This window comes from Lissotriton vulgaris, chromosome 5 (genome assembly GCF_964263255.1).
Source record: "Lissotriton vulgaris chromosome 5, aLisVul1.2, whole genome shotgun sequence".
NCBI lineage: Eukaryota > Metazoa > Chordata > Amphibia > Caudata > Salamandridae > Lissotriton > Lissotriton vulgaris.
The window spans coordinates 1364062035-1364134123 of record NC_141693.1 but is presented as its reverse complement, the minus strand read 5'-3'; the positions used below and the strand labels follow the sequence as shown (position 1 = coordinate 1364134123).

General features: G+C 46.4%; 1 protein-coding gene across 1 annotated transcript; it reads right to left on the bottom strand.

Moving 5' to 3' along the window:
- Positions 1–25394: 25394 nt before the first annotated feature.
- LOC147712602 (uncharacterized) lies at positions 25395–36663 on the bottom strand. The gene is made up of 2 exons (XM_086920358.1): positions 36308–36663; positions 25395–26339 (listed from the first exon to the last, which is right to left on the bottom strand). The coding sequence occupies exons 1-2, from the start codon at positions 36654–36656 to the stop codon at positions 25594–25596; spliced, it is 1095 nt and encodes a 364-aa protein (XP_086776484.1). The 5' UTR covers positions 36657–36663; the 3' UTR covers positions 25395–25593.
- Between the last annotated feature and the right edge of the window lie 35426 nt (positions 36664–72089).

Below are 72089 nucleotides of genomic sequence, written 5' to 3'. Positions count from 1 at the left end.
GTAAACAAGAATCAGCTGGGCTGAGATTCCGACAACAGTGACCTTGCAATGACAGCAGACTGCTCCTCTAATTTGAACACTCTAATGCGTGTGTATTCATAATAACAATATCCATGCGTCTGTGTTGAGGCTTCTGCCAGGCTGACACTGTTTATTCTCTTGTGATAGCCATGTCGCCTCATGGATGAATAACAAACAACAACATTTGCACAAGTGTGTTCAGGCCTTTAACTAAATGTTCAAGGTGTTGTGATAGTGTACTTACGAAGTGGAATTGTAAGCAATGTGATTTCCGAGAAACTAATCCTGCACTGTCAAGAAAGCAAATGTGTGTCAAAAGTCATCATGTAGAAAAGAAGAAATGAGGGAGAAAGCAAAGGTTAAAAAATAACACTGCTAAAAATATTTTTTACACTTAACACAACTGCCTGCATCATGCTTTTGGGTCAATTGCAGAAAATTGCACGTAAAATGCTTGCCAAAAACTTAAGCAAGCGTCTTTTCAAATAACTAATTTCTCATTTATTGACTGTGAAATTGGTTACATTTCTGCTGGGGTTGAATACACATTGCACATTTGTGTGAAACCGCTCATTCAAATGTGCTCCTTTGTTAATTCCTTTTTTGTTATTTCATATTTCTCACTCAATGTCATGTAACAAACATACAGATAGAACACTGGAACCAGCATACAGATAGAGGGTTAAAGCCAGGGGATGGCAGATTCACTGTAGGCCTCGAACGCCCAGAAAGGATTCAACAAAGTCGAGGCCTGTGCTTTGTCTTCACCTCTGTGCAAATTCATTTGAAAATTCAAACAAGAAGATCATCTTTGCACATTGCCTGCAGGCTCGACCTAAAAAAAGCAAAAGTGAAAGCAAGAGCAGTTTTTACTTTTCAAGCACTGCACTCGTGCTTGTGGCACGCCGCTGCGTGCTCCCGCAAGGTGGATGCCGCCGCAAGCACGAGTGCAGTGCCTGGAGCAAGTGAAGAGCGACGGCTAAAGGTCCTCCTATGCGGTGCATGTGCGCTGCGTAGGCGAGACTTGAAAAGGATTTGAGATGGTAAAAGCAGGCTGATTTTAAATTTATCACCAAAGGGAACAGTCAATTGTTTAGGTGTTCCATGAGGTAGACAAACCATTTATGTTCCCAGAAACCGCAGGCGATGATCCCAGAGAAACATCTTGGAGGCAGGTTAATGTAGCAAATGTGTTCCCACCCTACCCCCACAGCAGCCACTGAAGGAGTAACGACAGCCAGTGGGAAATCTGCAGAACCAGAGCCAAGGTCCAATTCACCAGGAGCAGAAGCGTCCCATGAAGGTACATAAAATGCGTTCAGAAACAATGCCAAATGGAGGGGACATCAATACAAATGTAGCTGTAGGGAGTCCACCAGTACTTCCATGTCAGAGGCTGAACCAATTGTGTTCCAAGGCACAAGTCCAAGGCACACTCAAAAGTGCACAGCAGACATAGGAATACAGGCTGCATGCAGTGAAGTCACAAAGGACGAAAGGACAAGAACCAATGCTCATTCAGTTCCTAAAGCAAAGGTGAGCCGAAACATTGTACCATGCATTCACAGCACATGAGCACATGTGGTAGTGACAATTCCATTGGATCTCGAAGTGGGACATTCATTGCGGAGCCAAAGCATCACCTTCCTTCCTGTATGGGCAGGGGGAAGCAATACTTGTTTCCAACAAGTTACAGTGGAAGAAACCGTGACACGATAGGCTATGCCCAGTCTCGTGGTGCAGCAAGCTTGATCGTTCAACATCAAATAACTCCCAATAGAGAGCAATCTGAAAGCTGAATGAATCACAGCCACTGGGAAACGTTTCAAGTAGCAAGGTAAGTTTTCTATGGATGCGTTATAAGTCCCGTGGAGCAACCTCCTTGAATACTAACAAATCGCTGAGAGCATTCTCGCAACCAGAACTGCTGGGAAAAAAATCTGCTTCCCTATTCTGACAACATAATTGAAAAGGAAATAACAAATAATCATGTAAATACCCTTACCCCAACGCGTCTTATCTGCCCACTTGATGGTATTGTAGACAGTATTGGAAATGGAAAGTTGAAATGTGCAGGGTAATGAACCCGTGGACTATCCATTCTGCTAAAGGTGTTTCAGTAACAGTGAAAGGACATTTCTCTAACATGCGTCTACTCTGAAATTATTACATCATGGTCTCAAGTCTAGGGGTGGAGATGTTACCTTTGTGATAAAAGCACACAAAGCATAAGGACAGAGGTGTTATATTCTTCGGTTACATTCCTGGTTGCAGATAATATTACACAAATATTTCACACCTACACTGAGGATGAAATACCAGATAACTATACTCCATATGAAGAAATAGAAGTTCCTCTCACTTACCAAGAACACATAAATTTGTTTAAAGATGCTCTCCCACACACAACAGCAAACGTTAGACTTAGTCCCTCAGTGATTTAGGAGTGACATGGCCAGCCGGATACAAACCACATCCTACTGTTGATAATTTACCAGCAGCAGAGGTGCAAAGAATACAATGACCTAGGGTCTGATTACAAGTTTGGCTGTGTTACAGTGGGGCGCACCCCACTGCAACACTGCCAAAACTGACTTCCTGCCAGATTCTGACTGGAATCCAGGTCGAGCGGTCCAGCTTTGGCAGTTACACAGCAGTGTCTGAAAGGCAGCACAATGAGTGTGCCAAAGCACGCTCAGGCATGGCATTGACGGTGCAGTCTATGCCGTGCAGGAACAGGGGGGGCATACAGGCAGGGGGTACACCATGTGCCCCTGCATGCTCCCTGAGGCCCAGAAGCAACAGAGAGCCCTATAGGGCACTCTAAGCTTCCTCACCACCACTCTTTTCATGGCGGGCTCACGGCCATGATAAGGGTCGCATTGAGTAAACTCATAGTATGTTGGCAGTGCCGCAGCAGCCCAGCCAGAATATTGTAGACTCTGACTGCTGCACTACTCTGCAGGATCCCGGATACCAGGCGGTTCGGTAAGTCCTGTGGTGGTCCTATTGTTACTAAGGGCCCGATTATGACTACGGTGGTCGGTAGGATCATCGTAGGCACGGTGATGGTCTGTGAACCGCCAAACTGACGGTCCAACAGTTATATTACAGGTGTAATGGTGCGCAGACAACCACAGTGACTATTGTGGTCCTATGAACCACTGCAGTCGTAAATGGGCCCTTAGTAAAAATATATAGAAACCTTACACTGTTTATTATGCGAAGATTGGCACTTAAGCCTGCGCGGACTGCTCAAGCTGCGCAACCACACTTGGCTACCTCGGACATCATCCCACAAATGCTAAGTGCAATCATGGGAGGAGATTCTGTTCCGGATTGCACAAAAAATGCCAGTGACAGTATTCTTCTCCTGGAGTCCCCGGCAGGAACAGGCACAGTATGAACTATCAAATTTTGACAGTTTTTACTTTGTGAAAGGGTATTAGACACCAGATCTCTCCATACCATTGTGAGCTGCAGGGGCTCTGCCCGCTGCCTTTCTGTGGTGACTAATAATGAATCACAAAGCATTAATTATGGTTCGTTTTATCAATTCCGCTATACACTGACTTTAAGAATGCTAATTATTTTGTGCACGAGGCCATAGAAGCTGACTTTCGAGCATCTGTGGATCTCACAGTACAACTGCTTTTCAACATCCACCTTCTAAAATGTACTTTGTTTTGGCGCTTTGACTTCACCTGACGCTTGGTTTGACTGATATATCTTCTTAATAATGTAGATGCTCCAGTCTAAACACAAACATTGGTTTCTAAATGCTAGTGCCCTGCGCAGATCAATTTTATTTAGGCAGGAACTATAGATCTGTCATTTTAATCAAATCAATGTGCCTCTAACGCCTGTGATTACTAACTTTCCTACTTTATGGTGATAGGTACATGGAATCGATAATATTCTTATTTGGAGTTTAAAGGTCATTGATGGTTTATAAATCAACAACGATTTGTAACAAATGCATAAAGTTGCATCATAAAAAACAGCTTTAGTGCTCATGGCCGTCACTTATGGGCCATCCCCTCAGAAAACCATCACCTAGTTCAAGGCAACCATAAAATTCAGTGCAATTTTAAAAACACAATAAATATATTTAAAATTCGGGACTTTAAAAAAAGTGTAAATAGGCTGCAGGACCATGTAAGTTTGTGGTTAGCAACCAGAGGAAGAGAGCTACGGACATATGAATCACAGTTTTTTTGTGATTACCACATAGCGACCTTTAACAAATAGCTATTTGGTAATCGCAAATGCCTATGCATTAAAATATCACTATATTTTAGTGATACGGTAAAATTCGGAATTGCTATTGCGACTCGCATAATAGCGATTCTGCAATTAGAGAATCGCTAATAGTGAATCTATGATTTGGATGCAGCCCGATGACCTAGCAACTAGGAAGGGGGGCATCCCATGCTGTTACCTGTGTACTGAGAGCGAGGAGGACGCAGACTGCAGGAGCACAGCACGAGGAAGCCTGTTGGGACAGTTGAACTTGTGCAAGTAAATCATCATGGCATCAGGAAACACTGAGAAGGAGTCAGCACTGCGTAAAAGGTAGCTAGAAGGAGTTGGAAGTCCTCACTGAGAAAGAGGTTAAGAGACATGAACAATTGTTTGGCAAACAGTAACTTCAGGCCCCAGAGTCTGAAAAAAGAAAAATATTGCTGGGAATACAATTGAAAATCAGCGCAGTGGAGGTTACACCTCGCTCCATTGTGGATCTACGCAAACGGTGGCATGACCTGCGGAGCCGGGCGAAGGAAAAGTTTGCTGCAAGGCTTGCTGATGCATAGAAGATTGGAGGAGGACCATTAACACAAACAGCTTCTACACCCTTAGAGGACCTAGTGGAGTCAACCCTTCAGCCTGAAGCTATCATTGGAGTGTCGCAGAAAGACACCACTGCACAGCCCAGTACTTCCCAAGATAAGATGCATGCAGATGACCATTCAAAGGTAATTTTTTTTTTTTAAACCCATAAGTGAGATCAGGCACAGTGTAGCAAATACTACTCCAGGCCGTATTTTACTTGCTACACACAAATGCATTATGGGATAAGCAGTCAGCAACTCCAATAGGAAAGGCAAGGAGGGATCAAAACAGCAAAGGTGCAGTAAACTTCATTAAGCAAGTTAAATATATCGACACCATGTGTTGCTAAATACATTTATTACACAGAAAGATGCACTGTGTGAAATACATGTCCAAATATAAAAACTGAAATAGCATTGTTTAACATCACAGATTCACCTGCACAGGAGTCAGATGAAAGTGTAGCCCATGACCCTCTGGAGACTCAGGCACTGTCAGGAGATGACAACACAGTGGCTCCATCATACAAAACACCTGCACCCACAAGACGCGGGACCACAGTGGCACCACTACCTGCGTTTGAAATGGAAGTGGAGAGCCAACCTGACCCTCCAACAACACAGGCTTGGCATGCACCCACACCAAGACCCCAAGTCCAAATGCAGCGGAACTATGTCCATATCAGGAGGCACAGGTTAAGGGCACAAATGGGAACTTATGAAGGTGACAGACCAACTGTCTTTGGTGGGCTGGAGAACACAATGTTGAGGTGAAGCGCCTGCAATGCAAACTCATGCGTTCAATGCAAGCACAACTTGTATCTTTTTCAAAAAACATATTAGAGATGTGGGACAGCATTAAACAGCTCACAACAGCAGTGGTGGAAGGACTGAGGGAAACAACTGAAATCTTCATGACACAAGCCATCAAATATTTATGCAAGGTAATTCAGGAAGACCATGTGTCCCACCCCAAAAGGCCCCATCAATTACTTGCCGCTTAGATGCCTACACTAGGGCCATCAACTGCCTGAGCACCACAACTGCTCTCCTGGCTCGACCTGCTGTGGGCATGCAGGTCGAAATGACCCATTGCTGTGGTGATGTGGCCAGAGGACTGATTCAAGTCATCAATGCTGTGGAGCAATTGAAAAGTGCTTCAGTTGGTGCCAGTAATATACTGGGTGAAGAGGATAGTGAGGAGGCCTCCAGACTCAGTAGCATCATGGCACCAGTGACCAAATGCAGAAGCCACAGTACAAGAAATACTTCTGCATCAGAAATCTCAACTAGAGATGTGACAGAGCACACAGAAAGGCCCCCGGGAGTGCGTGGAAACAGAAAATAGTATTGCATTGAGTAAAGGAATGCGATTTGGTGAGGTAACCAGTAGCATTCATTTTTCAGAGCTAACATGCAAGTTCCATGGCAATGTTATCCTGTTGCATTCTGACTATCACACTGCACATTTCTTTCTTGGTATGTGTGCATTAACACTACCTGATTTTTTGACTGAATAAATCACAAAAGCATGAAACTATGTACTGTCTTGTATCCTCATTACCCACCTTAAAAATTATTCTCTGTTATTTCTGCACATCTCTGTAATCCTTCTACTGCACTCGAAAGGCTTGCTGCTTGTTGAGGTTTTTACTGGCTTATCCTCTTCATCAGGTTCACTATGCGTTAGCTCCAGGGGTATGCCTCTTGAAGTTGCAATGTTGTGCAACATGGCATAGGTGGCCACAATTTTGCAACAGGTATCTGGCCTGTACTGCAATGCCCTGCCAATTTTATGTAGGTTGAGGATCCAACTTTTCAGTAAGCCAAAGGTCCTCTTGATTGTATTGCACGTTGATATGTGTACTGCATTGTATCACCGTTCACTTGGTGTAGTCGGATTCAGTTATGGTGTCAGTATGAATGGGCGCACAGCATATCTGCTGTCACCTACAGGGTAGAAGGCAATAGATTGCTCACTGCTATGTTTCGCAATTATCAGAGAGTCAGCAAAACAGTGTTACATGTGTTTACCAAGGAGACGTGTATGTATATCACTGTGTCTGAAGATGTACGAATCATGCGTACTTCCTGGTAATCTTGCCACTATGTCTGTGATGATGTTTTTTACATTGTATATGACTTGGATATTCAGTGAATGATATGACTTCCTATTACTGTAAATTAACTCATTCACTAAGGGGGGACATATAGCTACATGCACCCCATCAATGCAACCAATTACATGGGGAAATTGGGCTATCTCATAAAAGTCAAATTTAGTTTGCTGCAATTCCTGTGGGGTTGTAGGAAATCTTATGTGGTGGTGTATCCCCTGTGTGTGTATGTGTATAGGCATTTATATAGCGCACTACTTACCCGGAGGGTCCCAAGGCGCTTCGACCGCTGCGAAACCCTTCCTGGCTTCCCTGAGAGATGGTCCCTTAATGGGTATCTCCAGGGTGAGACCAGGCATCCTCGGTGGTCTGGTGGGGCCGTTAGTGAAGATGAGGCAAGCTAATGCCCAGAGTTGCCGAGTGTGATCGCTGATCAGAGTGGGCACCGAGGCGAGAGAATTATCGAGTCCGCTGACCCTGGTCCAGAAACCTGCCGCGCCGGGAATCGAACCCTGGTCCCGGGCCGTCCTCTGCTCTCGGGTCTGCCGCCTCTAACCAGTGAGCCACACTACTCCCTGCAACATGACATCCAGGAATGCATTGAAAAAGTGTGATAATGCACTTTGGGAAACCCTTCCTGCTGCAACTATTAAACTAAGGAAGCTACCACATGCTAGGAAGTGCAATGAACATAGGACCTGCACATGAGGGGGGATGGCATGTGTCCTGTGAGTCTAACGCTGCAGTATTGGATCTTATTCAGCTATCAGATCATAGATCATGTCTGAATCCAACCTATATTTCTCATAAATCTCTTCGTCTATCTGCCCCAACAATGTAACATGCACTCGTTACATGCGTTTCTGTATCCTCCTTCTTTTCTGTGCTGCTGCTTGTATCCTCATCCTCCTTGCCATGACCTACAGCCCGGCCATTGTGAAACATTCTGAGGCCTTCTGGGGCTGTTTAAATAGTTTTCACCTGGTTATCACCTGATTTGAATTGGTGCTATTTTGCAAGTGAATAATTGTGAACCCTGATTTATTTGCAATTTGCGAATGTTTCATGCATAGGTTTGCGATTACCAAATAGCGAATTATCTAAGACAAAATCGTTAATTGGAAATCACAAATTTAGCGATTATCCAAGATATTCTCTGAATTTTGCATGTACCCCCTAATCAGTAACATACATGGGTAGAGTTTCCTACTTCAGAGTTGTGTGTGCAGTTCTGGCACATATGAATCGGAAGGCATCTATGTGAGGTTGATGGATTACAAGCCAAAGAGCTGGGTTCATAATAAAAGGCAGCGTTTTTAATAATGGTCATGATAATCATAATACATAAAATGGTAAAACAGTAGTTATCAACATGAGAGGGTACTTCTAAGCGAGGGAATAAAAGTGACATTATGGAGAACACGAGCAAGGTCCTTATTGTTTAAGATGTCACTGAAAACGCTGATGGAAAACTCTTCCTGCTTTGTTGTAAGCTATCCAGCTAGAATTGAAGAATTGCTAGCCAATGAGACTGCTCCTCTGGGTTTGAAGTAAGTTGCTTATCAACCTATCATGTTTTATTATTATCTATATATATAAAAACGAATGTATGTCTGTCTGTTTGTCCTTTATGCATTACTACACCATTCATCCGATCGGCATGAAACTTTGGGAAGTTGTTGAGTACACTCCCGCAACGGTGTCTGCCAAAATAAATAAATAAATAAATAAAACAATTGGTAAAAGTTGTTGAGAACACTCCCGAGAAGGTTTCTGGCCCAAAAAAAAAAAAAAATGGCCAGGGCCTTCATATTCTTTCCAAAACTGAACATTTACAGTTTCCGGTGCAACTCTCTTTTGCAATGACCATCAACAAAGCACAAGGACAATCGCTGCAAGTGTGTGGACTACATTTGGAGAATCCGTGCTTCTCACATGGACAACTGTATGTGGCCAGCTCTCGCGTCGGAAAATCTTCTGATTTATTTGTGTACGCACCAGACAGAAAAACAAAAAATACTGTGTATCCACAAGCACTCGAACAAAATAAACAGAATTAAAACAACACTTTAAAATGTTTTCCATATTAAAATGAATAAGTTTCAATAAAAATTACATAATGTAAATTGAATGTTATAACAAGTTTCCTCAAATTTCCTTTCTTCTGAGATCGAAGCAACGCGCGACGGGTAAGCTAGTAAGTTAATAAAAACCGTCACAATATTTTGGGGATAATACAAAATATTAAACACTGTTTTGAATAAAATACTTCATGATTACTTTTCTGATTTTTCAATTTCTTATATGTTCACTTTATTATTTCAACAATATGAAATAATAAAATAATTTACCACCTCAGATGTTGTTTCGTTTTCTTCAAATAAATGGCCAATAGCTTTCAAATGAATTGTTATAAAGTGTCATTTTGCGTGAGGATGACAAATTAAGTTTTATTTCGATATGTGTGCAAAATACCAGAGCTCCAGATTGTATAAGAGTCATTTGACTGTCTTTTCCTCGCAGCCATCGCAGTTTAATTGTTATGCAATCTTGAAGTGTATAAGACGAAGCCGGCATTTGGGTGACAGTTTCTTTGTCTGATTGCAACAATAGAGCCAGCCAGCCTGCGCAATGTCCATGCCCAGGTCCGCGACCCACACCACGCACACCCGTGGAGATGGAAGTGGACGACAATGTGATGGCATATAATTTAGTGACTATTTTGTGTGGGGTCGGGGATGTGTATATAAAATCAAGAGCAGGCATCGTAGGCAGGGGCTGGGGGAATGTAGGTTGCGGCTCCCGGCAGATAGCGCCCAACTGATAAAACAGAAGTGTGTCCAGCGGGCCAGAGGAATCGGGAAGAGAATAAAACTTGTTCCTTGGATATAAGTCTGCCACTGTCGGCAGGCCCAGGCGCGATGCATGTTTGGACATGCCAAATGGCTGGAGAGGGGGAAAAGCAGGATTATGCACAATCAGCATGGCGTTAGCAGAGATCATCTGGAGATGGGAGAGTTTGCGTGGACCAGACCAGGCCCAGCGTAATGTCTCGACCGCGTCCACCTCCACATGCGGGTGCCCTGCCGGAGCAAATAATGCAGTGGCCAACTGCCAGGTGGATGCAATATCCGTCTCCACAGCCATGTGTGGCTGAAATGTATGGATCCAAAAGTGCAGAAAGCTGGCCTGAGTGCATAAGGCGTAAAGCTTGAAGTCAGGAGCCCCCATACCCCCTACTGACATTGGGAGAGTGAGGATATCATACCCAACTCTTGGTTGTTTACCCGCCCAGACGAGTGAAATGATTAAGGAATGCAGTTTGTGGAAAAAATGAAAAGTGAGGCGGATAGGGATGTTCAAGAACAGATAAAGGAATTTCGGCAGAACCACCATCTTAGCAATAGCAATCGGGCCGGCAAGACATAACGGAAGCCGACTCCAATTCGAAATCTTGGATACAAACCAATCCACAGCACACCCGAAGTTGGATCTCCAGAGTTCGTCTAAGTCCCTACTCAGCCAAATGCCCAGGTAGCGGGTGGGCCCGGAGGCCCATACAAAGGGAAAGTCTGGCGTGATATGCTTGGTGGCATCAGTGAAAGGGAACAGCACAGACTTGCTCCAATTCACCTGTACGCCAGACAGTCTGCCAAAACGTATGATCTCACTTACAAGAGGTCTGAGATTGTCTTGGGGATGGCAAACATACAACGTTATGTTGTCTGCATACATGGAGACAAGGAGGGATCGGGCTGAGAAACCTATACCCCTCTGTGTGTGGTGCTGCCGAAGTCTGGCTATGAGAGGTTCCATCGCAACGGCGAAAAGCATGGGTGATAGAGGACACCCTTGCCGAGTAACGAGTTCAATACAGATGGGATCGGAGATCTGCCCATTAATTCGGAGACAAACCGAAGGGCTGGTGTAGAGAAGCAATATCTTACCTATACCTATATTGCTGAAACCCATGCTCGGTAGAAGAAAGAATAAGAAGGGCCATTCAAGTGTGTCAAACGCCTTTGTAACGTCCAACAGAGCAGCCACTGCAGGGAGGCTGGGGTTAATCTTGTCTAGAACCCAAAAAATTGTTTGGAGATTGTACGAGGTGGCTCTGCCAGGAATAAAACCAGATTGGTCCGGAAGGGTGATGAGGGGCATGAGTAGTAGAAGGCGAGATGAGATCAATTTAGCAACATTTTTATTGTCAGTGTTAATAATAGAGAGGGGGCGATAGGAGTCACACTCGCCAGCTGGCTTATCTGGCTTAAGTAGCAATGTTATCATTGCCTCACGGAGGGAATCAGGGAAGAGGCCATTATCAAAAGATTCGTTATACATAGCCGCCAAATGTGTTTCTAAGAATGAAGCATATGTTTTGCAAAAAGAGTCTGGAAGACCATCCAGGCTGGGGGCCCTGTCACCGAGCAGGCCGCTAATGGCAGCGAGTACCTCCTCCCTAGTGAATGGCGCATCCAAGAATTTTCAATGGTAATCCTCCAGCCAGACCAACGAGATGGTCTCAAAATATTGTTCGACGGCCTCGCGAGAGGGGGCAGCCAGCAGAATAGAGATGCAAGTAAAAATCCATGAAACAGGTCTTGATTTCATCCGGGGAGGTGGTTTTAGCAGAGCCCCCGTCGCTGAGAGCCGTAATGTATGACGCAGCACGGGGTGGGTGGAGGAGGTTAGCTAAAGTCTTTCCAGGCCAGTCCCCCTTCCTGAAGCAACGAGTTCAGCCTTCTCTGCCCAGAAATGCAAGCTCTCTGTCAGCTTCTTCAGAGAATTCTGTGTGTTTCTGTCTTAAAAGCGTGAGGGTATCAGGCCTGGGGCTCGCTGCGTGGGCAGCATCCAGAGTTTTAATTTCAGTCTCCAACTTTGCAAGAGTGGCGGGGATGGAACAAAGGATGCCGGCCTGTTTGGAAATGCACTCGCCCCATATGACCGTTTTGAAGCCTTCCCAGAGAACAGAAGCAGATTCTATGGAACCCACAGTTAGTTCAAAATAATTGGTGATGGCTGTTTGGATCTTGGCACAGAAAACAGTGTCACAGAGCGCGTTCGGAGGGAGTCTCCATATGAATGCACGTTGTGGGGAGTGGGGGAAGTGGAGAGTGATTTAAACCGGTGCATGATCCGAAAACATACGCGCTATATGAGTCGCATCGATAAGCCAGGTGAGGACATCTGGGGAAGTGAGCCAAAGATGAATGCGCGACCAGCAGCCCCTGGCTCTGGTGACACAGGAGCCCTCGCGGGCATCAAGCCGTATATGATGCCAGGCATCATAGAGCGAGTTGTCAGTAAGTATGGATCTAAGAGATGCGGTAGCGCGCGCATTAGAAGAGTGAGGGCTGAGACATTAAGGAGTCGTGCAGAATTACATACCTACCATCGGGATCAGTCAGTGCCTGAACAGTTTACCAGGGGTGACCCCTGAAAATCAAAATGGAGAACCCCGTGCGTATGAGGAGTAAAACGAGGAGTGTGATTCTTCCCAGTAGCGCGCCTGAAGTCTAGAGAGAGACCCCGACATGAGGTACATCTCTTGTAAGAGACATATGTGCACCCTGTGTCGCTGTAGGTGGGAGTGGATGAGCCTAGCTTTACGGTGGTCATTTAGACCACGAAAATTCCAGGTCCAGCAGATAGTATCAGTCATGTTGTGATATACCCAAGTGTGGTGCTACGCAGCACGAGTGGAAGACACTGCAGGAAAACAAAGATAGTATGCAGCAGCGTGATGACTTCTGTAAGCCGGGAAACAAGGGAAGCGCCACCAGGCAGTGGTGTGGTGAGGAGGAAGCATATTAACTGGACAGACCAAATCACAGAGGAGACCCTAAACATGCAAAAGCCAGGTGAACAGATCAAACCAGAGGGAGGAGGGACTAGCAGATCAATTTTTACAAAGGAGAATGTCATCTGCAGATGTATTGTAGAGGAGAGCAAGGAACACAGTGCAGTGACACAACTTGAACACAAGGCGGCAATGAAGATTAACCGAACAATGGCATACCAGAACCCGAACACATTGAGGAATGCATGAAACCCACGAAACCCCCCGCCCCAACCCGACCTTAATCCCCACAAAGAATGCATTAAAAAATAATGGTTCTGACAGAGCGAGGATTGGCCAATTGTAATCAGAAACAATCCCCAAGCCCCAACCCAGGGCCGACCCCCCAACCTCTGCATTCAGAGAAGAACATCAGAAGAATCTCCAACCCTGCACCCACTCCAACACCCCAATCAGGCTGAGATTCCAACCCACCCCACCCCAGGAACCCACAACTGGGAAGGGAGAAACCAACAGTACAATAGGGAATTATCCTGTGAGGGCATGGCAGGGCTAGGCGTTCTCCCCTGCAGTGAAGCAGGGTGGCCAAGCTAAAGTGGTTACAGACATCGTCCAGGAAGAAATAGCAAACTCATTACAGCACTTCAATCATTGACACTAATGCGATCAGCGGCGCCTCGCTGAGATTTGGATGGCGAGGAACGTGCCGATTTTTTGAGTTTCTTAGCGTATGCCATGGCTTCTCTCGGATCTGGAAAGAAAAGCGTTTTTGCGCCCTGACGAGCTCTCAATTTCGCCGGGTAGGCCAGAGAATAAGAAACATCGTGTTTTTGTAGAATCTGCTTGGCAGGAAGAAATTCACACCGGGTCGCTTAGACAGTAAGGGTGTAGTCCGGATAGAAAAAAAGTGAGCTGCCTTGGTGGTTAATATTACCCTTGTCTCGTGCCACACTTAGAATGGCATGGAGGCAGTCCAGGACGTGGGCTAAGGAAGCGTTGTGCGCGCTCAACAATGAACACTCGGGAAAGGACGTCACCGAAGAGTTCCCTGACCAGCTGTTCCACGAAGTCTTCCATGCAGGAGATATTGGTGGATTTTGGAAGACCTGTGATGCGTAGGTTGCTCCGACGGGAGCGCGCTTCCAAGTCCTCGTTCTTCTCCCAGATGACAGCTAGGATTTTGTCCATCTGGTGCAGTTTCTGACAATCCTGAGTAGCGGCATCCTCGACGTCAGATACCCTGGACTCAACATGAAAAAGACGGTTGTCGTGAGAGTCGGCACGGGCCTTTACTGAGTCCAGGCGGGCAGAGAGTTGGTTCACCTGGGTCACGATTCCAGTAACCGTTGACTTTACATCAAGCATGATTGCTTTGAGGTCATCATCACGAGCGGGGGGCGCGTCCATGTTGGTAACTGAGTCACCCCTCTCTGAACCAGTGCCATTCTGGTGAGAGGACCTACATAGTTCGAAGGCGATTTGGGCTGCTTTTGGGTTCGTCTTCCCCATGCTAGGTGGCCTTGGATGGCAGGCATCGCCGAGAGGCGAGGCAAATGTAAGACTGCTGAGAAAGGTGTAGAGGACGTGCCTCCTACCTGCAGCAGATGTTTGGCTACGAGAGAATCTGACAAGGCCCCCCCAATGTGAGCAGCTGCAGCAGGCCTACGTAAGGAGAGATCACTGGGATGAAATGAGGTACAGGGGTCAGCGAAGGCTGCAAAGCAGCAGAAAAGTCAGTGCTCCACTAGCGCAGCATCCAGCTGGATCGGCGGGCGGATGAGGGAGGCTGGCGGTGCCCCAATCAACTCCAGGCAGGCAATCCTTAAGCGTATTGTCCACCCCGCAATGCCATGTGTTGCAGGGTAAGGCAGGAGGCAGAAATGTAGATTTTTCTTTACAGGGTGACACACAAAACCATAGATACCGCCCACAGCAGACCAATGTGGAGCGGGGGGAGCTGGCACCACAGACATGAGCAGTAGGCAGCAGCTCACCGTGTGCGGGGCAACAGGCCCGATCAACCGCCCGGCGAGGTCAAAGAAGCTTGACAGTGTTCCCCCAGGTTGCAGGTAAACCGGCCAGGGAGAGTGAGCGGGTCCAAGTGTAAGAAATGAGGAGCTGGTGAGTCTATGGGCCAGTGTCACGCCGGGATCCCGTGAAGCCCCAAGTACCAACAGCAGGCGCAAAGAGGCGCCCTGCACGGAAAACAGCGTGTGCAGGCCGCATAGGGCGGGGGCAGGACACAATTCCAGAGCCAGCGTCGGCCCGCTAGGCCGCAGCGGTGAACTTCAAGAACAGGGACCCGCCTGGCAGTGTAAGAGGCGGCACCGTTGTGGGCCTAGGATACAGCTCCTGCTATAAAGCTTGCAGGGGTGGCCCAGAGCAAAGGTGATAAGGTCGGGGCTCAGCAGGCCGCAAAGTGAATAAAATGCAGGGCTGTGCAATGGCGGATGTTGCCCACTCAGCGGAGCTGGAGGGAAGGCAGAGGGAGGGAGCACGCCAAGCTGGGGCCGCACTAGCAGGGAGACGCAGGGCTCCGCTGCTCCCGTCACTGGGCCCAAGCGCCTGGCGGGCGGCGTGGAATGTAACCAGGGGAATGAGAGCAATGGCGCCCAAGTCGCGTCGCCTCAGTCTGGGCGGTGCAGCTCACGTGCTCCATACCAGCCAGAAACAACCGCAGAGGCGACGCCACTCACCGGATCCCGCAGAACGCCATCCACAAATCACCTCCAGGCAGTGGGTAGCATCAGGAGCCCGGCGCTGCCCCGAAGGGTGAAGGGCCGACCCCCACAGGGCCCAGTGCACAGGCCCGGCGCCTACTGCAGACAATGTCTGTCGGCCCCAGCATACAGCCGGGGAGCAGCGGTAGGGTCAGTCTGCGCCTCTAAACACGTAGAGTTGGGAAATTACATCGAAGTGCAGGTAAGGTGAAGATGTCGACAGGATATTTACGGATTATGAAGCTTGGCCGGCAGAGCCCACTAGAGCCACGCCCCCGTTTATTGAGTAAACTTGGTTCGGTTTATATGATTGACTTAAGGTTTCTGCTTGCAGTGTGGCTGGGCTGGTTTCAAGGTTTGTCTGGCTGATTGTTTTAACCTCCAGGTCTTTTACAAGATCCGCAATGTCTATTATTAATGTAGAGTGTAGCCAAGAGGTTTCCAAATCTTCCTCTTCCAATCTAATTCTATTATAGGGCGATGTACCATATTCTGGTAGTTGGTTCAGATCAACTTTCTGATCGTTAATTTGGGTAGAGTGTTGATGATCCAGTGTTTTGGTCCTTGCCTGTGGCTGGATTTCCTGGTGGTGTGACTTTTCAACTGCTTCTAAGCATGGGCGAATTTTGCGAATTCTTGATCCGTGAATTTGCGGATTTGCGAATTTGCGATCCGCAAAATTCGCGAATTTGTGCGAATTTGCGGATTTTTTTTTTTTGCGTGTTCGCTGGGTTTTTTGCGTGTTCGCAGGGTTTTTTGCATGTTCGCGGGGCTTTTTGCGTCTTCGCGAGCCGCTTGCATAGCGAAGTTACCCATGCAGTCGTTTATGGGAGAGGGAGAGAGAGATAGATAGATAGATAGATAGATAGATAGATAGATAGATAGATAGATAGATAGATAGATAGAAAGAGAGAGAAAGAGAGGGAAAGAGAGAGGGAGAGAGAGAACGAGAGAAAGAAAGAGAGGCCGGATCTCTGAAGGGCCAGATCCCTGAGTTGCCCCTACAGAACATACAGCTTTTTATTTTTAGCAAAATGCATATGAAAATTGTGCTGTAAAGGTCTCTTTTAGTTTAACCCCTCCTGACAACTCAAAATGGGTGTATTTGCCATCCTCTCCCTTCTTCCTGTTTTTTATATCTGTAAGTGCTTCCTGATGAGGTTTAATTCCTTGGACAGGTGCCTCGTTGCCTACTTGTAACTATTCTCTGACCCTGCTTCAAGGGTCAGAGCAGGGTCAGAGAATAGTTGCAAGTAGGCAACGAGGCGCCAGGAAGCAATTAGCAGCAGGTGTCCAAGTTGAAGTTAATTTGTTTGTAACCCTTTTGTAAAAGGTTACAAAGAAATTAGGTTCAACTTTTGCACCTGCTGCTGGAACCCTTGCTTGGCAGAAAATTCGTCCCTGCTGATTTGCGGATTTTACCGCGATTTCGCGAGATTCGCGGATCGCGAAATTGCGGAAAATCCGCAAATTCGCCCGCGAAACGGATTTTACGCCCACCCTTAACTGCTTCTATGGATGTTTGCTTACCTAGTTCTAATTCCTTCTTGCAGTTGTTTGAAAAAGAAAAAAAGAAAAACACACAGACACTGGATGATGTCAAAAGTGATGTCATCAGTGATGTCATTTGAGATGTCATCAGCGATGTCATCAGTGATGTCACTGACCATGTCATGAATGATGTAATATGTGACATCATCAGCATTGGATTGCGGATGCGCGAAATATATAGTTAGTGCAACTAACTATATATGGAATTTCATTGGTTTTATATCAATAAAATGTCCAGCTAACTATATATGGTCTCTAACCTATGGTTTTTTCAGTGAATTTTCAAGGTTTTGTAAATGCAAATTCCTAACTATATATGGTCTATAACCTATGGTTTTTTCAGTGAATTTCATTGGTTTTTTAAAAGCTAATATCTATAGCTGTAAAATATATTCTTTATTATATGACGTATCACGTAGCCACGTGAGACGCCTCATGATGCGTCGCATAACCGTGACGTATCGGCTCTGCAGCGCAAAACAAAACCTGTAACATAAGCGCGCCGGAGCACGCTTACAGATATATATATTTTTTTTACCTTAATTAGACAAAATCCACACGTGCACATATCTTGAGGCCTGGCAAAGGCACATCAAACAAACAGTCCCTACAATTTTGCCAAGTTTGGTGGAAATCTATTCCCTTAAATTTTATTTTACTGTTTCTCTTGGTTTTCCCCTTGTTACGCTTACCGGAACGCTACCCGGTACGCAAACCGGACGCTCCAAAAACACAAGATGGCGGACTCCCGTTACGCTGCCGGTTAGCTGCCCGGTTCGCGTACCGGGAAGCGCCTCTACGGCGAAAAATCGCAATTTTTTTTATTTATTTTTTGCTCCGCAGGGCACTTTAATATCCCCCTCATCAATCCTAGGGGGTCAGGAGGGGGGTCTACCTTGCCCCCTTTCCTTCATTTCCCCCTTTGTTTTTCACCACCTCTTGTCTCTCGATCCTACCGAGAGACAAGATGGCGGCCGCTCCGGACTGTTTAGAATGTTGACAGACACCGGAGAGCCAATCAGCTTCGCTTCGCGAAGTTCAGTTACGCGTCAGGTACGCGAACCGGGGCGCTAACCGGAGCGCTGTCACAGATATATCTGTTTTTTAAAACGTTAATTTCTCAAAATCCACTGGAGCACATATATTGAGACATAGCAAAGGCACGTCGGGCAAACCATATCTACAATTTTGCCAAGTTTCGTGTAAATCCATTCAGCCGTTCGAGCTACAAGTGATTCCAACCGCCCTATGAAAAAATGAATGGGAAAAACGCGTTTTGGAACCCCCCTTTTTTCTCGGCCCCCCCTTGACGAAACCCCCCAAATTTTCAGGGGCTGCTCAGAAACAAAATGTGCCATTGTCCTGAAAATTTCAGCCAATTCTGTCCACAAAGGCCAAAGTTATTCGACATAGAATTTTCAGAAATCCCACAGGTAATATATATATATATATATATATATATATATATATATATATATATATATATATATATATATCCAACCACATGAGTTGCTGTAAAACCCTGCCGCTTTTCAAAGGCGGGCCTCGAACGGGATAGCGAATCCCAGAAACATCCAACCGATACTTCTCCGGTAAGGAAAAAGGAATCCGGGCCACTTTGAAGTGCAAAGCGTGTTTATTTAGATGGCTTTCTCGACGCGTTTCGCAGTAACTACTGCTTTTTCACGAGACCGAACCAACCAGGAAGTGCAGGTTAAATACAATCACATGGTACAGTCACATGGTATTTACACTCATACTCATGGAAAACAGACTACCAATCAATTCTCGGGCTGTGTCCAATGTAAACACTCGTTGTGCAAAAGAATGAACAAAATAAAGTAATCGTCACAAATATAAAGTGCACAATGCAGTTCAAAGATCTTTCAAACGAGACAGTATTCCAGAGGTAAATTCAGTATTTGAATACCTGACGGTTTCATGGCGTCCCTAAGTACGGTCGCTACGTAAAGTGCAGCCCAAGTGGGCGTGATGAAATTCATGCGTGGTGATTGCCAGAGAGGTGATTTTAATTTCATGCAATTGGCACGAGGCAGCCGTGAATTAATTCATTCATACTGTCCGATGCGGGATTGCGCCCAAGTGGGCAAATTAAGTCCCTTACGAAATATCACAGTGAAGTCCATTCATACATTTCATGCTCATCCGAGGTTTAAATTCTGGACAGATTCCCAGGCAATTCTGTAAACAAAGTGAGAGACATGCGGTGAGTGAAAGTACTTAAAGTGACAAATAAAAACACAGAATTGGTTAAAAAACGGCAGACATGAACACAAGCAAGTAACGCATGTTAACCTAAATGTACATTCAATTCCTCATGTAGATTATGGCCATTGGGTTGGGTTGTCCTATACTTAATGATCAGTCTGGATTCCAGCCTTCTCATCTCTTTGATACGGTCTCCCCCTCGTTCTCTTACAGGGACTGTTTCAAGGACACAGAACGAAAGTAAATTGGCATTACTTTTGTGGTGTGTAGCGAAATGCCTAGCAATGGGATATTGCTTGTCCCCATTGGTTATGGCTCGCATGTGTTCAAGCACTCTTTTCTTTGCTTGATGTTTAGAACTGCCAATGTAATGCAGCTGACAGGGGCATTTCAGTGCATATATCACATGGTCAGTTAAACATGTTACATGTTTGGTAATTTTGAACCTGTTGGTGTCTTTAGACGGTTGAATTTCCTTTATGTTTTTACTGTTGCGACAGGCTTTACACCTGCCGCAAACGTAAAAACCTTGTACTGGATTTCTCTGTTTGATCGTCTTGGGTAGCAGAGTCGAACAGAGAAGATCTTTCAGGGATTTAGGTCTTCTGAATGTGAGTTGGGGATGCTCAGCAATTCCTGGAGCTAAATCCTTATCAAGTTTTAAAATGCTCCAGTATTTGTATAAATTTAAATAAAGACAGCCTGAAACGGACGATACCTGCATGCGAGTGCCTGATGCTTTCCTAAAAAAAAAGTGAAATGGATATCTTATCTTGAATATATATAATTACATATATATATATATATAATGCGCAACTGAGTAGCGTCTAGGTCGTACACCAGAGTAATAAATTGCAGTCATTTGAGAAGATTATAATTTTACAGATATCTTGAGATTTAGTTTAGTGTAAACTAAATTAGGCTAAACAATACCACATATGTGAAAAGTACATTAGTAACAGACATGTAAATTTTTGATGTGAAAAGAGGTGTGTTTTGATTATGGTCTGAAGGGCTTGAGAGAGGGGGATGCTGAGCGCCAGAGGTGAACATCTTCTGCTCTCCCATACTTGGTTCTGGATCTTCCTATAGACAGGAGGATTTCCCCTGGGAAACAGAGGGGGTGAGATGGTTTAGATGTATTCTTTTTTATCCAGGTATTTTGTACTGTTCATATTGTGCCTGTTCAATATGTATTGTTTTCAAGAGGAATACTGTCAGAGACCCACTGAAGGTAGCAAATATACTGTATTACTGGCCTGGAAAAAAATTATTTGGTTAGGTCAGTGCATGCTAAACTGAAGGTGATAATGGAGTACATGAATGAATAATTAATGACAATTTACTTGATTTAAAAACGTTGGCTCATCAATATTGAAATGAGTCAGGGGAAGACACACGTTATAGTGTATTTCTCTTTTCAGATGGGAAAGCTCTGACATTATAGCTGGGTTTGCAGTTTCTCAAAACGTTAACTTCCACCATTTCCTATAGATCCCTGAATTGCAGTCACTCCTCTATCTAGACATCTGTTCATTGAGCCAAAGTCAAAGGTACACCTGCAGAACTAGGAAAGCACAGAGGAAATCTCTCTTCCTGTGTAAGTGCATGCTGAAATGACACTACCACTATAATACAGCTCCTCAAATTCACTCACATTTTAGCCATAGGTTGTGTGTTTGTGATACAGCTCACCAATCAAGAAATAGAGCGATATGTAAATGCAAATAAAAATCCATTTTCCAGGTGACTATTGACCTAGTAAAGAAATTGTTTACCAGACCATAATATTGTTCATATGTCCCTAATTTAGCCAGTTAAGTGATTCCTACTGAGATCTGTGTGCATCTTGAAGGTCAGTGGTTTGAATCCCGCTAGCCTCATTCTACTCATCATATCTCTTAGGTTAAAAATAATATGTATTTATTTATTTGGAACAAATGTGTCCATTGCTTTCTTATTGCTAGTGGAGTTGTTACCTCCAGACTCACGACTGACAGGGCTTGATCCCTTGGATGCTGGTTTTGAAGGCTCAGACTTCTCTAGTTGTGTTATGACAATTTGTATAGCACGGATCACTGGCGAGGGTATCCAGGCGCTTGATCAGGTGTGTAGGCATGTAGTCCCTGTGGAATTGCTTGAAGAGCTATGTCTTCATTCTCTTGCAGAACTCAAGAAGTGAGGCATAGGCTTTAATGTTTGAGGTAGGTCATTCAATGTTTTGGATGCGATGTAGGAGAATGAGCAGCCTCGTGCTCTGCTTTTGTGAATGTGGGGTGTGTATACATGTGTGAGTGTGAGTCAGAGGATAGATGTCAGGTAGGTTGGCGAAAGTGTTTATGGCTGCTCAGGTAGGCTGATTTATATTTGTTGAGGCTTTGTAAATGTGTTTGAGAAGTTTGAATTAGATGCAATTGTGTACTGGGAATATCTGAAGCCCCTTGAGGTGCAGCAAGATGTGGTTATGATGTGGGAGGTTGAGTATGAGTCTTGCTGCAGCATTCAGGATGGTCTGAAGGTTGTGTAGGAGATGCTTGGGGATTTAGGCACAGAGTACATTGCCATAGTTGAGCCTCCTTGTAATGAGTGCTTGCATGACGGTATGTCTGGTGTTCTGTGACAGCCAATTGAAGAGCCTTCACAGCATGTATAGGATGCCTAAGCAGGAGGTGCTCACTACATTGACTTGTGCCACCATGTTGAGTTTGTTGTGTAGGAAGATCCCCAGATTTCTTGCAAAGGTTTAGGTGTTGGTCCTGGATCCAATCGCCTCAAGATGGAATCCCATGAGGAGGTCTCATTTCCAAAGACCAGTACTTCCGTCTTGTCATAATTGAACTTAAGGCAGTTGGTACCCCTTTTTATTTTATTTATTTATTTCTATAGCGCAGCTAATACCCTAAGGTGTCTAGGAGCTCATCCACTCTGCTACCATGGTCATGCAGTTAGTAAAGTTGGCTCTGGCGATGGTTGTCTTGTCCATTAGGGAGTTGGGTGTCATCAGCATAGCAGATGATGGTGATGTCTTGGGATCGGATGATGTTGCTAGTGGTATCATGTAGACATTGAACAAGGTTGGGCTGAGGGATGATCCCTAGGGGACTTCTCAGTTCAGGTTCTTGGCAGGATAGGTGAGCTGGAAGATGAGTTAGAAGTTGCCCACTTGGTTTGTGTTTCTTGATGGTTTCTTGAGAAGGGCATTGGCTTCTGCATGTTCCCAGTGATCCAGGAATATAGTGGACATGATGGAGGTGTTGTTGATGGGTGTGAGGGTGGTGCTGATTGATGGTGTTCCCAGGATGTAGACTCAGTAGGGACATGGATTTGTTGGGGCTCTTGAGTGGATGGTCCTCATGATTGTCACTATGTTGTCTCTGGTGAGGGTTGTCCATTTGGTCAGGTGCCTTTGTTGGTGCTGGATAGGGTGGGGATGAGTTTGCTAGGGCCAGGTTGGTGTGCGACGTTTTTGTAGATGTTTGCAATTTTGCAGTAGAAGACATTTGATAGGTTGTGGCAGAGCTTTTTGGGCGGGGGGTGATGTTGCGGACAAAGGCAGAGGGTGTGGTGAAGTTCTTGATGACCGAGAAGATCCCCTTGCAGCTTTTGGAGCATCCGTTGATACGATCAGCTGGTGCTCTTTTCTTGGTGTCTCTTAGTTGCTGGTGGCAATGTCTGAGAATAGCCTTGTAGGTAGCTCTATATGTTGGTTGTGGCTGGTTCTCCATTTCCTCTATAGCTCTTAACAGCTGTTGGATGTTTCATTTTTATTTATTTATTTATTTTTATTTATTTATTTGATGTTTTCTATAGCGCGAACATGACCCAGTTTAGGGTATCAGAACGCTTTACAGTAGCGTTTCATCAAAATGAGTACATTAGTGGATAAAACCAGAATATTAGAGGACAACACCAGTCATTACAGTTTCACACTTCAGTATAGCATATCAACATATATACAGTCAATAGTTGAATGACAGTTTCACACTTCAGTATAGCATATCAACATATATACAGTCAATTGTTGAATGACCAAGGCACAGCTAACTAACATGATCATCTTTGTACCAACATCGGATAGCAGAGCACTGAATGCAAGTGAGCAGTTTATAGACAAGTGATCAGTTTATAGACAAGCAGTCATCCAATCAGTCCTGTGGGAGAAATTTGCTCATATAGAAAGATTTTGCTTCCTTTTTGAAGGTTGCGATGGATGTGATTCTTCTGATGTTTGGTGAGAGTACATTCCAAATTCTTGGTGTTGCTTCTGAGAATGCTCGGTCATAAGTCTTTTTCTTGCGGAAGCGCGCCGGTTTTAGAAGTAAGTCTGTTTTGCTCCTAGAGGGTCGGTTAACTCCGGAGAGAGTGAGTTTCTAAGCCAGGTAACCTGGAGTATTGTGATGGATTGCATTATGGGTGATGCATGCCAAGTTGAAATGAATTCTTGCTTCGAAAGGCAGCCAGTTTAGCATTTTCAGGTGAAGGGAGATATGGTCGAATTTTTTGGATCCCGCTATCAGCCTTGTGGCTGCATTAAGACAGGCTTTCAAAGGGGCTGTTGTGATTTTGGGGAGCCCAGCCAGGGTAGTGCATCCGTATTCGATCCTTAAGATGACCATCGCTTGAAATGCAGTTTTAAGGTCTGTTTTATTCAGGAAAGGTTTAAGTTTTTGCAAGTAACTTAAATGGAATCTGGCGTTTTTTGCCATTGTATTGGTATGGGCTGACATGTTCAGGTTTTTATCTAGAATAATTCCCAGTGATTTGGTAGAGTCGACAATCTTTGGAGTACAATTTAGAGCAGTGATAAGGTTGACCCATTCTGCTGTCTTTAATTTACTTTTCTGCAGTGAAATAAGTAGGAATTCGGTTTTCTGAGGGTTTAGTTTCAGGTGGTTCTTGGTTAATCATTGGAGGGTTCTTGACAGTGCATGGTTCATTGTCTTTATCTATTCTGTTCTTCTGTTGATACAACCTTGATGTACAACTGAGTATCATCTGCATTCATGTGGAAAGCAATATTTGCTTTATGTAATATTTCCGTGAGTGGTTCAACTTATAGATTAAATAGCGCTGGCGAAAGCGTTGATCCCTGTGGAACTCAGATTGTATTATTGGTCGGGCCAGAAAGGGTTTGGTTAACAATGAATTTTTGGGATCTGTTCTCAAGAAAGGAGCTGAACCAGTTGAAGACTGTACCCTCTAGTCCCATTCTGTTTTCCAATCTATCTAGGATTTTGGCGTGGTTTACCGTGTCGAACGCCAACGACAGGTCCAGTAAGATTAAGAGGCAGGTTTTATTGTGGTCAAGAGCCAGGAATGCGTTATCTACTATGTGCAAAATTGCAGTTTCTGTGCTGTGGTTAGGACGGAAGCCTGATTGGCAAACATTTAGCAGGTTGAATTTGGAAATGTGTAGACTCAATTGTTGTTGGACACATTTTTCCAATACTTTAGCTAACATGGGAATGTTAGTTACAGGTCTGAAATTGTTTGGAACAGAGGGGTTCTCTGTTGGTTTTTTTAACAGAGGAGTGACTTGTCCTGTTTTAAGGCAGGCCGGGATTTGACCTTGTGATAGTGAGGCATTTATGATCTTAGTCCAAACTGGGATTAACAGGTGGTTAAAGGTGGACCAGCATTTTGCTGGTAGGGGATCGTTATAATGGTTGTTAGGTTTAGTGGTCAACATGATCTTTGCAATGTCTAATTCACTGACCGCTTTAAAACCTGACCATCTTGCATTGTTTTTAGGTTTCGTTAATTCTTGTTGAACCAGTTCTTCGTCATCCATATCCTTCTTACTTTCCATGTCTTCGGCTGCTTTTTTTAGTTCACTCTCCAAGGCGTTAGCTTTATCTGTAAAGAAGACTGAGCAATCTTCACTATTTAGACTTTTTATGGTGATGAATGGTGCTACTTTGGCTGATTCGTTAGATTATTCTTTGAGTAGATCATAAAAGTTTCCTGGGTCTGTTTACAGCATTATCCAGTTCTTTCCTGAAAAATTATTTTTTTGATTTAATAATGCTTTTATTGTAAGCTTTCCTGGATTGTCCCGGAAGGGATAAGTGGGGCGAGGACGGATGTTGTCTCCATGTGCGTTCTGATAGTCTCATTGATCTTCTTTCTTCATTAAGGGCATCATTGAACCACGGGTTTTCGATCTTGTCAGTGATCCTTTTCAATTTTAATGGGGCTATGTCCTCGAGAATATTTGACATCGATTTGTTATAGTGCAGAGTGAGATCATTGACATCAACCATGCATTTGGGAGCTTGTAAATCTAAAATACAGCGTGCGGTTATGTTTTCCATATTAATTCCTCAAGTGTCCCTGATCCATTTTTTTGGTTTCACCGCTTGTGCAGATGATTTGATTTTTTTGAAAGGAATTTCGAATGTAATTATATGGTGGTCTGACCAATCACATGGTGTGATTACAATGTTCTCTATCTCTTTCTCTTTAGCTATAATCCAGTCTAAAGTGGATCCTTTAGAGTGGGTGGGAAGAAGACATCCTTGGACTAACGATTGCTCTACGAGGAAGGTTTTAAGGATTGTGATTTGACTATCTATCTGATCTTCCCAATGCATAGTAAAGTCTCCTAAGAAGATATCGTTAGACTGCGGGTTAGAGTTGGTGGTAATGATTTCTATTAGCTGGTCTATGAATTTGGTCTTTGTACCTGGGGGCTGGTAGAATGCATGGAGTTTATAGTTTTGGTTATCAGCTGTTCTAAGGGACATGCCCATATATTCACAAGACTCTAAAGGGTCAGCATGAACTTTTGTGATGGAGATGTCTGATCTGTGAATACAAGCGATACCTTCACCCCTACCATCCTTTCTGTCCTGTCTCATGATTTGGTAGTTCGGTGGAACTAACAGGTCTAAACAGGGCGAGGATGAGTCTGATAACCAAGTTTCAGTTAAGATGGTAATGTCTGCTTCTAGGCTTAGAATGATGTCGGCTATGTCAGCCGCCTGTTTATTTGCTGAGCGACAGTTTAGTAGTATACACCGCATGTGTTTCTGATCATTGATCCTAGCCGAGACAGACTCTTCCGGCACTAAGGGCACATTTTTTTTTTATTGTCAAATCTTTTTATTTTGTCCCCATAACAGGGGGTTGCAGTGAAGTGAGTTGCACACAGCGTTAAGCCTACAACCCAACAGGGCCGGCCACGTTACATCATGAAAAATGGAAAACCGTTGTCAGTACTCAAGCTCAAAGATATACACAGCGGTTTACCTACAACCCACAAGGGCCGGTCGCTTCACATTCAGTCAACTGAGACTGTGAAATCACTGCACAAGGTGGTTCAAACTTCGGAACATCTGTAACCATTAAACCCAAGAGGTAGAACTATAAGACCAAGGTGGTCAAAACTGCAGTAGAACAACAGGAAAGGGGACAGCAAGATAAAGAAGACAGTAGGAGTAGAGGAAAGGCGTGGACGAAGGGAGAGAAGAGCCACTGGGAGCCCAAGGTGGGGAGCGAAGGGGGATATGGGGCACTGTGTCAGTTGTCAGGGCAATCAACATCGCTACTAATGCTCAAGGCCTCTCACATCCAAACCTCATGCCAGCAGTCTACCAGGTGATTTAGAAAAGGGGGTGGTGATGAACAGAGTGTCTGAGTTAAACAGACCACTCTTACCCAGTCCAAAGATCAGGGCTTGATCCATCACCGTTATTTATCTCACTGCCCCATCCCAGCTCAGAACCTGGCTATATGCAAATCAGTCTGTCCCTGGCCCAGTGCATCATGGGAACAGGGCAGACTAAACTACCAAGCCAATTCTTCACCAGAAAGGAGACAAGCTACCGGGGACCGGTTTCTGGCATTTCAGCCTTCTTCGGCCCGGCTTGCTTGAATCCTGATGGAGCAGTGAGAAAGGGACTCATGTCTGAGTATACCCTGCCACACCTATAGTGGCCAAAAACGATTTAGAAAAGGGGGTGGTGATGAACAGAGTGTCTGAGGTAAACAGACCACTCTTACCCAGTCCAAAGATCAGGGCTTGATCCATCACCGTTATTTATCTCACTGCCCCATCCCAGCTCAGAACCTGGCTATATGCAAATCAGTCTTTCCCTGGCCCAGTGCATCATGGGAACAGGGCAGACTAAACTACCAAGCCAATTCTTCACCAGAAAGGAGACAAGCTACCGGGGACCGGTTTCTGGCATTTCAGCCTTCTTCGGCCCGGCTTGCTTGAATCCTGATGGAGCAGTGAGAAAGGGACTCATGTCTGAGTACACCCTGCCACACCTATAGTGGCCAAAAATGATTTAGAAAAGGGGGTGGTGATGAACAGAGTGTCTGAGTTAAACAGACCACTCTTACCCAGTCCAAGGATCAGGGCTTGATTCATCACCGTTATTTATCTCACTGCCCCATCCCAGCTCAGAACCTGGCTATATGCAAATCAGTCTGTCCCTGGCCCAGTGCATCATGGGAACAGGGCAGACTAAACTACCAAGCCAATTCTTCACCAGAAAGGAGACAAGCTACCGGGGACCGGTTTCTGGCATTTCAGCCTTCTTCGGCCCGGCTTGCTTGAATCCTGATGGAGCAGTGAGAAAGGGACTTATGTCTGAGTATACCCTGCCACACCTATAGTGGCCAAAAACGATTTAGAAAAGGGGGTGGTGATGAACAGAGTGTCTGAGTTAAACAGACCACTCTTACCCAGTCCAAAGATCAGGGCTTGATCCATCACCGTTATTTATCTCACTGCCCCATCCCAGCTCAGAACCTGGCTATATGCAAATCAGTCTGTCCCTGGCCCAGTGCATCATGGGAACAGGGCAGACTAAACTACCAAGCCAATTCTTCACCAGAAAGGAGACAAGCTACCGGGGACCGGTTTCTGGCATTTCAGCCTTCTTCGGCCCGGCTTGCTTGAATCCTGATGGAGCAGTGAGAAAGGGACTCATGTCTGAGTATACCCTGCCACACCTATAGTGGCCAAAAACGATTTAGAAAAGGGGGTGGTGATGAACAGAGTGTCTGAGTTAAACAGACCACTCTTACCCAGTCCAAAGATCAGGGCTTGATCCATCACCGTTATTTATCTCACTGCCCCATCCCAGCTCAGAACCTGGCTATATGCAAATCAGTCTGTCCCTGGCCCAGTGCATCATGGGAACAGGGCAGACTAAACTTCCAAGCCAATTCTTCACCAGAAAGGAGACAAGCTACCGGGGACCGGTTTCTGGCATTTCAGCCTTCTTCGGCCCGGCTTGCTTGAATCCTGATGGAGCAGTGAGAAAGGGACTCATGTCTGAGTATACCCTGCCACACCTATAGTGGCCAAAAACGATTTAGAAAAGGGGGTGGTGATGAACAGAGTGTCTGAGTTAAACAGACCACTCTTACCCAGTCCAAAGATCAGGGCTTGATCCATCACCGTTATTTATCTCACTGCCCCATCCCAGCTCAGAACCTGGCTATATGCAAATCAGTCTGTCCCTGGCCCAGTGCATCATGGGAACAGGGCAGACTAAACTACCAAGCCAATTCTTCACCAGAAAGGAGACAAGCTACCGGGGACCGGTTTCTGGCATTTCAGCCTTCTTCGGCCCGGCTTGCTTGAATACTGATGGAGCAGTGAGAAAGGGACTCATGTCTGAGTATACCCTGCCACACCTATAGTGGCCAAAAACGATTTAGAAAAGGGGGTGGTGATGAACAGAGTGTCTGAGTTAAACAGACCATTCTTACCCAGTCCAAAGATCAGGGCTTGATCCATCACCGTTATTTATCTCACTGCCCCATCCCAGCTCAGAACCTGGCTATGCGCAAATCAGTCTGTCCCTGGCCCAGTGCATCATGGGAACAGGGCAGACTAAACTACCAAGCCAATTCTTCACCAGAAAGGAGACAAGCTACCCGGCTTGCTTGAATCCTGATGGAGCAGTCTACCAGGGTCAGGTGGAACTACAGCATCCTCCACTAATCGCAGCGCTCGCAGCTTGGGGGGCATGTAACGCGCCTGTTCTGTGGTGCATAGATATTTCACCAGAGGTTGCCACACCGCTTTGTAGCGCACATCTCGGGCCTGTAGCCGAGCTGTGAGAAGCTCCATTGTCATGACATGCCAGAGACGTGTAAACCATGCAGCAATTGGCGGGGCCTCTACCCTCTTCCAGTACAGAGCAATGAGCTGCCGAGCTGCTCCCAGCATTTGAAGCCCCAGCGCCCAGTCGCTCCGAGTGAGGGCCTTCAATCCTGCAGGCTTGATACCCAGTAGTATCGTACAAGTGGCTTCAGGCAGAGGAAACCCCAGCACCCTCCTAATGTGACTCAAGACCTCTTCCAAAAGAGGGTCAGCAAGGGACAGGACCACCATATGTGCAGAAAATTCCCAGTCGCAGACCTGCACCTCCAACACACAGGGGAAGAGTTTGGAAACATTCTATGTAGCCGCTGCGGCGTGTAGTACCACTGGGTCATCATTTTGTAGGCATTCTCCTGTTGTGAAATACTACGATAAATCCGGGGTATATCTCGCCACAACCTGGACCACTGTGCCGGGGAGATGTCTACGCCCGAGAGGGAGTGCCAGCGTTGTTGATACGGCTGGGAAGGCGGAGTGCGCGGGTGCTGCAGGATCCGATAGATTTTGGAAATCAGCCCCTTCGTCTCTGTAAAGGAGCGAGCCAATTGCTCAAACGGAGTAAAGGCGCGTGTGGCCTCGTGGTAGGTATCGTCCGTTAGCACCCAGTGTTTCAGTTGTGCATATTGCAGTCCGGCTGCAAGCGGCGCCCCAAATTCCTCCCTAAAGTCCGCAAAAGTCTTGAGGGAGCCCCCATCAAACAGATCTGTGAGCACCCTACAGTTGCCTTGAGACCACTTACGGAAAGCCCCCGTCCGATGTGCCAGGGGGAAACCTGGGTTCCCTTCGATAGGGGTATGGGGCGAGGGGAAGGTTGTAAGGCCCTTACGGACTGCTATCCTGTCCCAAATCTCCAGCACAGTTTTTGTGGGCCCCGCTAAGTATGCGCTCGCAGATCGCCCTGCCCTAGGTTTCCATGCCAGGTCCCATATGGTGCGCCCAGTCACGGCCTTATCCATATGGAGCCACCCTTTTTCGCTTTCCGTTACACCCCACTCCACTACATACCGAAGGTGAGCGGCCCAGTAATATTCCACCAGGTTTGGGAAGGCCAGTCCTCCCCGGTCCCTGGGCGCCAGCAGAAGAGCCTGGGAGAAGCGGGGTTTCTTCCACCCCCAGATGAAGGTCGTTAGATCGCGCTCTAGGCCTCTGATGCTATGTAGCGGGATAGGAGTAGGCAGACATTGAAATAGGTACAGGATTTTGGGCAGTATGGACATCTTGATGGCGTTGATTCTGCCCAGCCAGGATGGTACAAGTGGTCTCCACCGCCTCAGATCCTCCAGGATAGCGCGTTGAAGATCTTTCCAGTTGGCTGCCGTCCAGCCGTCCAACGAGGGAGTCAACGTCAGGCCCAGATACCTGATGTGCTGGGTCGACCATCTATAAGGGGCTAAGTGCTCTAAAGAGGGGATGTCCGATTTCGGGATAGTGAGGCTGAGCACCCAGGACTTGCCATGATTGATTTTCAAGCCAGAAGCTCTCTCAAAGAGGCACAGTGCAGCATGCACTGCCGGTAGGGATTCTCGGGGCTGTGTCAGCGCAAGAAGAAGGTCGTCTGCGAAGAGTGATACCTTATTGTCTTGACCGCCTAGAGGAACAACGTGAATATTAGGTTCTCTCCGTATCATATCCGCCAGGGGCTCAACTGCGAGGGCGAATAAAAGGGGCGAGAGCGCACAGCCTTGCCTGGTACCCCTTTCAATGCGGATCAGCTCCGAGAGCTACCCGTTGACCCTTATCCTAGCCCGCGGCGCAATATATGGGGCCATGATCCTGGCAATCATCTTTGGACCGAGCCCCACCCGGCGCAGCACCGCTCTGAGGAAGGACCAGTCTACCCGATCAAACGCCTTCTCTGCGTCCAACGAGAGAAGGCAGGCAGGGATCATCCAGTGATGGGTCTTCCCTACCAGGTGAGCGACCCTGCGGACGTTGTCCGCTCCCTGACGCCCGTGGATGAAGCCCACCTGATCAGGATCAATCAAGCTCGGCATGTGTGGGCTCATGCACCTCGCTAACAGCTTGGTGTAAATCTTAAAATCCGAGTTAAGAAGAGCGATCGGCTGGTACGACGCACACAGGGAGGTGTCTTTCCCAGATTTCGGGATCAGGACGATTTCTGCCATTCCCATGTCAAGGGACGGACCCATCTCGTCGGTGAAGGAGTTAAACAGGCGTAGGAGGTAAGGGCCTAGCTGTGCCTGATACATGCGATAGAAGGATATTGGAAGCCCGTCAGGCCCTGGTGATTTCCCCAAGGGGAGCTCGCGGACTGCCGCAGCTATCTCCTCCGGCAGGATCTGTCCCTCTAGTTCCTCAGCATGCTGCGGATGCAGTGTCGCACCCCCGTAGTGCCCCAGTACTTCCCCCACCAGCTCCAAAGGTGGCTGCTCTTCTGTGTACAATGCCGTATAGTAGTCCCGGAAAGCTCGACACTTATCCCCTGGTGTCACCACCCTGGTCCCATCGGGCAGTTGGACATTTGTTATATGTTCCTTCGCGGCTCGGGCCCTCAGCCTCCATGCTAGGAGCTTCCCCACTTTGTCTCCTCCCTCAAAATACCTCTGTTTCAGTGCCAGGAGGGAGGTCTCAGCCCTATTTGTTCGCATCAGCCTGAGCTGGCCCCTAAGATTAGCTAAATGCCGCCTCGTGTGCCGAGTGGAGTGGCCCTGATCTTGTGTTTCCGCCGTCCTCAAGTCTCCCACGAGTTTATCTTCCATTGCGCGAGCGTCATGTGCCCTCGCAATTGCGAGGGAGGTGATATGGCCCCGTATGGTAGCTTTGAAGGCGTCCCAAACCACCGGGAAGGGAGTTTCAGGAAGGTCGTTGTTCTCAAAGTAGGAGACAATGGCTCCCCTAATGTCCTCCACAGCCTCCGAGTCCTTCAGAATGCTCGGCGGGAGGTACCACCTCCGTTCCCGGGCAGGTCGCGCCGCCGGATCCTGTAGCAATAGCTCAACATGGGCGTGATCAGAGAGGGAGATATCGGACATGTCGACCTCCATCGTGTCGCAGAGAAGATCCCTAGTTACAAACAGGTAGTCGATGCGAGAGTAGGACCTATGGACATGCGAATAGTATGAGTACCCTCGCTTATCCGGGGAGAAGTACCGCCAGGCGTCAAACAGCCCAAGGTCTGTCAGCTGCTTGCGCAAAGTCGCGGACATTGCTCCTGCGCCACTGGAGGAGTTCTCACTCCTGTCTACCTTAGGATTCCAAACCAAGTTGAGGTCCCCGCCCACAATAAGGGATGAGCCGGTCTGCGGTATCCGCCCCCCTAAGAGATCTCGAAGGTAGCGGTCCTGCGCCTGATTAGGGGCATAGATATTGCACAGCGTGATGTGGCGGCACCCAACTTCCACCTCCACACGAAGAAATCGTCCATCGCCACCCCGGAAGGGCCTGCCGCCCCCCTGCCTGATACCAGCCCTGCACAAAATTGCCACTCCCGCTGTCTTGGTGTCAGCTGCAGCCCAAAACTGAAGGGGATATTTAGGGTGAGTCATGCGCGCAGTGTCCACCTGCATGAGGTGCGTCTCTTGAAGAAAAATTATGTCAGGGTGTTGCTTTAAGAGATAATGCCAAACCTGCTTACGCTTGTTAGGCGAGTTAAGGCCCTTCACGTTAAGCGTCAGGACCTTCAAAGGACTAGAAGCATTCACCGCCATATCTGATTCTGGGCGTCCCCCGGCCACAATCGCACAGCACACATCCCGCGCATCTCACGCGCACAATAGCCATGTATCTGCAGCACCACACCCCAGCCCTACAGCCGTCGTTCCCACCCCGCACCCTCCAGCAAAAAGAGAGAAGAGAGAGCATAGGATAGCAGGAAATAGGAAAAATAGAGAAAAGGAGAGAGAGCAAAGAGCAGCCAGGAAGGCCACTCAGGTAGAACAACAATGGCAGCCAACAGGTCCTCATTGTGCTGTCCTCGTTACAGAGCATCCTACACCCACAGGCTTGGCCGTTCTCTGGGAGGTAACTCCCTGAAGGACAGTCGAAGAGGGGGGGTCGTGACAGTCTTAGAAATCCTACATTCGAAGAGCTCCCACATGCCCCCCATCTCGCCCCTAGGAGCCAGGGTGTAATGAGAGACGGCCCAAGGCCCAGGAGTGGAGCCACAGTACCAGAAAAGGTGGAACGCTAGCATGTCGCCAGTCAAGATGTCGGGGAGCGCCCCCCATGCCCCTCTTTGTCCCCTTCAAGGGACCGGATGTGAGCAATGATATCTTGCTTGGCCTGTGAGGGCGATTGCTCACCGTCGGACGTCGAGCGATGCTGTCGGCGCACAGTAGTCCATGAGGGTGTCGCGGCCCTCCTCTCCCGCTTATGAGACAGAGACGGGCTCGCCGGCGGAGTCCCCTGCAGTCGTATGAGTTGCGCCGCTTCTGTGTAGGACCGTATGGCTCTCCGCTTGGACTCCCACTGGAATATCAGAGCGAACGGGTGACCCCATTGGTACGCAATGCCCATACTGCGCAACTTCTCAGTCACTGGTCGGAATGCTCGTCTCCTCTTCAGGGTGTTGGGCGCGAGGTCTTGAAATATCTGAATTTTGTGGCCTCTGTATTGTAGGTCCGGTTTATCTCGTGCGGCCTTCCAGATTGCCTCTTTCTCGGTGAAGAAATGGACCCGCGTTAGTATGTCCGGTAGGAGTCCAGACCTGCCCGGCGAGGCGGACACTCGGTGCGCCAGATCCAGTGCCAGTGGAGAAGCCTTCTCGTCCCCCCAGATCTCATTGAGGAGCTGCGTCACGTATCCCATGGCGTCTTCCCCCTCTTCCCCAAGAGGAATTCCCCGGATACGGAGGTTGTTGCGGCGGCTCCTGTTCTCTAGGTCCTCCTGTTTCACTTGAAGCACGATGTTCTGCTCTTCAAGGGCCGCCAGGCGTTGCCAGAGGTGTTCCTGGTCCTCCGTGCGCGCATCCATCGTCCGCTCCAACCCATCCACACGGTCACCAAGCTCCGTGACCTCCTTCCGCATCTCCTTTACACACGTGTGCACTTCAGACCGCAGCGAGCCAATCTCCGTTTTCAATTCGGACATGAAGATGGACATAAACGCCTGAGTGACCGGCGGCAGTTGCCCCAGTCTTTCCCCACATCGCGACAACAGTGTTGTCCATGGGGGCCGCTGACGATTCAGCCTTGTTGCCTTTGTTGGAGCGCGCCATTGCGAATGACCACCACCTGAAGTCTAGGGTCCCAGGCACTCCTCGCTGTGTCGTAGAAGCCAAACCGGGGTAGAGAGGGCCGTGCTGAGGTCTAAGCTGGGGTCTAGCTCAGCCCCCACGCCTCCTACCACACACCAGTCCAGCAATTCCACCTCTTCACCCGCAAAGCCCCAGCTCACAACACAGGCACACTAGCGGGACTATCAGAGCCCGGAGGGCGTGAGGCCAGAGGAGAAGGACCGGCCAGTGGTCGCCTGAGAGGAAAGAGCCGCCCGCCAAGAGAGTCAAGGTGGTGCAAAAGTAAAGTTAGGCCCAGACTATACTCTAGAGTTCACTCAGCCCTGGGGCCCACGTTCCAACCACCAGGTTGCCGTATTGAACCCCACAAAGTCAATGGTGGAGGGCGGCTTGAATTGTCTACCACCCCTTGGGGCCACTCTTCCCACCCGAAGGGCCCGGCACAGTACCTGTTCGCGCCTTAGACTGGTGGCGCCTCAGATGTCTTATGTAGCAGCAGGTGCCCGCCAGCTCCGGCCCCTCCACCACCGAGGGGGTCCTCCAAGGAGCCGCACTCTTCGCAGGCCGCAGGGGGAGTCGTTCAGCACAGGTCACCACTCCCAGGCTCCCAGGAACCCATCTCCTCAAACCCCGGGCAGTTCCCCCGCCGACTTCCCCCGCAGGCCGCACACCTCTCCACACAGCAGATCCTATCGCCAGTCGAAGGATGGGCCCCACCGCAGGCCTCCGGCACTCAGATCCTTGCCTCAAGATGGCGGGGCTCAGCGCTCACTTCGCCCCCCGGCGGTCGACTCCTCACTAGCGTGGTTCACTGGCGCAACGGGGTCATTCACCACCCCTGCAACCGGCGATCTCCGGTGCCGCCCAACAGGATCTCCAGCGGCCAACAGGGGAGCAGGCGCGTAGGTGCTCCGGGGGCCCACAGACCCCCAAACCGCAGACAAAATGGCGGATCACAGTTCCGCCATCTCCCTCGTCCGCCGACCTCTCAATGCGGGGGAGTCTCCCCCCTGGCGCAGCTGCCCGGGCGGCCCCACCAGCACTGTCTCGCCGTCTCCACTGCCCACCTTGCGAGAGGGCTCCTCCAGCCAGTGCCCCCGAGGCCGCAGCCGTCAGCCGCCGCCAGCCCCCAACACCACGGGGCAGGGAGCAGCAAGTCTTCACCGGGACTCCGGCAGGGGCCCTCTTCAGCACAAGCGCCCCACCGGCACTGGAGCCCCGGGTCCGGCACCCACCAATATATGCGGAGGCACCCGACCTCACCGGAGGTCAGCAGTTCAAGCCGCAGGCGGGGGAGAACGGCGGGCTCCGCTCTGGACCACAAGCAACCTCAGCCAGGCAGCCACCGCCGTGCAGGAGGGGCCAGGTCTCCTCGCACCCCGCAGTCAGCTCGTCGCCGCGTACCTTCTCCCGCCGGGGGAGTGCTCCGATGTCCAGGAGATCGTCCCCTCGCCACCTACGCCGCAGTCCGAACCCCAGGGCACAAGGCACAAAATGGCGGCTACTCCGGCTGGTCGGCTGCACTGTCACCGCTTAGTCTCTCCCGGAGCCCTCCGGGGTCAGAGGCTCCCCGATTTCGGCAGTGTCGAGGTCAGCAGGACTTCCACACCTCCCGGGCGGCAGGTAGGTGCCCTGGCTCCGCTTAAATTGCCTAAGGTAGCGGCGTGCAGCGGGAGCTCCTCCGGTGCACGTCCTACTGCATTGCCGCCTTGGCCACGCCCCAAGGGCACATTTTTAAGGTTGTTGGCATTAAGCCCTCTTACATTGGACTGATAGGTTCTGTCCCCATTGGTTGTGATTGTTTTGATTGTTTGGATATGATTTTCTCCTGTCCTATTATGAACAGTGGGAGAAGGTTCATAGGAAGATAAAATGGATAAAAGTTCACTATTTGACAGATAGTTGAGTTCAGAGCGTGGACGGTGAATTCTGTTTGATACCGCCATGGGGGTGGATCTGTGTTTAACTTGTATTTCCCTCGAGGTAACCTGAAGGACATCCATTCTGGCAAGCCATTTTTCTGATAGGCACAGCAGGTTTCTCATATCTTTAATAGCGGATAGCATAGCTTTGTAAGTCTTACAAGTTTGCGAGCTGAAGTTTAAAACATCCCCCTTTATGTGATGGGGTCTGGTTATTCCGACGTCCGATCTGTGAGGTATACTCGTAGGTTGTTGTGTGGGCGTTTTTATCGGATGGCAAGTTTTGATTGTCTCTGCAGTAGCTGTCTGTGTATTTTTAAGCCTGGAAACGGGTCTGCCACTCCCTGTGATGTCACCCTGCGTGTCATTTCCTCTACCATGATCTACTAACGAACTATCCACCCGTCTGACCGTTCCCATTTGAGGGTCATAATTAGTGTTCGGGTTAGGATGAGAGCAAGACTCAAGGGGAAACGATTGTTGGGGCTCCTCGTTAGGTAACGTGTCTTTTAATGCTAAGGTAGTAACCGACTGTTGAGTTTCTAAAGTCATGGTGGATCCAGTTTCACTATCATTTGAGAAATCGTCTTCCTGGGAAGATATTTGGGGCTCGACCCTAGTGTTTATGATAGCTAGTCTACCTTCGCTACCAATAGTACTAGACTGCGTATTAATGGTTACCTGGTGTAAAGGTTGGGGTTCTTCATTGGTGTTAGTACTACCAGACGAAATAACTTGGCTAGACTGTTGTAAGACACTTTCCCTGCCTATTTCCATCGTATCAGATAGGTTCCCATGAGGGACCATTGCTTGATGGTTCGAATGTGGATTAGGTTTTCTGGAAGAGGAACTGCTGATAACCTGATTTTTTAATATATAGAGAAGAATTTCTCAAAGCGTTCCAGATCACTGTTGGCAACTTGAATGAGCAATGTGCCATTTTTATAGCATGTAATATTTAATGTTGCTCGCACTTTTCTAGATGGCGTGATCAGTCACTTAGTTCCATAGGGAATATTCTTTGATTCCTGAATTTTTAGTGAGTTGCTTATTGTGTTTTTCCATCTGGCCATTCTATTTGTAAAAAAAATAAAGTCATTAATGAACACGCCCTTTTTAGAGTTGGCAGATGGGTCCAGAATTAAAGTTTCGGGATTAGTTCTGAGAATGTTTTGGTTAAAGGATTTTGAAGAATTTTTAGACATACTGGTAGGGTAAATTATTGAGTACGAGTTCGAACCTTCAGGTTTTAGATGGTGACCTGCCATGTTGTAGACTAGAGAGCTTGTGTCTTAATTTACTAAATACTCTTCTGGAGTTAGAAAATATACGTTCCCTAGATTCATCAGTGGTTATCCGAGCCAGTGAGGGAGAAGAAATCAAGATTTAGCTATAAACAGAGCACTGCCCCAACCAAAATGGCTGCCAAGATAGAATCCGGCTGGAGTTGAGTGAAGTCCTATGTCCATGTTAGTGGATCAGCTTCCGAGTTGGTCCTTTGTTAATTTCCACTTTGCTCACAATCACAGTCCTTTGTTAATTTCTACTGAGTTCCTCTAGAAGTAGTCCTCTGTTCATTTCCACCTACATAATTAGGATAAAGCGCCTAATATGAAGAAATGGTGTTAAGGCTCCTTTGAGCCCCTTAGTTCACAGCCTGTTCCAGGTCAATGTCTGTGTAATAGAAAGACAAAGCAAAAACCAAAAGTGCCTCACCACTCCCAGGAATGCGTTGCAACTCGGCTCGCCGTTTGTCCCGTGTGCAATCAGACTCCTCTTTTCATTATTTTCTTTCTTGCTGCCTCCTACTCGCTCAATCCGGTCCCACTGTTAGAGCGTTGCCCTGCTTATAGTGTCGAGGGACGCTTTGAAAGGAGGGGCGGGACTTGCTCCTGCTTCCTTCTCGCAAGCCGTGTAGAAACTGCTTGCCGGGCGATAGACGGATTCCTCACACACCTCTCTTCCCGGTGGCGGCCGCTCCCTCCCAGGCACTTCACCTTTGCCGAACAATCTCTTCCGGTGTTCAGAGATGCTGGGGGCTCCTCCTCGCACCGCTGTTCCTCCACAGGCATTAGAGTGGCCGGGGCTCTTGGGATTGCCCTCTGTCTCTAACAGCCCCGCTTTTCCTCTGGTGCTGCGTGATCCAGTTGCGGGGGTCGAACAGCTTGCAGGACGATTATCACCTTTGCCTCACACAGCCAATGCCCCTGCCTCGCGCCGCCCTCCTCCACTTCCAACTCCCGGCGCCGAAACAGGGCACAAACAGATTATAGGGTGGCTGTGGGCAACGGACACTGCCCCTCACTGGCACCTGTACCCCTCACCGATCTCAGTAGGGAGGAACTGATTAGCTCAACGAGCTGAGCCTGGACCTGCCCGTGTAGTCTTCTCTGCCTTCCCTCGCTGAACGTGAGTACAATTAACTCGAATTCCAGTTACCCTCATGTTTATCCAGTTTCTCGGTTGACCAATTTGGCGTATTCAGGCTTAACTGGGATAAAATCCGCATTCAGATCTCAAGCCTTCGGAGCTCCTCTCCGGAGCTCCCTTCCAACCGCCATCTGTGTACCATTTGGCCTGCTTATTGGATCTTCCTTGCTTGTTAGGTTAGATGTGTGAGAATGAGCCAACATAGTTCTCAATCCAGTTGTTAAAGCTGGTGATGTTCTTGTTGAGGTTGTTTGTGGGTTTGGGCTGACCTGTGATGAGGGCGCTGAGCCAATCTCCTTCTTAGATTTTTCCCCAGGTGAAGCTTGTTGGGCTGATACTGGTGAGGGTGTTGGCTTGCAGTGTGTTGATTTGGAAGTAGATGATGGAGTGGTCAGTCCATGGGAGCAGGAGGTGAAGTTGTATTTGAAGCTGTCACTGGTGGTGAAGATGGGGTCCAGTGTGTGCATTACTTGTCAACTGCCCTTAGCGGCTTAAACGTAATGCATATTTTATCCACAGTTTCCTAAATTCTTTAGAATTTTCCACTACTTTTACCCCCAAATATCTATTGATGCCTTAAATTTAGTAGTTAAAATGGTTTTCTGGTGCAAACAGATAATCTTAACATCTAGTTTGTCATATTCCGAGGTGGTTGTGACAGCCCTATCTTTAGAAGTTATAATGCGTTCTTGCAATATTCTCCTAGTTCTGATTCGTTGATTCTGAGTTGTAAAAATCTGAGCAGTACATCTTAGAGAATGCTTCTCTGTACTCTTTGGTCTGTTTGCAGTGGTTTGTTCTAATAGGAGATTAATCAATACCTTAGTTCCATCTTCAGGGAAAACAACAATCAAAGTGGTAAAACCACTCTTAGTCACTAAACATAGGCCATTTTATGTGTATCAAAATGCTTCTTTTTATGCTATTCCTGCCCTACAAATTAACAGCAAAAACTTATTGTGAAGAAGTTAGATTATAGTAGAGTTGTAAAAATCAAAGACATTTTGTTGCTAAACATCAAGCAGTCTTTAGGTACCCTAAATTATATTAATGGCTAAAGAGCATAATGTTAATTTATGCTAAAGGTTCTATTGAACAAAAACAGAACTAGAATGGAATCTGGAAATAGACCAATGCTGCCAACTGAATGTAACTTAAAATACCCAACTTCCGCTCTTTTTAATTCGTAAATCATCTTCTATATCTTATTAGAATTTAGATCTTTTTTTTTCGAGGATGAACATTTGGCTTGCCTATTCATGCAAGTTTAATCCCGATAGTTTGGATTTGTTATGGTCATCAATTTATTTGTGTTTAGTTAAAAATATAACTGGACCTCAATTCAATTCAAAATATCTTTATTCGATTGTTGTATGCAATCATAAAAGTACAAGTTAAAAATTACAAATTACAGTATAAAAGAAAAATATAAAAATACAATAATTCATTGGATTCATAAATAAGACATTAACAATTTTAAAAAGGAATTACTATTTTTTAAAGTGCAAATATGTAGTCATACATTTCCTGATGATCATCACATTCCTTAGGTACAAGGTCGTTGCTGCTACAGATACATGATTATCTAAAGCTTGCATACTAATCATCGCCGCACGGCAATGACGAAATCCTAATACTCTTAAAAATGGCAATAGAACATTTTTCCTCATTTCATGATACAATTTACAAAATAGAAATACATGAATGGTACTCTGTGAGGAGACATTATCACAGGGACAAAATGGTAGATCGTGCGTCCAGTTATTGATCGTAGGAAAACTGACCAATCTGTGGAAGATATTAAATCTAAAGCGTGAGAGTAAGAAACGCTCATAGTTATTAGTTACATAGATTAGATAGGGCTGAATCTTAAAAGTTGCTAAAACCAATTGGTGCTACTGAACAGAGGGTTTTAAGACCTTCGCAGCAACCCGGTGGGAATCTAAGAAGGCCAAACACTGCTTCTTCAAATCTTTTTGTGAAATTTCTTCGATATCTGTGGGATTCGCGAAGTATTCCTCTCTCCCAATATCTTTCAAGAAGTTAAAAACATACCTCACCCAAGGTATTTTGGTAGCACCTTCCAATTTCAAACTGTCTGTTAGAACGTCTCTGTTTAAATGTGTTGCCTCTTGAGTCCAGAGTCTGTGCCACAACAGCACTGGCTCTATTTTAACCAGGTCTGAGATATAACACTGGCCCAATTCAGAGTGTCAGTTAAAATTGGAGGAGCTTTTGGGGAGTGCCAATATATATTTTAAAAAGGAGTTTTTGGCAACTTGAATAGGTGAAGAATTTTCAAAACCCCAGACCCCACTACCATAAGTAGCACTGCTACACATTTGGCTTTGTATATTTTAATCAATTCTACAGGGGGTCTGGTCCCTAATTTACTTGAGAAGATTTTGAGAGCAGCGGTTGATCTAGTAAACTCAAGTTTTTTCGCAGAGACAGCTTGGGACCACGTCTCGTTTTGGGCAAAAAGTATCCCCAGATAAGAAAACTGTTTAGCGAAATCAAGCTTCTGTCCCGCTATAAAAATTGGCCTCTTAGATTTAATTTGTCTGCCACAATACATAGTGAAAGTCTTTGAGGTATTGACTTTCAGGCCTAGCTCATTCATAAAGTGGCAAAAGCTATCAACCACCCGCTGTAAGCCCACTTGAGTACGTGACATGAGTACAGCGCCGTCAGCGTACAAAAGTGCTGGTTTTGGGCGACCACCTACAAATGGGGGATCCAAACTATCTTTGCACAAGGCATCTTCCAGTCCATTTATATACAAGTTAAAAAGGAAGGGGGCCAGGACACATCCCTGCCTGACCCCACTCCTGATTGGTATTTGGTCTATGCACTCTCCCCTAAGGCCGTAGCGGACGCGGGCCGACGCGTTGCTATAAAAACGTTTAAGATAATAAATAATGTTTGAATCAACCCCGAGTTTTTCTAATATCAACCACAGTTTAGAATGTACCACACAATCAAACGCAGCCGAGAGATCCATGAAGGCCTAGAACAAGTTGCCTTGTTTAGCCCTCATGTATTTCCCGACCAGCATCATCAAATTCAGGCTCTGTTCTACTGTCCCCAAACCAGAACGGAAGCCATACTGAAGATCAGACAGAACGGAGTTTGCCTCCGCCCAATCCAGAAGTCGGTCCAGGATGACTCTACCCGCTATTTTAGTAAAAGAGTCCAGTAAGGAAATGGGCCTATAACAGGCTGGATCCTGTGTGTTTCCCTTTTTGTAAATCGAGACAATAACAGATTCCACCCAGGTGGGGAGGAAATCAGCGACACAACTGGCGTTAAGCACCTGGACCAGAAGGGGCGCCCACAAAGATGGAATACTTTTAAATAAATCTATGGGAACCCCGTCTGGGCCATGTGCCTTGGCACCCTTACTTCTACTCAGGGCCTTTTTAACCTCCTCAAGAGTAAAGAAGAGATCATTGCTCAAGGGGTAGTCAAGAGAGGAAATCAGAGACCAAGTATGTTCTTCGCCATCATGTTCTCCTCCCTCATATACTCTCGAAAAGTGACTGACCCAGTCTGTTTCAGGTATTGCTATATCTACTTTTGGCCCCAGCTCCTCACTAAGAAAGGGTGTTCTCACTGTCTTCCAAAATCCCACACTGTTGTTTCTTTTGGAGGCTAAATGAAGAGCCTCCCAGGCTTCCGACCTCAGAGTATTTTTCCTATCTCTAATTGCCATTTTATAATCATTCCTGGGTCTGCGGATGTCTTCTGCAGACTTAGGTTTATTATGCAACACCTTTTTTAGGGCTGTATAAGCCCTAGTGCATCTGGAATCAAACCAGCCTCCCTCCTTCTTCTGATTCTTCGATTGCCTAGTAAGGGAGTTTTTAATTTCGTTTGAAATAACAGAAAAAGATGCAAGACAAGTTTCAGGTGGTGAATCTATCTCTAAACATGCAACTATTTCTGAGAAACATTTTTCAACCACTATTTTAATTATCTCTGCCTCATTTATCATAGCCCATTTAAGGGTATAACCATTAGTCTTACCAATTGCTAAATCGGTGGCCAGACTGTTACTAACCCCATCACTAAACAATAATGATGGAGTAGGCAGCAGAATAGACACATGAAGCGGAAAAGGGTCACTCAGTACTATATCATAAACGTTAAAAGAATGTATTCTATTCCCACAGTTGTTGGAAATTGTGATATAGTCTATAGTTGTAGAGCAACCTCTACCATTAAATGTTGGGGCTAATATAGGGGCAGAGATACACATTTCGTTTGCAAATCCTAAATCGAAATTAGCTAGCAAGATGGTAAATTGTTCCCCTAAGAGATTATGTTTAAAATGGAAAAGTCCCTCACCATCATCTCGTGCTACGCCACACCTGTTATCCTTAGTCAATTCGCACAAGTTACAATTAAAATCTCCCAGCATAATCAACATCAATTTGTGCTTGGAAAGTTTTCCCTGGGTAAACAACGCTTTAGTCAATTTCCTTAAAACATTTGTGACATCATCACAAGGGATATTATTATATATATTAACAACAACAATTGGGATGTCACGAGTCTGATGGAGAACCAACATTTGAAAATAAATGTCTTTGACAGGTTCAGTGATTTTCTCAAGCGCTAATCTATTTGATAGGTAAACACTCAAGCCACATTTCGGCCTCCCATGAGGAATAGCTACAGCTGGAGTACAGAAAGTTCTGTAACCTAACAAGTGCACTGGTTCAAGACTTCTTGTTTCTTGAAAGCAAAGCAAGTCCTGAGATGGAACAAAGTCTGTGAAAATAGAGTTTTCAACTTTAGATCTGATACCGGCAATATTCCATGAAGAAATTTTAAACACCGCTGGACTCTTTGGAGGAATAGGCTGAACTGCAGGAGATATCAAGGTGGAGTTGACGTATAAAGGAGGGGCAAGCCGGTTGCCCCCCCCGCACCAGGTCATCTTCTGCTGCCAGAACACCCCCCACAAGCTCCACAACATCACACGTGGTTAGCACTACTGGTAAACATTTCTCCCCGGATTCATCTGCGTATCCTTCCATGCAAGGATCAATGTGTATAACTTCATTTAAACCTGATACTGTGGGAATTGTTGTAGTTGACCACAGTCAGTCGATGTTTTCCAGCCCACTAAGAGTATCATAGTAATTAAATGTAGAAATTCCATATCTTCTAGACCATGATTGTTCACACTTCCTGGTTGGATAACAATCAGAGAGTATGTGTCTAATAGGTGGAGGAGGAGAGCTAAAATAACCAAGGGGGAGGATGTTGACAAGATGTGAATCATAAGTCCCCATGGCAGCTCTTTCCAATATTGTGTGAACCAATTGGGGGGGGACCGAAATGATAGAACTACACAATCACCCCTCAATGTTTTAGTCGAAGTACCCACCCATCTAGCTCGTCAGACCATTTTGAACTCTGAGAAAAGATGATTTTTTAGTCCTACCCTAGATGACAGAAAGTAGAGGGATTTGTTTCTCAGAGTTAACCAATTTTCAGTGGTATTAGGGGAGATTGGAGGTACATTTGTTAAAACCACAGTGTAAGGTGTAGCTTCTGGAGGAAGATTTAGATTAAAGAGATTCGGTGTTTCTCCTTCCCCATGTTGAGGCTCTGCTGTTCTATTTTGTACTGGTGGTACAAGCGAAGAAACATTTGGAGTTGCCATAAGTGAATCTACGGACCCTTTATCCTGAATTCGAGTATCTCCCGTTGTACCATTTTGGCCAGGCCGCACAGTAGGCTTTGGATTCAAATGATTGGACTTTGCTAATGCTTTAGTTGGAGCTGATGTTTTAACTGGAGCTGATGTTTTAACTGGAACTGTCACTTTAACAGAGGCTGAAGAGCCAGTTTTGGAGCATGGTGCACTTGTGTGAGGTAGAGACTTAACCTCACTGGAGGTCGTTTGTTTAGCAAGTTTACCCTCGATGTTAAGTAGCCTAGATTCTATGTTCTTGACTTTTAAGGTTATAGGCTCAAAGAAAGTCATTAATAGAGTCTCCATTCTCTCCCAGAAAGGTTCATCATTTAGGTCTCTATTAGTAGTTTGGAGAGGGATAGTCTCTGGGTGGTCGTTCATCTCACTCCCTATACTCCCGTTTACATTTTCTATGGATTTATTTTCTGTAGATTTATTTTCTTTAAATTTGGTGTTCTTTTTACTAGTTTTGTTGCCTATCTCTGGCAACATGTTTTTGTTTAGATCTAGACTTCTGCCCTCTAGTTCTCATACAGGGGCTGTCACTAATATTTAAAATAAGAATTGGACTTTCTAAAATATCTTGACCCTCATTATCTGAGGCATCCTCCTTTAGGGGAGTAGGATCGCCAATCTGGTTACTAGGAGATCGGGAGCGGGTCACGGATAGTCTTACAGTTGAAGGTAATAAATCATTAACATCCGTGGAATCCCTGCAAGACCTCTCATTTATTGGAGTTATACTTGTCATGTTTGAATTGGCTAAGGGGGAAAGGAAACCGGATGGCAGGGACAGACGCCTTTCCGTGCTTTCAATAGCAGAAGCGACCACCCTAATCGTCTGCTGCAGAATTCGATCTATTGCTGTCAGAGTAGGTAGGGGGGGATTAACAGCTATTTTATCCTTAGCATTTTTCACCATATTTGCTGAACAATGAATCCAATGGGTTTAAAATAGTAGCACACGTGCAAAGTGCACTATATTAACACACTCAATATATATTACATTACATTACACTGATTACATCAATAATAGCAGAATGAAGATAATACAATAAATAACTATATATATTATTGCAAACCACAGGCTTGGAGATCAAAGAGGGGTGGCCCAGCCCAGCCTCTGCCGGCCCCGGACGGCCACAGACGGCCCGCCCTTGTCCCGGGCTTCTCCCGGGACGCTCCCGCGCAGCGGAGGGGCCAAGACAATTTATAAGTCGGTGTTGAGGGCGTTGGCAAGCCCGAGCACAGGTGTGAGCAGCCCCAGAGCCTTCTGGGGGTTGGAGTCCATCAGTCAGGCAGGGCGTTCGTTAAAATGTCAGGCATCCCTCAGTAAGCACATCCACAACGGGTCCTCCCGTGCGGCCTCCAAGGAACACCAAGCAGCACCCAAAAACGGCAAGAAAAGTGCCCCACAGGTCAACAGCACTCACAGACGCAGCGGCACCCGAGATAGCGGGTGCGGCAAGGTTTTGTAACTGCGCCGGTGCTGTGGGCGTTGGCAAGCCCGAGCACAGGTGTGAGCAGCCCCAGAGCCTTTTGGGGGTTGGAGTCCGTCAGTCAGACAGGGCGTTCGGTAAAATGTCAGGCAGACCTCAGTAAGCACATCCACAACGGGTCCTCCCGTGCGGCCTCCAAGGAACACCAAGCAGCACCCAAAAACAGCAAGAAAAGTGCCCCACAGGTCAATAGCACTCACAGACGCAGCGGCACCCGCGAAAGCGGGTGCGGCAAGGTTTTGTAACTGCGCCGGTGCTGTGGGCGTTGGCAAGCCTGAGCACAGGTGTGAGCAGCCCCAGAGCCTTTTGGGGGTTGGAGTCCGTCAGTCAGGCAGGGCGTTCGGTAAAATGTCAGGCAGCCCTCAGTAAGCACATCCACAACGGGTCCTCCCTTGCGGCCTCCAAGGAACACCAAGCAGCACCCAAAAACGGCAAGAAAAGTGCCCCACAGGTCAATAGCACTCACAGACGCAGCGGCACCCAACTGGACCTCAACTTCCTGCTAATCCAGAAAAGCTCATTTTCAGATCATTTTTATAGAAGTATTCATTATTGAATTATATGTTTAAAAAAAAGACAGGAAACAAAAGGCAATAGTCTGCCTGATTTTAAAATTATCATCAATCATATCAAGAGCTCACAACATTAATAGCAAAATCATCCATATATATTTTATTCGGATAATTCAGTAGGGCAAGTGGGGGGTGGAAAACATCAGGATCCACTCATCAAGCCATTCTTATTCTTGTTTTCCCCTCCATGTGCACTTATCAGTCTTCTCCAAAATCATAAAGAAGTTGATTAACACCCAGCTGTCCACATATTTGGATACAAATCAGCTGCTGCACTCCTCTCAGTCAGGCGTCTGCCCTGGACACAGTACAGAATCAACTCTGGTTGAAGTGTCCAATACAATCAAGCTAACAGTAGACCAGGGGAAGCAGGTGGCCCTCCTGCTTTTAAATTTATTGGCAGCATTCAATACAGTCTTCGATCCCACTCTTCTGCAACAACTGAGTGACACCGGAAATGATGGCACCGCATTGACTTGGTTAGGGTCTGTTCTATCTGACAGAAGTCTATCAGTTTGGATGTCACCCTTCACATCTGACCCCCATACCTTTAAGATTTAGCGTCTCTCAGGGCTCTGCCTTAAGTCCTATGAAATTTAATGTATACATCTCTCCTCTGGCAGCTCTGATAGAATCATATGGGGTACAGCTTATGTCCTACGCTGAAGACACGCACATCTTCCTCACATGGGATAGTAATACTCTCCTTGTACGGGAAAGATTTGTGGCATGTCTGTCAGCGGTATTTCAGTGGATGCTCCAAGAGCAATCTTCAGTGCAGCTCCACTAACATCGGAGTATTAGCCTTTGGCCTCCCCTCTTCAACCTGTGGTACGTTTTGTGGTCCAGCTCCACTCCTTCTCTCCCCACCACGGTTACAGGTGCACGTTTCCTATCGGTAAAATGTGATAATTCTCTATACTTTCATCCACAGGTAGGCAGTGTGGTAGGTGCACGTTTCGGCCCCATAGGATCTCTAAAACACTTTGCATTCTTGCTTCCCTCACAATGCCAGAAAACATTTATCCAAGTGCACATTACATCATGGCTGGATTATACCAATGCACTGTACTGGGCCTTCCAGCATACCTAATCAAAAGGCTTCAGTTGGTGCAGAATGCATCGGCCCAACTTCTCCTCAAATTCCGGAAACATGACCATGTTCATCCGCACCTCAATGATTTACACTGGTTGACAATCCATGAAAGAGTGCACTTCAAGGGACTGGTGTTGGCTCACATAGCCTTTTATCAGACAGGTCCTTGCTATCGAACCAACAGATCCAAGCACTATCTACCGACGAGAACTCTGTGTTCCTAGGATGCCATGTTGACTGCCATGCCTAGAACCAGAAGAAAGAAATGGGGTGGCTCTTCCTTCTCAGTCCTCGCCAACTCCAGCTGGAAAGCGCTCTCTCTATGTCAATGAGCCATCAAAGATGAGAGCTTTTAAACAGAGCTTAAGAGTGCTTTTAGACAGGGTCTAAAAACGTGGCTGTTTAATCAAGCATTTCTATAATCAGTTTACCTGACCTCTGGACATCGAACCTACCGACTGGACACTCATTGAGTAGCGTGCGCTCTATAAAAACCCAATAATAATAATATTAATAAAATAATAGCATGCTGTATGCAGAATTTTGATTTGAGTAGGCCTCATACTTGCTATTATGACCACTTCTGTAAGATACATCAAAGCTGCCCCCAGAGAACATCCTCTATGGTGCCAATTTTTCCCTTCCACTTTCCCTTAGGCACATCAGGCGGGCAGGGGTGTTACATAGTAGTGTTTTATAAATGTGCCATACGGCCAATCTTGTGAGCTCTTCTTTTAGAACTCAACTTTCTATTAGGGTGGCCTCACGTATATTCATTCACATTCGTGTTACTGATGGCAGGAACATGCTTCAGCTACACGTATCTGTGTTTTATGTTTTTGCTAGCTCATATTCTTTCCCAATTTGAGTAAATGTCTTCATTTCGACTGCGCCTACTAACTCACCCATTTTATAGATGACAATGAGACCCTGTTGCCGGAACACTCTCAGTTTTACTGTTTCTTTAAACAGTGTGCCCTTCCTGCGAGGCATATCGGGCGTTAGTCACCCTGTCATTGCCATTGCTATTCTCCATGCTTTGATCACAGCATAGAGGGCAGTGGAAAAGTCTTTCCTTTCCCCTTCTGTATATATAATGCAGATCCATCATAATATATCCATCCAGTTTAATGTATGGCTCTGAGTCAGTTGGTGTATCTAGTACATTAACACCTGGAGTTGAGAAGCCTAGTAATAATGTTGGATCTGAGGATCCCCATTTAGACTGATTGATAAAATGTGGTCAGTGCAATATGTGGTATATGTCATCCCGCATCACGTTTCACTGTTTTTCCTTCCATTTGCCTAAAATACGTGTAAGGGACTGAATAGGGGTATGTTGTAAGATATATCTAATCATTTTGAAAATAGCTGTTTTTCATCAGCAAGAGGGGCAGATTGCTCCATCTCCTTGCATCGTCTGAAAGTCTGCCAAGATTTTCTGTATGCAACGCATGTTCAAAGTGTCCCATCTGATGTGATTTCAATTCCATTTATATTTGAACCCATTCCCACTGGGATGGGATGCCTCTTTATATCAGACATCAATTTGTTTTTTTTACCACCATCACCAGAAAAAAAATGACAGGAAGGAAGCAAGAGAGAGGAACGCCATACAAGGTGAAGAAAGACATTCTTCTGGACTTTCAAACAGGGAGCAGAGGAAACTTGACAGACTCCGCAGGAAGTAATGTACGCTGAACCCTGCACGACAACCATACATGCCAACAGCTTGGGGAGGAAAAACCAATGACTCAGATATATGGTAGCCACATGGCAAGGAGACCCGAGCAAGCAGGAGAAAACGTAGCAGCTTGCCCGCCTCTTCTACCAGGAAGAGCTAGCCTACATGCACACCATTGGAGGCATGATGACAGAGAAAGAGGGAGATGTTGGCCCCCTCTGCACCATGCCAAAGTCGTCTATGCCTCAGGTGAGCCACAGTTTCGGACCTGGCATTTTCTGCAGGGTCACCCCAGATTTTTGTCTTTCTTTGCTGAATCAGTTATATTGGCTTTTAGAACTCTGTGCACTTTACTCCTTCTAATTGGTGCCACCGCCTTTGGGCTTTCCCTCTTAAACATAGTGAAATTGGGATACCCCTGATTGGTCCATTTAATTTATCTTTAAGTCTCTAACATATGGTACTGCATGTAGCCAGGGCCTCTACATTAAATGCTACAACAGGACTACAGCACTCATTAGCAAGTAAAACATGTCTCTGGCCTGCCAATTTGACATGGCAAAATAAACCTTTTGCTCTTACAAAATTCTAAAAGACTAGCAAAGTTCATTAAAATTGAACTCTATTAGGTGTGCGTGGCAAGCCACCATGGCGGACGTGTGCTGAGCGAGCTCCGTCCATCCCGCAACAAATCCTTCATTTATCCTGACTCTCTGATGAATATTTGACCAACACAGTGTACCTGCAGTCCCACGACACTTGTGGCATTTTCCCGGGCAGTTTTGAGGCACCCGCTGGGGCTCGCTGAGGTGAAGTGGAGCCTCGGCCGAGACGGGGCCTTCTGCGGGAGCGGCCTAGCGGCCGGATGTGAGACCCGGTCATCGCGCTCAACATCGCCGGAATCCGTGGACCGGGAGGGAGCGTGGCCTCAGTGCAGTATTGCTACAAACGTGAGTAGCGGCGCACCCTGAGATTGGCCAAAAAACAGGAGCAGCAGGAGGGAAGTCATCCGCCACTCTATGGTGCAGATTGGGTGGAGAAAGACTGGGCGACTCGGTGGCTGGATCAAGCTGCGGAGGTGAGGTGTGGCGCCAGGGAGCGGGGGACTTTGCAATGGGTGTGAGCCGATGGCCCCCTGGCCCCGTTTGGCAGCTGCTAGGACCTCCCTTGGCAGTGGAGACCGGAGGTGGACGCAGTCCCTGGGCCTGGTGCGTCCCAGTCTGTTATCCTGGATCTCTACCCATCGACCCACATTGCTGAGGGAGTTTGGCGACGTCATTGAGCCGTTAGAGAGGTGGACGGGCAGACAGTGGAGGGCTGAGGTGACCATCGGCGAGTCCTTAGACCTGACTGGGGCCCCCCATTGGGTGTAGACCTTCTCCTTCCCCACCCTCCTGGCTATAAGGGGCACTCATATCGGCGGTAAGTCAGGCCGCGTGGGTGCCATATGTGACTCTGGTGCTGGTGGGGCCCTGTGCATGCCGGTGGGGGTGTTTGATCTGAGGTGCGTGCTCTGAGGAATCTTGAGTTGACACAGGCTACTAAGTTCCCCCTGTGCCAGCTCCAGGGCGCCCTCGCAATGGCGGTTGATCGGGCCACACGAGTGTCGCTGGGGGCCCCTGGTCAGGGCTGGCGCTGTGTGGGCCTCTGGACTGCGGGCCTCCATTCGGCGACGGGGTCAGACCGTGGGAGCTTGTTGGTGGGTGATCCCCATCCTCCCCTCTCCCCTGTTCCCTCTGGGGTTGAGCCTGAAGGGAGACCAGGACAAGAGATAAGGGTGGTGGTGGCCCGCCTAAGCAATGCCCTATCGACAAATTCCCTGGCCCAGGAGCAGCAGCTGGGGCTCCCAGAAGACAGCTGGGGATTATGCCAGATAATGCCGCACTCATGGCAGTCATCACCCAATCCAGAGACATGTTAAATGCCAAAATCGGAGCGGTTGGCTCAGATGTTATGCTTCTGCAACATGAGTTGCGTAGCGTGGTATCACACAGCATGGAGGCTGAGACCCATATCTGCGGAGTGGGGGACGATGTTACCGTGCTAAAGAAAAAGGTGGCGGCCATAGAGACTGTCCAGAAGGGGCTGCCAGTGCGAGTAGAAGATGCAGAGGGACAGGCCCGACACAATAATCTTCGCTTTGTTGGGTTTCCGGAGGCCTGTGAGGGAGGAAACATGGAACGCTTCCTCACGCAGTGGTTGGAGAGTTGGCTCCCTTCAGAGGCCTTGTCCCGTTGCTTTGTGGTGGAGCGGGCCCACAGGGCCCTTATGTAGAAGCCCCCACCGGGAGCTCGCCCATGGCCAGTTATAGCACAGATATTGAACTACCTTGATCGTGATGCAATATTGAAACAGGACCGGATCAAAGAGGCCCTGCTCTACGACAATGCACGCATCCTTATTTTCCCTGATTACACGCAGCTGGTGAAGCAACAGTGCCAATCTTCATGGCAGCGACAGCCCGCCTGAGAGACCTCAAGCTTCTGTATGCTCTCCTGTTCCCTGCCCCCTATGGGTTGTATATTGCTTCAGCACACACTTCTTGACTGATGAGACAGTACGGGTGAGAGTGCACATGCCTCGTGGAAGAGAATCCGACTCCTCATAGAGCGAAATGGCCAGGAAGGCAACCGAAGGGTAACAGATGGTCACGATCCCGCGCAGCTCTCAGTCCTGTGGTGCCTCCTCCCGGAAGGCTTCCTCCTCTGGGCGACAGACACTGGCAGATTAAATAGTAGGTCCGGGAGGGACTGTTGAGTTCTAGACTATCAATGCTAATCGGAGTGATTGTGACCTGGGCCGGTGTCTCTGCCAGGCTTTGCTGGCGGGAGACATGCTCAGGAGCCATGGGCTGCAATTTGGGGATCCATTGGTCGGGCAGCTCTCGTCCCCCCATTGGGGGTCGGGGATCAGTCCTGTTGCAATAGATGCTTAAGTGTTTCTGAGGTATAGGTTGGGGGGTTTGTTGGGTAGGGATTGCTCATGTTCATAAATCTGACATCCTTATGCTACAAGAAATGCACCTCATGGGCATGAAGGCCCTCTGCTTTCAACAGGTTTTCCACTCGAGGGGATCACAGGGGTGGCGATTTTGATACACCATAGGATCCCCTACACTCATATCAAACAATGGACTGACACACAAAGGCGCTATTTATTTTTCAGGGGCAAGATCGGGGAAGACCCCCTGGTGTTGGGTACTGTCTATGCTCCCCCTATTGCAATGGATTCTAGTGGAGCGGCTTATGTCCCTCTGAACAGACATGCCAGATGTGTTATCAGTAGTTGGCGGGGACTGGAATGATGTCATAGATCTGGCCATGGATCGATGGAGGGCTGGGGGTGGTCCGGAGGGTGGTCGCCCCACGAGACTGCACTCACTAGTGATGGGGCTTTATTGGGTGGGTGTCTGGTGGCGCCTTCACGGAGATGGCCGGGAATTCACCTCCCTCTCGGCGGTACACAATTCATTTTCCAGGATTGACTATCTTTTTTTTCCCCAGGTGGTGATTGGCAGGCTGGAGTTGGCTGAGACCCTTCCACGGGGCCTGTAAGAACACTTCCCGGTAGCCCTTACACTTCAAATAGGACAGAGGAAACAACCATTCAGATGGCGCCTTTCAGTATGGCATCTGCAGAACGATGACTATAGGGACCACATGAGCGAAGCCATTGATCACTACCTGACGGCTAATGTGGGGTACGTTTCTAGAGCCAAGGTATTATGGGAGGCACTGAAACCACTCTGAGGGAGGCAGTCATTTCCTGGTGTATGGCAGCGCGTGGGGAGTGTAGGAGGGAGCAGTTGCAAGCGGAGGCAGTCATAGAAGCACTTGAACACAGGAGTCAGGAGGCGGCCTAGTTAGGAGGCACTTATTGATGGCCCAACAGAACTATGCTACCCTTCTGATGGATGAGGCCCGCCAAGCTTGGCTGGCGACGTGTAGCAGGGTACATCAATGGGGAGACAAATCCAGCAAGATGTTGCATCGACTCTGTCAGGGGGCATTTAATTACCATGCCCTGCCGGGCATCATGGGCCGGACGTACGAGTCGCTCACGGATCCCATGGCCGTTGCGGAAAGTTTTGACGTATACTATGCAGATCTTTATGCCCCCAAGGAATGCTTACCCGCCTGCACCATAGATAAATTCATAGCCAATCTCCCACCTAAAACCGTATCTGATGAGGTAAGGGATCAGTTGGAGCTACCACTATCAGATGAGGAGCTGGGTACAGCCTTGGGGGAACTTAATCCCGGGAAGGTGCCGGGAACCAACGGGTTCCCTAGTGAATTTTGTAGATGTTATTTCTTACAGTTGGTCCCTCATTATCGGACTGCGGTGGAGGAGGCCCGGGAGCGGGGCTCAGTCCCCCTGGACTGGAGGCATGCGAAAGTGGTGGTATTTCATAAGCCGGCAGGCCCCCCAAGCAGCATGCTTCGAATCTTCCCATCTCCCTCTTGAATGTGGAGGCAAAAATTCTGGCTAAAGCCTTGGACAATCGCCTTTTGCCCCACATTTCCATCCTGTTCCACCTGGACCAGGTTGTGTTTATGCCCCAGAGGACGACCAGACATAACATCAGGCGGGTGCAAGTGGCGAGGGTGACTACCTGGCGGTTATTGGCCGATATGGACAGGGCGTTTGACTCCATGAGTTGGGCTTATTTATTCGCATTGCTGCGAAGACTCAACCTTGGACCACGTTTCCTCTCCTATTTAACCCTCCTATACACTGACCTTACAGCGTCAGTACGGGTGACGGATGCAACCTCAACTACCTTTCCAATCAGGTGGGGCACACAGCAGGGCTGTCCCCTGTCCCCTTATTTATTTGCTCTGGCTATGGAGCCATTGGTTGCGTGGGTGCGCATTGATGTGCAGGTACGGGGATTTGAATGGGCTCCAGGACTGTCAGATAGGAACGCATTATATGCAGACAATGTCTTTTTCTTTCTAACGGCCATGGACAGGACGGGCACGTGACTGCTGACATCATGCAGATATTTGTGGAGACATCTGAGTTACATATGAATGCCCATAAGTCTACATTATAGACTCTGGGGGATCGGAAGGAGGCGGGCGGTGGATTTCCTCGGGTCAACTGGCGGTGGGGGGCTGAAATACAGAGGCGTGTTTCTATCAAATGTACCCGCAGTTTCCTGGCACCGCAATCTGGTTCTGGTATGGGAACGGACACATAAAGATCTCAAGTCCTGGTCACGTATGCCCCTATCATTATATGGCAGATCAGCTTTATTTAAAATGGTGGTGCTTCCTCTGCTCCTCTATCAGTTACAGAATCACCCATATCCGATCCCGTCCGATGGTTCTGACAGGTGAATGCAGTGCTTGGGCAGTTTCTGTGGGAGAGGGAAAGGTGTGAGTAGCCCTGCGAACATGTTTCCTGTCCACTTATTGCGGGGGACTAGCGTCCTCTGACATTCTATCGTATTATCAAGCCTCGCATCTGCTGGTTCTTAATGAGTGGTGGTATGGCAATAAGGAAGACCCAGCATACGCGGTTGAGCGGCAACTTATGGGCCCCCACTTGTTGCATACGATTCTATATTCAGTGCCTCTGCGGGGTTCACTGCCATCGGCTACGCGTGTGGTATTCAAGATCTGGAGGCAGGCGCTGCAACGAATGGGGTGGTGGAACACGCTGACTCGGGAAACTCCCCTCTGGGATAACGGGCACCTACCTCAGCTGGCGGCCCTGCAGGACTTCCGGGGGTGGGATAACACAGGCATCTCAGTCCTGGGAGATATTATGAGGGGCCCGATGCTCAAATCCTTCCAAGACCTTCAGAAAGAATTCCTTCTGCCACAGTCCCAGTTCTGTCGCTACCTTCAATTTAGACATGCCCTATCCTCTAGCCTAGACGGGTTGGAGTCTTTTGCCGGAATTTAGCCCCTGGAGGTGAAAGTTTTTGTGGGGGACCTAACAGTCAAAAATATTTCTCAGATTTACCAATCCCTGGTTAATCATTGCTGTCCCACACTACAGAAGCTCTGGGGGGACTTGGAAGGTGAGGTGGGCACACTGGAGGAGGAGGACTGGACGGAGGCCCTAGCAGCTCCGCGAGGGGTGGTCATAGCGATGTGAGTCCGTCTGGTCCAGGTCAAATATCTACACAGAGTTTATTTTACTCGAGTGCACCTGTGGATGGCAGGGCTGATAACCTCTCCTATGTGTCATCGTTGCAGCAGGGAGGAGGGCACATTCATTCACACAGTTTGGCATTGTCTTTCCTTAGACCGCTTTTGGAGGGGGGTGTTTGCCTGTCTTTTGGAGGTCCTGGGGTGAGAGCTCCCCTGTACACCGCGGCTGGCCCTACTCCATGTCATGAGGGAATAGGAGGCAATATTTATCAGTGACACCTCATGCTATTGGGTTTTACATTAGCTAAAAGGGACATAGTCAGGGTATGGAAGGCGTCGACGGCCCCCTCAGTGGCTGCATGGAAGAATGGGCTGGATTTTTGTATGGGACTGGAACAACCTATCTTTGTCGCTAGGGGGTACCCGCACAAGCACCACAAAATGTGGAAATGATGGGCGGACTACCGGGGCTTGCTGCTGGAATTGACATCAGCAACGGAGGCTTGTCCCTTGGGACAACTCATATGTATATATTCGATGTGCGGAGGCGCTGTGTGGGGGGAGGGCCTGGAGGAGTAGACCCACCCAGCTATATAAACAGGATATTGCCTGGACTATGCAGACTTGGTGCGATCAGAGGGGTAGGAAGGGGGGTGGGAGTTGGGGTACTCTTTATATTGTTATTTTTGCTTTTCTATATTCCATGAAAAAGTCAAAGTTATTATTTTGGTATGATTGTGCAGTTGTCTCCGGTGTGCCGAGACCTGCTATACACGTGCATTTTGACAATTTCTGAACATGCAAGTAAGTAAAAAATGAATGACGTGCAGCGCTAAGCCTGACTCACATGCCCGCTTCGCAGCTGGCATTTATGGGATCCCGCAAGCACTAGAGCGAAACTCTGCTTAGCATCTCTATGGTCCTTGTGCCAGCCGAGTCTCAATGATTGTTCACCATTCCCGGTGGCCCACCCCAATACACAGTATTAAAGTGCCTTATTTTGAGTGCTGCTTAAATACTTCACACATTGCCTCTATGATAAGTGTGATTGCTTTTTGGCTAAGCTACCGAATGGTTCAGCATAGGGTTATTTAGGGCCCTATTATGATGCGGGGAAGAAAGCCCTCTGACAGCTAGTCAGAGGCTTTCCACCCGACATTGATGGTTTCCTTCAGGCTGCCATATTACGGTTGGAGGGAAACAACAGGGAGATTCCACTGCACTCCCGGCAGGCTCAAGGAGCCTGTCGGAGTGTTGGAAGGACTGATAATCCACAAATGGAGGTGGTGCCTGCTCAGGAACCGCCGTCAGGATTATGATGTCTGTTTCCCACAGCCTTTCCATGTCGGCCTTTCTGGCATGGAAAAGCTGTCGTAAAGTGACTTTGCCGGCCCCTAGCAGATCCCCGTCCCCCCGCAGCCTCTGCTATGAGGCCCTTCAACATCCCTGCACTGTGTGGCAGGCACCATGCGTCAACACAGTGCATGAATGTTTTAAAAGTGTATATTTTCTATTGAGGCTGGTGCTGCAACCCGCAGCACAAGCCTCAATAGACAATATACGCTATGCGACTGCTGTGAAGGCTTTCGCATCCTAACTATGGAAGCGTAAATGCCGACTCCTTGTCAGGCGGTCCGTTTCCAATACGATCTTGGTCGGCCGCTTATTCGACTGGCATCTTAATTAGGCCCTTAGCGACCTTTGTGGTTCACCCTGACAAGGATTGTGGTTATTATTTGAGTGGAGCTCGCACCCCTCTCAACTAGTAACATTTTCTCAAACACGATATTCCCAGGTGCATACTCCTGGCCCGAAGGGGGCTGCTGGGATCAAAAACAGGTGCAAAGATGGAGGACTCAGGAATTGTTTTTGACAATTACAAAAATAAATAAAAAAATAATAATAATAATCACCTTGGCTCTCTGGGAGTTTTCTCGAGTGTGTGGGTCATTATATTTTTTTTCTGTCCAATGCCACCAGGTTTTTCTGGCAACAATCTACAGGAATTTTTTTTTAATTAGGGCTGACAGTGTAAAGTCCTTCCTTTGTCAGTTTTTTAGAGGAAGTATTCCATCGACAGAGCCAGCTGTGGCTCTATAGACAAAACACTTATGGTCTACCTGACTCGAAGTGAGCCGGGCGAACCGTCAGTTTTATGGAGAGGGTACTCTGTTGCGTTTGTGACTGAGCACTCTGTCAACCAAAATTCTAATCCGGTCTTTTGTATTTCTTGTTAAAATACAAATGTCCAGATGATTTTCTTAAAACAGACAAGGACACCAGTCTTTTCAATGCATCATGGATGCAAGAGGCTATGTTTTAGCAGCACTGATCAGTACTAAGAAACATTTGCATATTGGTCACAGAAAAACACACCTCTTAGTTGCAAATTAGTGGGGCCAGAGCAGTCAGGTAGATGTCGAAGAGAAGAGGACCAAAGAAATAGCCCAGTAGGATTCTCTAAAAATATTATATGACAGTAAGAACTAAAAGGACAGATGGCACCCAGCAGGAACTGATCAGATAACATGTAGAACATCCATGCTAGCACTTTCTTACCAACCTCCATCTCTAACTGACGATTCTTTATAATTACATGGTGGAAATGCTGAATGCTGCCAAAATAATTTCAAATCGACAGTTAATATTTCCCTCATCATAATTCAGCTGGAGACCTCCACCATCCTAATCTGGCGGAGGGGTAAACAAGAGTGGTTGTCGGGCGGATGGCCTCCGCCAGGCTGGCGGTGGCCACCCCCACCCTGGCGGAGGCAATCCACCCGATATCCTAATGGAGCCCCAAGCTGTGAGAGATGAAAACGAGCATTGATCAAGTGTTTAGCGATTGTCTTACTTAAGGCCCCAACTAAATAGGAAAGGTAAATATATTCTTTTGGATCCCAAATAAAATATGACTATAGAATGTGTCTGAATTAGAACTGTCTTATGTTGTGCCATTGTCAAACTGAACAGAAAATACCAACTTATTCTGAATTGCAATTGGTAAGGGCAGTGAAGAGGTATCCCCTCCTCAATACAAATTACAATCAGATGTATCAATGGTTTGTAACCAAATTAGAAATATATTTTTTAAAGCAGCATCAGCTACTTGTTGGAACAGAGGTTGCTTTAAACAATGTTTCCATTTCAGGAATACAAATACACAGATTTTGGTCTGCTATTCTTTGTGGGCCACCATCTCTGGGTTTGTACTAAATCAAAGGGCATCGCAAATGTCGACCTGCATAATTATTATTCATTAGGCACATTATTTTGCGACGCCCCCATTACAGGACAGAGGTTGCATAGTAAAATCAGTGCATAATTTGTGACCACTATTTGTGACCTGTCACTTTATACAAATGGCAGTAATTTCTAAATAAATAAATCACAGTTTTCTTGGAGAGGTGCACTAAGATTTGTTTCTGGTGCACTAGAATACATACTAAGGAATTTTTCAGTGTCTGAAATATGTAATAACTGGGAGATGTACGATGGAACATACCTTCACAACGCATGACTTTACCATGCTGTCCTTACATCACATATAGCGTTATCATGCATTACTTTACCACGCACGCCTTACCACAAAAATACATAGGATTACATTAAAGAAACCATTACCATGTATACCTTTATTACGCAAACATTTACCACTTAAACCTTTACCACACTTTAGTTAAATGGAAAAAATTACAATTAAATGTAGATTTAAAGAAATATATATTTAGCTAAATATATACAAATATACAGAAATATATTTTTACAAACATAAAAAGTACTGTTGCACAGTGCATATTTGTGCAACAGAAAGCAACAAAACACAAAACAAGACATCACAACAGTACACAAATGTTTTTAATCTGAAACAAGCAACACAAAAAGAACAGTACTCTGTTTTACATTTCCACACGACGTACAACTCTGTCCACAACCAAGATGGCAGACGAAGTATCGGAGAAATGTCAAATACATGTAAAAAAAAACTTACAATATATTTATACTTTTAGCTACGTATTTGTTTACAAACGAAGACAGATTACGGTAGTTATTTTTCAAAAATTGTAGTTAAACCTTACTAAGCATATTTTCTGATCAGTAGTACACTGGAGTGATCACTTGCACAGGAGAGAGCAGGACTACTACACAGACACTATTTGCAACACTGCAATCTATTTGCAACAGTGAGGACCTGATTACAAGCTCTGTGGTCCATTGAACCGCAGAACATGGGTGGAGGTGTAGTGGCGGTAGGGAACCAACATACCAGTGGTCCAACAGCCGTATTACAAGTACGGTGGTCAGGCCATTTATGGGACTGCATCAACCTCCAGGAAACCGCATTCGCTGGCAGTGGCATAGCAATCTGGGGCAGCAATATGCTTGGCGGTGCCGCTCTGTTACCCGCAAGCATATTCTGAGTTTTCCCACCGTCAGCCTTTTCAGCCCCTCTGCTGTCTCGTACTCTGGGATGAATGCTTCGGGGCACAAGGTGTGCCCTCCTGTGTGTATGCACCGCCACACTGGGAATACTGAGGGCAGGCCAACAGTGTGGATGTGGTAGGACCGCCACAGCGAGTAATAGGGCCCTAGGTGCAGATTTGTGGAGTTATTTCAATATACTTTGATTGAAATGATAGTAGCAGCCTTGTATCGGTATGGAGGTAAAGTTTTAGTATGGTTTGAATCATGACTTGCTCAAAATCTATCATTATTTGGTGACTGTAGTAGTTAGTTGTTTTATATGGTTTAAGAGGTCATAGTATGTGCTGCTTTGTTAATTTGGTAGTACGGTATATATAATAGAGATATTTGTGTTTTGATATTCACCATGCATGGTGTATATCTGAGTGAAAGGTTTGGGACACATTTTGAAGAGCCTATCCATCCTCCATGTTTGACATTGGGTAAGTTTTACTCATGGCCTAATTACAAGTTTGGAGCCACATAGGACCACTAAGCTCACTGTGGAGGTGTTGTGGCTTTTGGGGAACGCTGCACCAGTGCTCCAACCACTGCATTACAAGTAGGGTGGTAAGACATCCATGGGACCTGTTGTTGGCGCCGCGGTCTTGAGGCTGCAATAGGCTTGGTGGTACCACTGCAGCTCAGCCAAGCCTATTATAAGGTTCCTCACTGACTGCAGTTTCATGGCAGTTCTCACGCCATGAAACAGCTGGTGGTGAGGAAACAAAGGGGGCCCTTCTGGGTCCCTTGTTGCCTCAGGGATAAGGGGTGCCTGCAGCGGGCACATATTGTGCTTTTCTGTGTGTAGTCACTCTCTTTCCTGAACAGCATGGGCTTTACAGTCCATGCCATGAAGAAACAGGCTTTGGTGTTCCCATTGTGTTGCCTTTTTATTAGGCAGCACAGTGGGAATGCCAAAGAACTGCCTGCCAGATCACAAGAATACGTGGAATCTGGCAGGTGGCCAGCAGTCGAGTTTGGTGAACCTCAAGCGGGGCACTGACGTGGCAGCCCTCTCCAGGACTGCCACACTCATAAGGGCTGCCTGCCAGATCACAAGATTACTTGGAATCTGGCGGGCGGCCAGTGGTCGAGTTTGGTGGTCCTGGAGCGGGGCACTGACGTGGGGGCCCTCTCCAGGACCTAAGTCACTTGCTGTAAAAAATATTATGATTTGTTACTCACTATTTAGGTGTATATCTTGGTATCTTCTAGGGGCATCTGGAGTTTCACAGGTTGGTTTTTAGTTTGTGCAATTAAACATTTTAAAGTAGGGATAGGTTGTAGTTGCCCTGTTATGTGTTCGGGAACTTTAGGTAGCATATCTTTAAGGAGTTTAGTTGTGGGTTCCTGAGAACTAGTGCTGCCTCTCTTATATCCTGCAATATCTCCCTTACTTTTGGAGGGTGGTTGGGCTGTCTTACAAGAATTACGACATTTAATGTAACTTGAAGAGTAAATCACACTGTTAGTCAACTCAGACAATTGATTTATGTCAATTATTTATCGAAACTCATAAATTATTCATACTTTGCGACAAGAGAAAAATACATAGTCAACTTTACATTCAACACACAAAAAGAGTATTTTGCAAGGGAGAAAGCAAAACAAACAAATTATGAACCATAATTGTGTGAATTATAGTGACCAAATCATCAACAAGTGCATATACATAGTACACAGTGATTAACCCCTTCCATGCTGATGACGGAATCGCTCCGTCATCAGCTACAGTTGAGCTGTGCTGATGACGGAGCGGTTCCGTCATGGCCCGGCCGCCGCGCCTGCGCGGCGCTGATTTCGCGCCTGCGCGGGCGTTCTAAAGAGCGGGGCGGGTCATGACGGAACCGCTCCGTCACCAGCACAGCTCAACTGTAGCTGGTGACGGAGCGGTTCTGTCACCAGCATGCGGCGGCCGCACGGCCGCCCCGCCCCTTTAGCGCTGCGGCGGAATAGCCGCCGCAGCGAAGGGGTTAAACAATTGTGTCAAAACAGTAAACAACAGATTCTCAAAAATTATAATGAGATCAAAAACAGCTTTGGGGGTACGTCTTATTCAATACCTGCCCCACTACCTGTAACACTATTGATTATGAAATACTATTTGTGTGAATACAGGAAAAAAAGGGAAAACCCAACGTCAATTGGGACATGCCAAGAACATTTTTGGGCAAAACAATGATGCTAAATGCCAACGCGTTTCGAATGCCAATGTGTGAATCATCGGATTCTCATCAGGGCGTGGAATGTATCCTTTGAAACGGTTAGGGAAAGAGGAACAAGGGATTTGATTTAGAAACTGAACATTTAAATTAAGGAAGCTTATCCCATATGAATGCACCATCTGATGCAGCATACCTTGTGCGACCAAAGTGCTATGGTCGATTGGGTCTTTTTTTTAAAGAACAGTCATCATATGCCGTGGGAGTCAACCTGCAATGTAGTGACATTGGCATGGTAAGTGATTGTAAAATGAAGTACAAGCCTGCACTAATGCGTGCATGCATTTATGAAAAATTACCTCTGTGTCTGGAGCAGCCGCTCCGAGGTCGAGGCCGGGAAGGTACAGTTCTCAATTAAGTAATGTCCCTTTATTAGAATCTGCAAACACAAGGGGATTGTGTATTAGCGAGGGCGTGCGGTACGTCTTGTGCCCCAGTAAGTTTAAAGAAAGAGAATCTCTTACTTGTGTCCAAAGATTCAGAAGGCAAAAAGGCTCTTCACCGTATTCTGTGGAAAAACGGAAAAGGCGGGGAACTGATAAATGCCCTGTTTTTAGATATTTGTTTGTTTTGCTTTCTCCCTTGCAAAAATCTCTTTTTGTGTGTTCAATGTAAAGTTGACTATGTATTTTTCTCTTGTCGCAAAGTATGAATAATTTATGAGTTTCGATAAATAATTGACATAAATCAATTGTCTGAGTTGACTAACAGTGTGGTTTACTCTTCAAGTTACATTAAATGTCGCAATTATGTTCATAGAGGCATAGGTAAATCGTTCTTTTTTGGTATTAATGGGCCCTACCTACCCTCTTCCCTACTGGGCCAAACCCCTCCTTGTTCTTCATTATTAGTGCGGGTGTCTACCCGAGTGGGTAGGGATTGACACTGCTCGTCATCCTTATCAACAACTGATTCATTCCAGTGCAGGGGACACGTCTCCTGCATAGCATGGCAGAGAAAGACACGCTGTCCTTTACGGAGAGCCACATTGCGAGTCTCATTGAATCATCTCCTTTTTCCAACATAACATTGAGTACCACAGCTAAACAACAAAATGAGGCAGATAAATTGACCCGTCTCCAAAAAAAACACATCCGAACCGAACTACATGGCCACTTTTTACTTAAACACCTGAAAGCTGGGACTATCCCGGTGATTTTCACAGAGGACACAGATTACAAAAAGGGATTCAGTCAGATTAATACCAAATGTAGTCGGGACCTCATGGTCCATACTATACAGACAGCCCAACGTATCTGTAGCCAAGAAGAAAAAGAAATTGAGGAGTTAATCAAGACCATATCTGACAATCAAACGGTAACTGAAGCCAAGAATCTTTTAGATAAGATTGAAAAAGAAATACAACTCTTTAAGGACAACACACTTAACGCTAAAGTAGCCCAATTTGAAAGGGACTCGAAATCCTTCAAATTGGAACAAGTTTATCCATTCTTGAAAGAGGATTTCTACACATCAGGTGAATCAAGAGGGGCTCTAACATCATTCCAAGGCAGATCCAGGAATAGGTTCCTCACTTTCTCAGATACAACATCGTCTGACTCGTCATCTGAGTTTCGACAAGACAATTCTAAAAGACGAGGGGCTGCTGCATCAACTCCTTTTTTAGGCAGAGGCGGACAGTCACGGGTCCGCTTCAAACAACCATGGGAGATGCGCACACGCAACAAAACCTACAAGAGCTAGAGAAATCAGCCATAGTTAATCTTTCAGATAAGCAACTTACCCAGGATGAAATCACACTCTTATCCCTGGGCCTCAAGTTTGTCCCCAACAAAAGAACGGACTTCACCCAACTGAAATTAGAGGCATTAGACTTTTGTCGCAAGATTTGGTTGAAGGTGTTTTTCGCGGATACCGAAGTGATGTCCAATTCAGAAACCACAGGGCTTAGAGTCCAATCCAGGTTTACTCCGACCCAAAACATCCCGAAACAGGTCATGGCCTTTGAACAAGCCGTCCTCTCCTCCCTCTCAAAACTTGAGAAACAAAAACAATTTGTACACAAAAACATGTCTAAAGGGTTAACATCTGCTATTCAAAACCTCAAATCAGATACGTCCATTTTAATAAAGCAAGCAGACAAGGGTGGGGCAGTCGTGATATGGCCCCGTACCATGTACCTGGAGGAAGGAACAGTGCATGTTAACAATTTAGAGTGGTACAGACCACTTAAAGAAGATCCTGTGCACGCCATACAATGCAAAATCGCAAGCATTACCAAGACAGGACTTGATGAGGGATTCCTAGGCCCTAAGGAATTTGAATTCTTAAACAAAAAAGCACCAAGGACGCCTGTCCTGTATTTTTTACCAAAAATCCACAAAAATGACAAAACACCGCCTGGCCGACCCATTGTGTCGGGGTGCGATTCTGCACTGGAACCGGTCTCAAAATACATAGATTTTTTTCTCAAACCCTTTCTACCGCAGGTCAAGTCATATCTCAGAGATACAACTGATTTCATCAATAAGATCGAGGGACAATCATTCAATCAAGCAACTCAGCTGATGGTGACCCTAGATGTCACCTCACTATACACCCAAATCCCTGAGGATAAGGCATTACAGGTCTTGGAAATATACCTTGAACAACGTGAAAGACCGCACCGGGTCCCCACCGCTTTCATCCTTTCATTGGCTGAAATTACATTACGCAGCAACTATTTCAAATTTGAGAATGCGTTCTTTATTCAAATAAAAGGCATCGCTATGGGCTGTCCATACGCACCTGAGATGGCGGTACTTTATATGGCACAATATGAACAAAGATTCATATTTGAGAACAATCCATTTGTGGGCCATATAACTCAATGGCTTAGATACATTGATGACGTCTGGCTCCTGTGGCAGGGGAGCCAGACGGAACTAGACCAGTTCTACAATTGGCTTAACTCCAGGCACAGAGACATCAGTTTCTCCATAGAATCCAGTACAAGCAAAATGACTTTTTTGGACATCACAGTAGATGTCCGCGACAACACCCTAACCACGACCCTACACAAGAAACTTACAGACAGAAATACCATCCTTCACTTTAAAAGCTCGCACCCACAGTGCCTGAAGGAAAATCTTCCTTTTGGGCAATTGTTACGAATAAGAAGAAATTGTACTGAAATATCTGATTTTGATCAACATGCCACAAATTTTTGCGCAGAAATGGCCAAAAGGGGCTACCCAAAGAAACTTCTTAACCATTCAAAAAAACGTGCCAGATGCACTGCCAGGGAAAACCTCCTGGTGAAAAAAGCTAAAATTGAACAGACTGAGCTGGTGTGTGTCACAACTTATGGATCACACACGAATCAGTTCAAATGCATCATTTTGAAAAATTGGCATCTATTGGAAGATTTACCAAGTCCGCTACAAAAGCCCATTTTTGCCATGCGCAAAAATAAAAGCATTGGTCAATAACTGATTAGAGCAGACAGCTACATTCCGAAACCCAAAAGTGATTTGCTTTCACAATGGAACTTAAAACCTATAAGCGGGCATCACAAGTGTGGCAACTGTATTTCGTGTTCCTCTACCTTGGAAGGTAATACATTTGACCATGACGGGGTCACATGGAAGCATGATATGTTTACTAATTGCCGCACAAAAAATGTCATCTATGCCGTGGTCTGTCCCTGTGACAAAGTGTACATAGGCAAAACCTGTCAACCTGTCAACTCACGTATCACACAACACCGATCTCGAATAAAGAAAAAAGTGTGTTCTGCACCCATGGTGGAACATTTCATGAGTCATAACCATGGGGAACTTGATTTCAAATGGACGGTCCTTGCATGGGCGGATCCTAAACAGTATGTACAGGACATTGAGGCGGCACTATTACGCAAGGAGGCCTACCTCATTATGAAATTTAACACTGTTAATAACGGACTAAATGTCCTCAGTGAAGTCACTAGAATATAATCGGCTTAATTCATGTCCCTAAGAACTACATGTTCCACAATCCTTAGCGAGAGGGCCCTCGGCGCCGGTAGGCTCCCGGCACCATGTGACCAAAAGATCCAATTTAGTCTACTCCACTCGCGGCGGCGAGCTGTTTTGTCCATCCCGAATTCCAATACACAAAGCTGCTATTCAACAACCTAGGTAAGACCCGTTTTGGCAATCAGCGCACATACACGCGCTTCCTATCTAGTATGACCGGGCATTAACTCGCTTGGTTCCTCTGCTTTTCCCACAGGATTTATTTCCGATTAAAGACGTGGACCCGATGCTTCGAGGGTCTGATTCCACGGTAAGACGCCACACGGCGCACATCCGTAGTTATTTTCGGCTTTGTTTGGGATATCTAAAAACAGGGCATTTATCAGTTCCTCGCCTTTTCCGTTTTTCCACAGAATACGGTGAAGAGCCTTTTTGCCTTCTGAATCTTTGGACACAAGTAAGAGATTCTTTTTCTTTAAACTTACTGGGGCACAAGACGTACCGCACGCCCTCGCTAATACACAATCCCCTTGTGTTTGCAGATTCTAATAAAGGGACATTACTTAATTGAGAACTGTACCTTCCCGGCCTCGACCTCGGAGCGGCTGCTCCAGACACAGAGGTAATTTTTCATAAATGCATGCACGCATTAGTGCCGGCTTGTACTTCATTTTACAATCACTTACCATGCCAATGTCACTACATTGCAGGTTGACTCCCACGGCATATGATGACTGTTCTTTAAAAAAAAGACCCAATCGACCATAGCACTTTGGTCGCACAAGGTATGCTGCATCAGATGGTGCATTCATATGGGATAAGCTTCCTTAATTTAAATGTTCAGTTTCTAAATCAAATCCCTTGTTCCTCTTTCCCTAAACAGTTTCCACGGATACATTCCACGCCCTGATGAGAATCCAATGATTCACACATTGGCATTCGAAACGCGTTGGCATTTAGCATCATTGTTTTGCCCAAAAATTTTCTTGGCATGTCCCAATTGACGTTGGGTTTTCCCTTTTTTTCCTGTATTCACACAAATTGTATTTCATAATCAATAGTGTTACAGGTAGTGGGGCAGGTATTGAATAAGACGTACCCCCAAAGCTGTTTTTGATCTCATTATAATTTTTGAGAATCTGTTGTTTACTGTTTTGACACAATTGTTTAATCACTGTGTACTATGTATATGCACTTGTTGATGATTTGGTCATTATAATTCACACAATTATGGTTCATAATTTGTTTGTTTTGCTTTCTCCCTTGCAAAAATCTCTTTTTGTGTGTTCAATGTAAAGTTGACTATGTATTTTTCTCTTGTCGCAAAGTATGAATAATTTATGAGTTTCGATAAATAATTGACATAAATCAATTGTCTGAGTTGACTAACAGTGTGGTTTACTCTTCAAGTTACATTAAATGTCGCAATTATGTTCATAGAGGCATAGGTAAATCGTTCTTTTTTGGTATTAATGGGCCCTACCTACCCTCTTCCCTACTGGGCCAAACCCCTCCTTGTTCTTCATTACAAGAATTACAACATAATATTTTATAGTTGCCCTCCTGTTGCATGCATTAGAAGTGAAATACCATTCACATTTTAGTTTATATATACATTGTACTTGGTTAGGATTGTTGTTTAGATGTATAGATATCTCCTATAATGGTCCTGTGAGAGAATCTGGTCGCATTTCCTCATCTTACAGCATTTGTCATCTTTTAAGTATTTAGGCCCTAATTACGAAGTCGGGCAGACTTGAGTCTGCCCAACACCATTTCGCTGTGAGAACTGACCGACCACAGGTTGGAGGTTCCAAACACCGTATTATGATGCAACTGCAGCTCAAGCTCCGATGATATGATATGATTTGGCTTTTATAAAGCGCGACTTACACTCCATGGAGCATCTTGGCGCTAGTCATAACGTGTCACAGAGGAGAAAATTGGGAAACTACATAAAACCAGGAGAGGGGGAAATTTAGTGGATCTGAAAAGAGTTTGTAAGGTGTAAAGGTTAAATTAGCGCTAGACAGAAGGTGTCAGAGGCATTAAAAATCCAGGTTTTAAGGGCCTTTCGAAACAGGTTCTCTGAGGGGATCAGACACATCTGGGGTGGGAGCTTGTTCCAGGCTCTGGCTCCCAACGCTCCAAGGGATTTTCCTCCTTTTGTAGTGAGTCTGAATCTGGGGACCACCAATAGGTTTAGGTTGGAAGATCTGAGTGAGCGGGAGGGAGTATATCTTCCAAACCTTTGTGACAGATAGGTGGGGCCCGACTGGTGGTAAGCCCTGAAAGTGATTAGTAAGATTTTGAATAACACTCTCTTGTGGATAGGTAGCCAGTGCAGGGTTCTAAGTGCTGCTGAAGCAGATGACTTCCTAGGTAATCTCAGCACTAGGCGGGCGGAGGCGTTCTGAACCATCTGCAATTTGTGTAGAACAGCTTTGTTGGAACCTGCATAGATGCTGTTACAGTAATCTAGACGGGGTGTGATGAGGGCCACTGCTACCGTCTTTCTAGCTGTCAGGGGGAGGAGGTCAAAGAACCTTCTGAGGCCCTTGATAATGTTGAAGCAGGACCCTGCCACAGTACCTGCTTGTTGTTTGAAAGATAGGGCTTCATCAAACCTTATCCTGAGGTTGCGGGCCGACTTGATGGTGTTCTGCGGGACTTCGGCGTCTTGGGGCCACCAGTTTTTAGGGGAGAAAAGATTGTTTTGGCCAAAAGGGAGGATTTCAGTTTTGCCTGAATTGCACTTGAGGTGGTGGGTTCTCATCCATTCGAAGGTTGCGGTGAGACAGTCTCTCAGATTTTCTTCTGCTTTAGTCGTGTTGTTGTCCAGAACAAGGATGAGCTGAGTGTCATCAGCGTAGGATATCGTGCTGATGTCGAAGGATGTAATGAGCTCAATCAGAGGGGTCATGTAAAGGTTAAAAAGAATTGGGCTCAAGCTAGAGCCTTGCGGTACCCCTGTTTTTAGTGCTTTTTTGTCTGAACAGTGGCTTCCTAATATGGTAACTTGTTTCCTATGACTGAGGAAGTTTTTCAGCCATTTGAAGGCAGTTCCTGTTAATCCCGATTCTGCCAGGTGGCCAATTAATACGGGGTGTGAGACCGTATCAAAGGCCGCCGATAGATCAAGCAGGATCAGGACGGCCTTTTTTCCTTGATCCATTGCCATCTTGAGAGTCTCCACTGTATGTAGAAGAGCTGACTCCTTGGAGTGTTTAGCTCTGAAACCTGCCTGGCTGGGGTGTAGGAGGTGGTTTTCCTCCAGATATCTGGTCAGCTGTTTGTTTACCGCCGCTTCAGTAAGTTTGAACAGCAGTGGAAGCAGTGAAATTGGGCGAAGGTTGGAGAGTGTGGTGGGGTCAGCTAGGGGGTTTTTCTGTAAAGGTTTTACAGCAGCAAGTTTCCATTCAGATGGAATGGTGGCAGTGGCCAGAGAGGAGTTGATGATAGCATTTATACTTGGATTGACCGTGTCCACTAAAGCGCGAAGCAGCAGAGGGGGGCACGGGTCAAAAGGGGAGCCTGACTTGATGGAGAGAATAGCTTGACGAGTTTCGTCGAGGCTGACAGGGGTAAATTTATTTAGCTGAGATTTCCTGTTAGTTGGTAGTAAATTTTCATAAGAGAGGGATTCTGGAGAATCTGGGAAGTCTTTGATAAGATTTAGAATTTTGTGTTCAAAGTAGTTTGCTATGGAGTTGCATAGTGCAAGTGAAGGCGGAATCTCTTGTCTAAGGATTCTGGGGTTCATGAAATCAACTATTTTGAAGATTTCTTTCTGTTTGTTGTTAGACAGATTGATGACTTCTAGAAAGTGATCTTTCTTAGCGCTTTTTATCATTGCATGATATTGTTTTCTAGCAGTTTTATAGGTGAGAAGTTCAGTTGTGTCATAAGTATGGCGCCATTTCTTTTCAAGGGTTCTGACCTCTGAACGTTTGTCTTTTAGAGGGGGGGAGAACCAGGGGACGGACTTTTTGTTCTGTTTTTTTCTCACTTTTTCTGAGTTTGCAGGACCACAGAAGTCTGTGATCCATTTACAGAAGTTGTTGTAGTCTGTTTCGGTACTTCCAGTCAGGGGCGGTTTAGAGTCCTCAGCAATGAGGTGCAGATTGGGGGAGTTCGCAAGTTTTTCCAGTCTCTCTGTATCTGGACGTCGATTTTTAAGTTGGTTGTATTGGATCTTTTCTTATTAATAGTCAGTTTGAAGGGGATCAGCCAATGGTCGGTCCATGTTTGAATCAGGGGAGTTTCAACGGCTAGGGTTTTAATATTGGTACAGATGCAGTCTAAGATATGACCTGCTTTGTGTGTAGGCATTTTAGTCAATATTTCCAGCCCCAGGACATCAGTTAGATCACTGAGCCATATTGCATTAGGGTCGTTGGGTTTATCGAGATGGAAATTTAGGTCGCCTAATACTGTGAAATTGGCGTATTTCAGAGTTAAAGTGCTGAGTGCCTCTTCAAAGCTTTCGAAAAAACCGTTCTGAGGTCCTGGAGGACGATAAATTAGAGCACCAGCAAAGGTGTTCTCCTCCTTTATCTGGATACAGAAACCCATGCTTTCTGCCCCCTTTACGTCCGAGAGTTCGAACGTGGAGCATTTCATAAAGTCCCGGTGAATAATGGCTAAGCCACCCCCTCTCTGTTCTTGTCTATCGGCCCTCTGGATGAGGTAGCCTTGGGGGACTGTTTGGGCTATAATCGGGTTGCACCATGATTTTAGACAAGTTTCCTTTACAAATAGCATGTCAATATCGATAGAGAAATAGGAGTTTGTGTGAATCCCTGCACTGTGTGGCTAACATATTAGCGACTGGCAAAATATGGTTTGCGACATGCCAAGAGCGTCCCTGGCTAATAATAAGTCTAACACCAATGTATGATTGTTTTGTGACCACATTTGCGGTCACAAAAAAATCGCAGTTTACCACCTACTTCAGGTAGGTGGTAAACCACTCGCACACAGGAAAGGGGTCCCCAGGGGACCCATTCCCCTTTGTGAATGGGTGCGAAAATATTTTCTAAGAGCAGGCAGTGGTCCCAGGGACCACTGTCTGCCCTTAAAAAATGAAACTTTTCAGTTTAATTTTTCTTTTTTTAGATGCATCCTGATTTTCTTTAAGGAAAACGGCCTGCATTTAAAACAAGCATTGGCATAGCCAATAGGTCTCAACTTTGGGAACTTATATGGTATGTAGAACAGCACAATACAACATCAACTGTTGCATGGCTAAGCACTTATAAGGTTCCAAAGGCGAGACCTATTGGCTATGCCAATGCTTGTTTTCTTTCCTAATGTTTGTAATGTTTTACAAAGGAAAAGAACCAATAATTTCCTCATTATCCCTGAGTCACAATAGTTGTACTGAGAGAAACAATCACCGGCAGCCTTTGCAAGATTCTTAAATTTTTATTGCATTATTTGTATTGGAAGCAGGGAAATGTGATGTGTATTGGCATAAAGAAAATGTGCTTTTGGCTTTCATTTTCTACTGCCCCAAGGCATTCTTTAAACACATAATGACAAAAAAATGAAATTAAAAAATAAAGAATGGGGAGACATCATTAGCAAAGAACTGGCTACCAACTCTCACAATGAAGTGCATGCCTTTTCTAGTTGAAGCGTAAAACTGATCAGTAAAAATACAATATTCACAATCCAAGACAAAAGGACTAGTGTTCGAAGTGGGCTGCGGACACTGTATGCTGTGCAGGGTGGAAACAAAACGCGAATGACAGTCCAACACATCAATGAATGAAGAGGGCTAACCTTAAATGTTTATATCACCGCATTTCTTTATTTAGGATTCCATTTTT

Bases quoted from the DNA above. Each gene is read 5' to 3' on its own strand.
- LOC147712602 (XM_086920358.1), bottom strand. From the start codon at position 36,656: ATGCTATCCGCTATTAAAGATATGAGAAACCTGCTGTGCCTATCAGAA. The intron at 26,340-36,307 runs GTGGCCAAGGCG...ATGTGCCCTTAG, and splicing joins TAAAAATGTGCCCTTGGGGC to TGCCGGAAGAGTCTGTCTCG.